Source organism: Mizuhopecten yessoensis, unplaced genomic scaffold (assembly GCF_002113885.1).
Source record: "Mizuhopecten yessoensis strain PY_sf001 unplaced genomic scaffold, ASM211388v2 scaffold6625, whole genome shotgun sequence".
Classification (NCBI taxonomy): Eukaryota; Metazoa; Mollusca; class Bivalvia; order Pectinida; family Pectinidae; genus Mizuhopecten; species Mizuhopecten yessoensis.
Genome location: NW_018406643.1, coordinates 492524 through 564612, shown reverse-complemented (window position 1 = coordinate 564612; position 72089 = coordinate 492524). Strand labels below are relative to the sequence as shown.

Here is a 72089-nt window from a genome sequence, read left to right as displayed (position 1 = left end):
TCAAGTTCGACTTTTTCCCTTAGGAATATCTTCCGTGTGCTCATTGTAACCTTGGTATTAATGTTTTTGTCCGGCGGAGTTGCGTCATTGCATGAGTGGACAGATGTGAGGGCATCTGAGGAATCTGACAAATCCGACGAGTCACCTGTTGAATATTCCTCGTAAACCCTCGGGTCTTTTGGACTCGACTTGACTTGTTTAGTAGCTTCAGCTTCGGGTTTTATCTTTTGTTTAAATGTTGGCATCACAGCAGGAGGTCTGCGACGGGGGGATGCCCATCGTCCCTCCGAAGTTTCATCATCAATGTCGTCGTCACTCTCATCCGTCTCGGTTTTGTCAGAAGTTGTTTCCTCAATTACACTCTCCGTAGTCTCTTCTGCCGAGTCTTTTTCTTCTGCAGAAGAATCGTGATAACGGCACGTGACGACTTCTGTCCCCCAACAGCATGATGTCACCACAATGTCAACACAGCCACAACACTGGTCTACAATTTGGTCTTCAGATTCTTCGTCATCTGCTGTCTTCCTTTCCTGCGACTCGTATTCAAGTCTTGGAGAGGTATAGTCGGCTCCTGCCGTTTCACGTCTGTCCCTATTCAAATTACCATGGGTAACCCTTCGGTAAATGTGACCCCCACTTCTTACGTTTGCTCTAGTCGCCGACTCGTCATACTGTCGGCCGACCGTATCTGGTTGCAACAGGTGGCGCGCGCGTCGTGAATAGTTTCTGGCGTTATCCGTGTCACTATCGGGTGCTCGGTACGGCCTCACGAACGAATTCCGTCCATAAAGAGGCTCAACTGGTGCATAGCTGTACCGGGCACGTGCACTTCTACTAGTATGTGCAGCATGTGCATATCCATCAGTACTATATCCGTAACGAGTACTTCCGGTACTGTTCATGTCAGAAAAATCCCACCCCACCTTCTTTTGCCGTCGACGTCCATCGGAGAACCCCGATAACAAGGAGTAATTGTCCCGGGGGTCCCGGGGATGGTAGTGGTAGCGAGGAAAGCGCATTCCCGGCTCACGGTTGTAGTGGACGTCACTCCAATCGAGAGCCTCGCGTCTACTCTCGCGCACCATGTCTCGTGGATCGAACCAGCTGGTAAAGCTCTACGGTCCAGAGGTTGATTTCGCAAATCTCTAACCCTACGGTCCCGGGGTGGACATCCACACGAATCGCCACATATATAATCCCAGTGTGGTACATATACCACTAGCGAATCCACAACACCTTTTGTTAATTTCCGGATCTACTGTGGTAGGATCATCAAAATATATCTGTATTACTCTATGGTTGTCAAAACTAAAATTATTGACCCAATTCCAGAAGAGTGTAGAGCGTAATATTGTAAATGTGGTCTTCTTATTTTGGAACACAGATATGGCCGACTTGATTCAGTAGTCTGGTACAAAGCAGAAATTAGCTATTCTTGTTTCAAATCGTATCTTATTAAGATCTGTGTATTCACCAGTCATTGTCATTCAGACCAGCGATCGTTTGTCCAGTGTCAATGTGATCAAGTGTACAGTACGGTTAGAACTAACCATATCTCGGCAAACAATAACATTATATACACATACAGTATGCAGAGTGTATATACACATACAGTATGCAGAGTGTATTTGTTTTTCGAATCCGCCAACATTCTGATTTATACATGTGATTTATACAGCATTAGGTTAATGTTATTAAGTAAATACCAGGATTCGGTCACATTGTATAACAGTCTATGGAATATAGCACCTGTAACCCATACTAAAGTGCCAGGTGCCCGTGCCAAATTCTGTAGCAGATATAACGCTACATACATTGTTTAGAAGAGTTGTGATAAATACATGTGCTGGTCCCTGTGTCATATTTCAGTAGGTATATATAAGGTAGGTATTCTCACATAGTTCTTGTCCGTGTGTCGTATTCTAGTATACATGAAAAGGTATTTATTATAAGGTACTAGCCTCTGTGTCGTATTCCAGTAGATGTATAGGGTCGGTATTATCACATAATTATTGTCCGTGTGTCGTACATTTGTAGGTATATCAGGGTAATATTGTAGAGTACTGACTAGTCCGAATTATTCTGACGTTTTATCGACTTTTTTTTATCGGTCTGTCGTCGGTTAATCGACGACAGACCGATATAAAAAAAGTCGATAAAACGTCAGAATAATTCGGACTAAGTACTGACCCCTGTGCCGTTTCCTAGTAGATCTATAAATATAGGGTTACACTGGACCCTCTGCCGTATTTTAGTGTATATAAGATAGGCTACTGATATCTAATGCTCCTATGCCATTTTGTAGTGTATATATAGGATAGTTATCATACACATACGTTGTGTGTAGTACTGGACCCTGTGTCTAAATACACAATATATAGCTGTCAACTATCTCTCAATAGGACGGAGACTCCCTCCCATAGCGGTCAACCCTCTCTCATTAGGACGGAGACTCCCTCACATAGCTGTCAACCCTCTCTCATTAGGATGGAGACTCCCTTGTTTTTATCAAAATTTGCCAATCTCCCTCGAAACTCCCTAATTCAAGTCAAAACTCACACAAATTCAAAATGTACATCCTGTTGTCAAATGATCTCCTAGTTACTGTAGGGTGTGTGTAATGATCATAACAGGTGTGGTAGATCTATAAATATAGGGTTACACTGGACCCTCTGCCGTATTTTAGTGTATATAAGATAGGCTACTGATATCTAATGCTCCTATGCCATTTTGTAGTGTATATATAGGATAGTTTTCATACACATGCGTTGTGTGTAGTACTGGACCCTGTGTCTAAATACACAATATATAGCTGTCAACTATCTCTCAATAGGACGGAGACTCCCTCCCATAGCTGTCAACCCTCCCTCATTAGGACGGAGACTCCCTCCCATAGCGGTAAACCCTCTCTCATTAGGACGGAGACTCCCTTGTTTTTATCACAATTTGCCAATCTCCCTCGAAACTCCCTCATTCAAGTCCAAACTCAGACAAATTCAAAATGTACATCCTGTTGTCAAATGATCTCCTAGTTACTGTAGGGTGTGTGTAATGATCATAACAGGTGTGGTAGATCTATAAATATAGGGTTACACTGGACCCTCTGCCGCATTTTAGTGTATATAAGATAGGCTACTGATATCTAATGCTCCTATGCCATTTTGTAGTTTATATATAGTATAGTTATCATACACATACGTTGTGTGTAGTACTGGACCCTGTGTCTAAATACACCATATATAGCTGTCAACCATCTCTCAATAGGACGGAGACTCCCTCCCATAGCTGTCAACCATCTCTCATTAGGACGGAGACTCCCTTGTTTTTATCAAAATTTGCCAATCTCCCTCGAAACTACCTCATTCAAGTCCAAACTCACACAAATTCGAAATGTACATCCTGTTGTCAAATGATCTCCTAGTTACTGTAGGGTGTGTGTAATGATCATAACAGGTGTGGTAGATCTATAAATATAGGGTTACACTGGACCCTCTGCCGTATTTTAGTGTATATAAGATAGGCTACTGATATCTAATGCTCCTATGCCATTTTGTAGTTTATATATAGTATAGTTATCATACACATACGTTGTGTGTAGTACTGGACCCTGTGTCTAAATACACAATATATAGCTGTCAACTATCTCTCAATAGGACGGAGACTCCCTCCCATAGCTGTCAACACTCTCTCATTAGGACGGAGACTCCCTCACATAACTGTCAACCCTCTCTCATTAGGACGGAGACGCCCTCACATAGCTGTCAACCCTCTCTCATTAGGATGGAGACTCCCTCCCATAGCTGTCAACCCTCTCTTATTAGGACGGAGACTCCCTCCCATAGCTGTCCACCCTCTCTCCTTAGGACGGAGACTCCCTCCCATAGCTGTCACCCCTCTCTCACTAGGACGGAGCATCCCTCCCATAGCTGTCAACCCTCTCTCATTAGGACGGAGACTCCCTTGTTTTTATCAAAATTTGCCAATCTCCCTCGAAACTCCCTCATTCAAGTCCAAACTCACACAAATTCAAAATGTACATCCTGTTGTCAAATGATCTCCTAGTTACTGTAGGGTGTGTGTAATGATCATAACAGGTGTGTCTGAATGTAATTAATGTTTTTTGAAGTTATTTTGATGCATAAAAAGGTGAAGATAAATTGAGCAAAGAAGTTTCAGTCGCCCTTCACTCACTTTCTCCCTCATTGGACGCGTGGAATGAGGGAGATCTTCCTCATTGGAGGTTTTAGAGGCTGACACCTACATGTATGACAGCTCTAGATATCTATAGAGAAATAATGGTCCCTCGCGATTATTAACGGTACCTGAATATTTATCAATTATGGACTTGAGAAAGTGATATTAACCTCGCCTTCAATTTTGCTATGACATATTCCAGGGGTGCAGAGAGCTAAAGTGAGCGTAATGAGAAGTATCAAGGATGTCAAATATTGTTATTTAACATATCCCATGGACAGCCCACCATTGAAGAACAAAAACTCAAGATCTACTCACATCTGGGTACAACATATAATTTTACTATAAGCATAATGAAATCATGATAATATTAAATACACTTTTTGATTCATTTCAGATTTTGTCTAAAAAATATAACAATATTCAATATTTGCATTTTACCCGAGTATATACGAATATCAGTAATTAATAAATGACACATTTCTGGATTATTTTCTAAAAAGAAACTTATACCAGATTTCCATTGTTGAAAAATCGGACGTACATATATATACATCAATAATATAGTTTGGTAATTTCTACTTATTTTGAGGTTGACGTTTTCGTTTTGAAATGTGTGCTGGTATATATTTGACCGAATAAATATTCGGCCCCGAGCCGTCGAAAGTTACTTTTTGTCAAATAAGATTGTAAATGCGGAGAAAATGTATGCAGCGGTATATATATAACAAAAATTAATAGAAAAAATATTACCTTATATATATACTCATAATATGGCGAAATATTTTGGCTCGCACTAAATTGAACATATTCAACTAAAATTGTGTATATTTTCCACACCTCGTGATTTTTACGTAACTTTTAAAAGAAGATAGGGCATACGGTGATTTGGCGCAAAGTATTTAATTTTCCAGCATTCGGATTACCGAGGTTCCACTGTATTGTGCTGTTTCTACTGTTAAGTCTAATACTGATGGATATGAGTCTGATTTCTGCTGCCACTAAATCTACATGTAAGTTGCGTCGGATATATTAATTGAGAATGTTCAGAATCACAGATAATGAATCAGGGTGGAAATATGAAATAGGTTACAATTTGTTTTAATCTCTACTTGTAAGTCAGTCCTAAATGAGTAAAATACCACATGTTTACCAGTGTCAAACTTATAAAGGGTTCCATGGGTTCAAGGAAACCTGATAATCCGAGGGTTTTCTTTCTTTCTTTTCTTTAAACGTCAACATTCGGATTGTCCCAGACTGGTTTGTGTAAACGCTAAAATATGATATCCTAATCATACTTCATACTAGACGCATTCAAATTAAAAACTAAAAAGTAATTATAATAATAGTCTTGCACTTAAAATCTGGATCGTTTCGTGTTCTTTGAGTCGGTAGCTTGGTCTGTTAGAGGTAATCCGATCGGACGAGTCAACCACTACACCATTTCTGACTAGACTCTGAGTCTGATTTCTGCTGCCACTAAATCTACATATAAGTTGCGTCGGATATATTAATTGAGAATGTTCAGAATCACAGATAATGAATCAGGGTGGAAATATGAAATAGGTTACAATTTGTTTTAATCTCTACTTGTAAGTCAGTCCTAAATGAGTAAAATACCACATGTTTACCAGTGTCAAACTTATAAAGGGTTCCATGGGTTCAAGGAAACCTGATAATCCGAGGGTTTTCTTTCTTTCTTTTCTTTAAACGTCAATGTGTTTTCACGTTTGGAGCCCACAGACACATTCGGATTGTCCCAGACTGGTTTGTGTAAACGCTAAAATATGATATCCTAATCATACTTCATACTATACGCATTCAAATTAAAAACTAAAAAGTAATTATAATAATAGTCTTGCACTTAAAATCTGGATCGTTTCGTGTTCTTTGAGTCGGTAGCTTGATCTGTTAGAGGTAACCCGATCGGACGAGTCAACCACTACACCGTTTCTGACCAGACTTTGTACAGTTTCATATATTGTAAAAAGTCACGCAACATTTGTCGTTTTTGGTGCTGTACCAGTTTGCGGTCTAACACTTTGATCTACTTTGCTCAGTCTGTGTAAAGTGATTTCTTGTAGAACTACTTTCACTCTAACACTTCCACCTAGTTTGACTCCTTCATGTACATCCGGTTCCGGTAATAGATACACGTAAGACGTAATATATGCCAAATTGTCTTTTCAGTGTAGTTCCGGCCGGTTCCGCCAGACGGGTCCGAAAAACAGTTTACTTCGTGTAATGTTCTTCGTCGGTGTTCTGTCCAACTTTGATTTATGTTAATTGAACAGACGGGTCCCAAGGATCCCGGACAATTTCCTCCCTGTACTTCCGGTACGCGATGGGTACGTACTTCTTTTTGGTTGCGAAGCGCGACTTTATGAAGAGGAATTTGTCACGGTTTGTGTCACGTTGGTGCTCGTAGACTTTCAGTGGAATGTGATGGTTGCGATGATGCTCCACCTTCATCCAGCCTCCTCCCACGCGCACCATCATCGACTTCCCCTTCGGCACCGGCTGAAAGTGTAAGAAATAAAACATGTCATGTATTTGCCTTCAGGAACGAACGACAAAAACATCATCGTTTACTTGAAAAAAGGAGCCCTACGAGGGTCAGTTTATATTACGATTGTTATATCATGAAACAGGCCCCTGTGTTCTTAAAATTGCAAAATTAAGTTTTAATGAAGAACTACGATAAAAAATCACGTAAAAGATATTAACAAACTAAAAAGCAAATACTCAGTCTACTTAAGCAGTAAACATAAATGGCATCTATGCAATATTAATAGTTCATTAAGGTAATTTACATAAAAGTGTACGAGATATTTCCCTTGACGCGAGCAAAATAACAACATTATTTCTCGCATGTGTTCGGGAGACTGTCTTAGTGTGGTAGTAATAAAAAAAGGGAAAAGGGAAGAAAAAACAACAAAATGATAATTTTCTTTCTGCCATTTGATTATGAAAATTCAATTTATCCTAAATTGTTATAATCAAAAAATAGTTGTTAAAGCACCAAACAACGTAAAATGATATACACACTTCAGACATTCCCCTGAAATCTGTTTGTGTGTGTTTGTGACATGTCAACACAACGAGATTAGTTTAGACTTTCAGTAAGTAACACAGAAACACTTACGTTTATGTTAAACAGTGCGGTGGCGGATTTAGTGAAGACCTGCAAAATTATTTGATACAGTTAGTTCAAGTGCTGTCTCAAATTCAGTCACAACTTCGTGAAATATAGCTATGTCCAGCGCCGATCAAGAAGGCCGGGTAGCTGATTATATTACTGGTCTACTGTAATTGAGAAGAGACTTGAGTACAGACATTTCAAGTGATTCTAAACTTCGCTTAAATTGATCCGAGCGTCATAACAATATTTATTTACTTTTAAAGCCGAAGCATCTAGGACCACTAAACGTCGAATGAGAATTGAGGTGTATACCTCTTTTAGATTAGAACGGTTTGGCCCAGTAAAATGTGTATGTACGATTCACTTCGTACTAAATGTAGGTCATTTAAATATGTATATATATAGATATTGGAGTATTTGAATAGTTGAGCCTCGAGTTTGTCGTGTCATGGTAATCAAGGGTCGATGTTTAAACATTCCACGGCATTTAAAAAACCTACAGAGCGATTTAAGACTGTGTTTACTGTTTCATGTATAATAACTTACTACCAAAACCAGTCATGCATGGTTTTTAAATCACTTTTTACAAACTAAGGTGTGTTCTACTGTGTTAAATTCCAGTGCACACGGACAATCGCGAACTGTTTAAAGATCGTTTATCCTTCCCCATCAGTTCACTCCGTGAGTTTGGTCATAACTGACAGATGATATGGACTAAGTATGACAGAAACTTGTTATTGTGGTCACTTTTTATGATTTTTTTATACCCACATGAACATTATTTCGAGCCCCACAACGGAATTATTCAAATCAGCCCTCTACCGTCACTTTTCAAACGCAAATTAGACCATCTCGTATCTTTTAAAAACAATCTCTTTCCATGTTTCACTCCTCGTCTGACATTTTATCTTCAAATTGTTGAAGTTGGTCAGTACCATTTAGAAGTAGTAGTAGAAAAACAGTCTTTACTCTAGATAATTGTATATTGTATTTTTTCATGGATGTGCGTGAACTGTTTCAGTGAATTGATGTATTGGCCACTAAATCAGCGTTACATGTATTAATCCATGTACACATTCCGACTCATTAAGGGACAATTGTGGTTCCCTGTTAAAGTCCTTTAATTAGTTTATAAAAAATATGTACTGAATATTTTTGTCAATATGGAATTTAAGCGGAATTATAAATTATAAATACGGTTATACATGTCTTAAATTCATAATTTCACTGTGCCCCTTCGAAGTAGGACATTGTGTGTATTTCGGGATTATATTAAGGCTGATTGTCAAATATCGTGTATATACACATTTATGAATATCTTTACAATCTATGTCGGTATTTATAGCGTGAACGGAATGGTGTGACAGAGCCTATAACATCGATGGGTTAGCTATAATCGCTATTACATATGACCAATTACGAACGTATTTCTGTGCATGAGATTATTTTTTTAATTGACATTGACATCAAATAAGCATAATCACCTATTTAAGTGTTTTCCCTAAGGTTCTTTTTAAATTAAATCTGAAATGCTGACAATGGCAAGCAAATCTAACTATATACTCACATTACGCAAGGAAATTAGTACGATATATTGTGTATGATATAGGGTGGTTAGCATGCGGGTTCTGAATCACAGCGATCGACCGATCACAGACAGGCAAGGGAGGCTACTCTACCAAACGGTACTAATAAGCTTTAAGGTGTGATGCGTTAATTTTTACAGATCATGTCCCCTAACAAAACCCTCACCCTCTACACACACACATGCACCCAAACACAGACACACTTCATTCAGAATGTATTTGTCGTATACGTAAATGCATATAAAATAAAACCTGTCTATATCAACCATCTGTCTATAAAGACCACCTGTCCATAACAGCATTTCTTTAAAATAACCTGTTTATAAAGAATGCCTGTCTTTAAGACCAATCATCAATATAAAATTGAGGTATCATATTGAGAACATCCAAAATAGTGTTTTCTATTTTAAAACAACCTTTCTATAAAGACCAGCTATTCAGATATCGGGCGGTCGTAATTCACAGGTTTTAAACGTAATGAGATTTTGTGAGGACTAAGGATTCGGAGATTTTGTTATTTGATTCAGTTTTTAATGTAAATATTTTAAATGTAAATAAATATCGCCAACGGAGCCTCGAACATCAAACTATTTTATTTGGATCTTAGAAGGTGGGGTGGGGGCAAGGATACATAAATATATATTTTTTAATATTAATTGTCAATATGTATTGAATACGTTTTCATTTTGAATAAAATTTATTATAAACTCGCTGAGCCATAACTGTAAATAAAAGCCATTATATGGTGCTGTCAACAGATCCAGCTATTGAGGTACATTTTTGACTTCCCAACTTTATAATACACCTACTGTATTACGTTGGTAGATATCGATACGCTTGGACAGGTTACCTTAACTCTGGCGACTTATATTAAATACCCAACTAATTCTGCCTACACTGAGACCGACCTTCCCAATTTGACAAGTTTGAGCACGAACGCGAGTCTATCTAAGTTCATATTATTGTGTATCTATACAATAACCAACACTGGAGTTAAATTACTTTGGGGTCACGCATCGTAATCCGGTGACATTAAAAACCGACTCGTCCATATATCCCGTTGACGAAAGTGAATACGATTTAAATTTCTATTCACAACATTTTTGTTTGACATTTCTGACTCTAACATAACGACCGGCTTTGGGAGATTAACCAAGGACTGATGCTGTTTTCACCCCCTCCCACCCCCACCCTCTCCCACCGTCCCATTCCCCCTCTCTCTCTCACACACACACATTCACGTTTGTTTACAGTACAAAAAAAGTACCAAACAATATCTACCGTTCTTCTAAACACAAAGCCCCTGTCTCAAAACCAATCCTGTTTTCATCTCATGCATATGTCCCGGGTTAGCCACTTTTATAAAACGAAACTTCGCCAAAGTTTCAAACAATACATAAGGAAATTTAAAGCACACTAAATTTTCTGTAACGAAATACTTGGTTTTCGTGAATCAGACAGCCCACTGCAGCTTTATCCGACTTTCCCGCCCAAACACACCTGGTGGTCACAGAAAACAGTGGATGTCTGTTTCGAGTTCGAGTGAGAAATTTACCACTGAAATACTACAACAGTGAACACTGCTGTGGGCTGAGTTTAAATTCCTTACACCCTAGTTACGTAGCTTTATTTTGAAAGTTATATTTAATAAGAACATTTCTTACAATTTATCATTCGATTACTCCACCATATATCAAACCTAAATGTTTTCTAATCACCCGAACATGTAAATTCAGTTTCTAATCTAGAAATAATATCTAATCTTGTAGATATTTTTCTAAAATATCATTACTTTCAAAAATAGTATATTTTATATTCTCTCAAGTATATATTTGTATTTGTATGTGTCGTATATCTATAGGTATCAGTTATATTTATTTGAAACCGAAACAAATCTGCCATGAAACGGATATAATCTAAATCACAAACATACTGATGTTTATTGATGTCCCGATTAATGAGATTTCGCTTAAATGCATGACTATATATATATAGTTTATCAGATATTTTTTCACGAACGAAGCGCAACTCAATTGATTTAAAGTGTTGCTCAGGGTCCCATATCGTGTAACATAGGTGATTTTTTCATGTATTTTCATCAGCTAGATTCAATTTTCTAATACTCACATAAAACGATACAGGTCCCTATACACAATTCAAATAATTCCACTTTTGATGACTCCGATGATAAGGATATGACGATTAAAGATTGTTAATTTGCAGGTACTGTTATAATAACAAACATAACCTACCCGCAACAACGCTTCCTCTTTTTTCTGAAAGAAAATACGCAAGTAAAAATTATCAGGTGATAAAAACTCAGGTAAACATATAAGTGTATATGTATTGATAAAATATAGGGTACACGTAAGCAATTATAGCATATAAGTATGAATACGATGCAGGTAACATATATATACGGTACAGGTAAAATGTTATACTATTCGATTCGATTGGACAATTATACGATACAGGTAAAATGTTATGTAAAATAGTATACGCCTACGGAACATGTAAATTATAGATTTGATTAAGGTAAAATATCATACTATACATGTCAAATATTATACGATACGGTCCTGCACAAAGGAACATTTTCACGGTATGGAAAGCTTCGTTATTTCGTTCTGACTAAATCTGCACGGAAACATATATTTGTAGACACTATATTTATATATATTTTGTACACAACAAAAAGGATAGAAATAAACGTGTAAGCTGTCCACGGCAACAACAGACTTTGCAGGTTGATGATTAGTAAAAGTATTGCTTATTTACAGGTAAATTATCACAATTATTGTCACATTAAGCTTAAAAACAAAAGCGCATTCCGGATGAGAGAGGTGTATATAATGTGTATAGCAATCAACACACCTACATATATGTAATAGATGTTTATTTCGACAACGTCATGGCTACGCGCCCAATAAAGTGTGTTGCTATGGATAAAATATAGATCGTAATCTGGCTAATGCTCTACACAAACCCATACACACACAGAGACAGGAGAGAATCACATTTTATATCTACCGCGAGACCATCCACTGATGGTCGACGTTATATCGATTTCTATAACAGGACAGACACAGGTGAAAATAAATGGGTCTGTTTCCAATTAATTGCCAATACTGACGACAATATTGTTAAATGTCAGCTGGTGACGAATTACAGATACAACACGAGGGAAAATAAACACACAGAACGTTATGCGGTAAGGTAAATAAGGAATAAAATAAAGACACATTCTGTATTATATAAGACGCATTATAGATTCATCACGACATCACGCAAGTAAACATCGTTATAAGATATAACCAAACAGCACGATATAATCTAAACGATATAAACCCGTGTTTACGGGTATCACAATATCGCGATAACTCGACATGTAAAGAACACTACGATATTGCCTGGATATCAAAACAGGACTTCACGATATTGCCGGAACATCGCGACAGGACCTCACGATATTGCCGGGACATCGCGACAGGACCTCACGATATTGCCGTGATACAACAACAAAACATCACGATCTTGCCGGGATATCACGAAAGTAAATCACGATATTGCCATGACATCACTGGCGACAGAACCTCACGATATTACCGGGACATCACTGGCATCAGAATATCACGATAGTGCCGGGACATCGCTGACGACAGAACACACGATATTACCGGGACATCACTGGCATCAGAATATCACAATATTGCCGGGATATCACGACAAAACCTCACGATATTGCTGGGGTATCACGACAGGACCTCACGATATTGCCGTGATACCACAACAAAACATCACGATATTGCCGGGATATCAAGATAGTACATCACGATATTGCCATGACATCACTGGCGACAGAACATCACGATATTACCGGGACATCACTGGCATCAGAATATCACCATATTGCCGGGACATCACTGACGACAGAACACACGATATTGCCGGGACATCATTGGCGACAGAACATCCTGATATTGCCGGGATATCACGACAGAACATCACGATTTTGCCGGGACATCACCGGCGACAGAATATCACGATATTGTCGGGACATCACTGGCAACAGAACATCACGATATTGCCGGGACATCACGACAGAACATCCTGATATCATGATTATACGACAGAACATCACAATATCGAGGTAGCACGTCACTTCAGCAAGATCTCACGATATCTTGCTGTTGTCTAATATAACGGATTTTGACAATGTATTATATCTACAGAATGTGTCTTTTGTTAAACATTGAAAGAATGAGTCCTAGTTAAAAAGGAAAAGAAAACAATAAACCACCAGTATCGTATCCACATCAGTACTGCGATTCCTTTGATTTATAAAGTAAGGTTTGCATTCTTTGATTTATTTCAGTGGATAAGATTCTGGAGATTAGAAATGGCGGATCTAGAAGGGTTTTCTGGGCTCCAGGAGCTCCGTCCCAAGTCGGCAGGGGAATTTTCTTGAAAGAAACGTTTCCCGAAATGTAATTACCACCCCACTCCCATCCCCGCCCACCAACATTGGTCTAAATCCGCCACTGCTAGGTAACACACATCAAAGGTAAATAGTAAGTAAACAGTGAGTAAACAGTAAGGGGTGATTGCAGAGATGGCCTTTTTTTTCTCCAATATTAAAAATGAATTTCCTTGTTATTACAAAGGTTAAGGAAGAAGAGTTTTTAATTAACTTATTCATCACCACCCGGATATTTTGTTTGAGGTGTTATCCATTACAAACCAGACTGGTCGTTTTATCAAGATTCTTAATCTAGCTTTCTGACGTCTTAATTTTTTTTTTTTCCCAATCAAATTTCTAAATCAAGTCTCTCGTTATGATTTGGTCCGCTGGTGATAATTTCAAATTCCGACAAGAAATAACTAGTTTATTATGAAATTAAGCTAGATTATTCAAATTTATGGTAATAAGTTTAAGTCAACATCGAATGAGATAAACATATTGATAGTGAATCAAGTTACCAGATGTTTCAACACTTATGACATATGTCATCGAAAAAGGCCATTTCTACAAACACATTATCAGAAAATACCTTCTTGTGAGCAGGCTTTTCAGGATGTGATTTAACAGGAATAGGATCGTGAGAGGTTTCCACTACATTGTTAACTTCCGGTTCCAGTTCCGAGTGGTGTTCCGGTTTTATTATTCTATAGACAACAGGCGGTGGAGATTCGCCTTTAGAATGAAGAGGTTTAGTAGTAGGAACAGAATAGTAAACAGGATCCACCACATTTTCAACTTCCGGTTCCGTATTTGATTCCGGTTTGTTCCGATTCTTTTTTGGCCTTGGAGACCCCTTGGACTTACCAGATTTGTTGGGACGAGTATATTTACCATTATCCGCATATGGATCTAGTTTTTGTTCTGTTTTTTTCAAATGTTCACCTTTTGTGTGGGGATAGTTAGTTGAAATTTGATAATAATCAGGACCAGTCAAAGTATCTGTTTCCGGTTCCGTTGTGTTAAAACGAGGTGAACGTTTGGGATGGTCAGATTTAGAAGGAGGTATAGTGTAAACAGGATCAGCAGAGTTATGAAATATCGGTCCCAGATCTGGGTTCGGTTTGTTAACAAGAGAAATTACTGGAGATGGAGCGTTTTTGACCGGAAATGGGTTAACACTAACAGAAAAGTACAGAGGATCAGAAGGTGAATTAGCATCCGGGTTTTTGTAGAGTTCCGGTCTAGCAATACTATACATTACCGGTGGTGGTGGCAACGGTTGTGGTGCCGGTATCTCAATCCTAGGTGGTGGTTTAGCAAACACTAATACCTCCTCCTGTGGTTCTATTTCCGGTTCCTCTATATTAATGATTGCCGTTTTGTACCGAATTGGAGCTGGTTCGTATGGCGATAGAGGTTCAACTTCCGGTGATGGAGTCAGCTCGCGGATGCTAGGGGGCGGAGAGACAACCCTTGGACTTGGTATGGGGGTGGGGTCTGGGCTGGATATGGGGGATGGGTCTTTGGTAGGAACAGGACTTGGGCTAGGGGAGGTGTACGTAGATGTGGACGGCGTAGAGGGAGGAGAAGGGATGTGCACTGTTTGGCATCCCATGTTCCTAACAAGTTTCTTTTTCGGCTGCTCGATGAGATATTTCGTGGTCATCTGCACACCGACATGACGTTGCGCTGGTTTTGACGTAGGAGGGGGAATCATGGGAGGTTTGCTGGACACGTGAGTGGCCCGTTCGTAAACTGGTGGACGAGGAGGAAGTGTCGGGGCCAACTGTTCGCGATGCAGAGTCTGTACCGGTTGCACTTTCCTGACGTACCGCTCATGCTCTGCAGACCGAGGTCTTGACATGAGTCTTGAGGAACGTGCTACATTTGCATACCCACGTGTACTCTGTCCAAAATCGCGTGACACCACACGCTTTTCGTATGTAGCTGAGCGCGGACGAGGAATCAAACGTTTGGTATCGATTTCGTCATATGTATCCGACTCTGTTTCATCAGTATAAGAATCGGAATAATCCGATATTCGGTCTTGTGTCCGATAAAATAAATACTGTTTATCTACCTTTGGCTGTTTCGTTTGTTTAACAACCTCCCGATGTTCCTCACCCTCCTCATCCTCAGAATCTAGACACGTGCATCGGAACATTTTTAAACCAGCACAGCAGTAAAGACTGTCCACGACTTCCACACATCCACAGCAGCATGTCTCTACCTCCTTATCAACCTTCTCGACCTGTGGCTTCGTGTCCACCGTCTCTCGGACGTAATATCGCTCCGGGGACGGGGAAACATGACGTCTCTCCGGTGACGGCGACACGTGACGTCGTTCCGGGGAGGCATTCACGTACTGTCTGTCCGAACTACGAGTGACATTTCTATCTACCACTAGACGTCTGTTCGGACTCCGGTTCACGAGTCTCCCCTGTGATGTAGTATGGCTCACAATCCTCCGTTCGGGAACTGTCACTACCCTACCTGACTTGTAGGAATCAACTCTCCTGGTATCTCTATAAGCCATATTTGTTCCCTGATGGGTTCTTTGTCGTCCCCTCAAACCGTCCGTTCGGAGTCTGTCCAAGTTAACGGTGCCGAAACTTTCTACATTCCCACTTTGTCTTCGTTCGGTCTCCGATGATCTCTCTATCCGGCTGTATCCGGGACCTCTGCCATACAATCTCTCACTCTCTGAAAACTCCAATTCTCCTCCGGTGACATCACTCGGAGCCCCTCTCATTTCAAGGTGTTTAAAACTCGTAATAAATCAATAAATCACTGCTAAGCACAGTTATCCGTAGTCAACACTGAAATATTTCCACATAGAAATCCAGGCGAAAAATCACCACACATACAACAACGCTAGGTTTCCATTTGAATTCACTGACTTTAAATGTCAGCCATACGCTTTCACTGATCTGTCAGGCACCACATCATTGCTTACGTGTTTGTGGCCCTAGTTACCATAAACAAACTCGACGCTGTAAGACGACGGACAGGTCAGCTTTAACTGGACACAACGATCGTTGACCAACAATAAGCCGCTCAACAGTGCGTCCACGTAATTATAATTCCCACCTGTGGTCAAATATAAAACTCGCTAGTCCAATAGTGGTAGAAAGTGCTACGGTTGTGTATGAACGGCCGTCTACCTTTTCCTACAGGTACCACACATATACAGGTACTCTAATCGTGAAATATACCGTATCCAATGTACATTTTAATAGAATAAATACAAAACCGGTTTTCGTGTAGAAAACCCCGTTATGGCACTGTGAAGTGAAACAGGTAAACACGGGTTTTTCAATATACCTGACTGGTTTTACAGGTAATAGGCGATTACGGAAAAGGCGTTTGTATACGTTTACATTATACGTCTTTGATAAAAAAAAATACCATTGACTATAATTTCATTTAGAGGAATCATGTTACATACAGCAGGGTAACTAAATTCTATTAAATTTCACTGAACGAGATCGTGGTCAGTGATAGGGTTAACACAAGCAATTGCGTAACGGAGTTTTATTCTATGTTCATAAATTACATTTAGATCTGTAGTTTCAACGACAAATCCATACACAGGGCAATAATTCTTTCCTCTTCTATTTAAAAATTAAAGACATCAATGTTGCAATCACAAAAAAATGTCAAAGAATTCATTTTAAGTTGTCCAATGAACATTGAAATCAAGAAATACTCCATTTTAAAGGATTGATTTTTTATAAAGATTGACTGAGATGAAAACTTCCTGTTTGCTTATATATCCCCGCAAAGAGCCAAAGACGTTTTAAAGTACAATCTGACAAAAATGTTATAAATTGGTGTAAGAACGGTAGAACGACACGCCACCTGAACAAGAGATGCGACATCACCGAAAAAAATGTTTGAGAGAGAATTTTTTCTGTAAATAATTAAATGATGTGATTAATGAAAAATAAGATTTATCGGCGAATAAAACTACGTGACGGTAATGACACATAAATTCACCGTTGAATACAAAATATATTTCTCTATGTAAATAATAAACGTTAACTAGCTGTTGAGATTCAATCAAGAAACTATCAGATGTCTTCAACAGTGTTAGTACAATTTGTTTGTTTGTTTGAGAGGTTTTACGTCCGCTTCACTACCGAGTAGTTCGGTTATCGAGCAGACGAAAATATAGTAATTAAGTCTGGCTTTGTTCTATATATGTGACTTTCCCTTCCTGATTATTGATGCAACTGTCATTCCTTTTACATCTATAATATACTATGATTATGTAGGTAGATCTTTTCAACAACTTTCTCATTCTGATCCTGGTATCATAAAAACGTATAACCTCTAACACGAGGGTACCCAATCCATGGAACCGTTGACTTCAAAAAAATAATCATATCTGGAACACCAAAGTTTTTACTATAATAAAAGAATAGAGGCCTTTATCTTTTATTTCAGGTATTTCTTGAGCACAACCAGCACGTGTGTCTATTCATAGAGCTCCTTTAGTAAAGTCAGGTTAACTTGGAATTTTTAGCTTGCTGGGTACCCAAAATTGAACACCTCTTTATGTCTGTTTATGAAAATACTCAACAGCTTTTGAAATATTTGTAACTTTCTAATACATTTTAGTCAAATATAGATTTCAACGCGATTTGAAGGGGTTTAGAAATGTGATACGATATTGATGTTAATATGACTGCTTTTTCCGGATTTTTTTTATTATCTTTCAATTGACTCCATGAGCAAAATAAACAAGGTAGGTAAACAAAGCTTCCCCAACTGCTTAAAACTAAATAAACTCTGATCAAGAATAGATACCATTCAGGTGTATTGCAAAATAGAAAAGCTGCACATAAATATGACAAGCTATCCAATTTAGGTACCGTTCTATTTTGGGTACCCTCGGAACATTGCGCACAAATTAAAAATCACCTTTCCTCTCAAATGTTCTAGTATAATATTTTCTCCGATGTAGACTACCCACTACGCCAAGTCGAAAGGTGATTTCTAAACACAGGTTCTTAAGCAGTAACCCATTTTAAATATATTTTTCCTAGATAACGGGGGGCCAAACTAGAAAATATTGCACAAGGGAGGTAACTCAAAAATAAATTATTATTAAAAGAACACAACACATGAACGTGGAGAATGTGATTTTATTCTGATCAACTTTGTATACGAGAAATGAGTGCATGATATATATATCTGGTAACACATAAGATGTTTCTGATGATGAAAATATGGTCAACATCTGACTTCTAAATACATGTGGAAATAAAATGTCAGAAGTTCATAGTTCCGAATACAGCCCTTATAAAATTAATAATATTTGATGATCTTTCCTGCTGAATCAAGCTCAGAAACTTATTTTTTTCCATTATAATTAGACATTCAGCTGAGATCAGGAAAAGTCAGTACTGTCAGACTTTTCTTTTTTTTCAACTATGATTAATGCCAGGAAATTTCGACCAAATGTATAAAATGATAAATTTAGCTTTATTAATTAAAAAAAAAAAAAAAAGTTTTTAACCACTTGGGTCCATACAATACTGCTTGATAGGGACATTCAATTACTTATAAAATGTTGATTTTTTTTTTACTTCAATAATTATTTTACACATAATTTTACTTTTTGAAATTTAGGGACATTTATCATATGCACCTTTTGTTTCAATAAATAGACCATGTTGCGATAAATGGGTTAGGGTCAAGGGTCATGACAGTAGAGGTGAATTGTGTCAAACACCTACATGGGTATTGGGTAAAATGTATATTCTCAATAAATAAATTTAAATAAATGTGCATGGGTGAACAAATGAAAACTTATTTTTAATATTAAAAGAACTTTAACAGAAAGATGTGAGAAAAAATATGAAAAAATGTTAAAATATAAAATAACAATGGTTTTATTTCAACAAGGGACAATTTTTCTGTAAACTGTTAAGTCAAGTGTCTATGTAACAGACCTCACTAACTAAAATGGGTGATTGTAGACAGGTTTATAAGTTAACTGACATCTAATTAGCATAACAGACCTAGTTAAATAGAGTTCCTTTTCCAGTTAACTGACATTTTTAATTTGCTAAAGATTTATTTTTGTCTTACCATCAAAATGGAGTCTGTAATCAAGCTAAACAAAGCCTATATGTTGTTTCAACAGAAGTCTTGATTTAAATAACATTATTTTGTAACATGTTTGTACTGTACAGTTCTAAAATTGAGGATAAATGTAGCCTCACTGTGGCTTTGTATCACCTCTCTAAAAAGACTTTCCCGCTAAAAGGTTGTCAAAAAGTTATTTTTTACCTTATTTATCAAATGGTGATAAATTTAAAAGGCACATAAAAATACACGTGATAAAGCATTCAGATCATTAATTTTCTATCAGTTATTTTAAAATCTTCAAGGGGAGTAACTCTATCACAAATCAGGGGAGTTAACTCTTGCACACATTTTAAGCATAATGTCTAAAGTAGCATTCATTAGTAAGGGATAAATCTCTTTAAAACAAATCAGAGGTATATTGTCTAAGGAACACTGTAACAAAAATTGACAAGGGGAATAACTCTAACACAAATTACAGGTATGATTATAGGTATATAAGGAAGCATACCTCCTTAACCTGAAATTAAAATCTGGTAAACAAATTAAAACTTTTGTCATAAACTTCAATAGTGCCCTATGTATAAGATATATTATAAAACCCAGCAAGGACGGAAATATTTGAGAATCTTCATAAAAATCTATTATAGTACATGTAGTACTGAAATAGTTGTATTACAGATACACTTTACAACCTTCATATAAAACAAACACAAGAAAAATCTGTTCTCTAATAACAAAATTATTTTTAAAGCCAAAAACAACAAAAACTTCGGACAAGAAAGCTTTATAAGGTCACACTCCAATAAGTAAGGAGGACGGTTCATTATGGAAAGAGTACTTAATTTGGTAATTAATCTATGTAAACACGAAATAGATTTTTTTCTTAATGATGGACCCTACATCAATGTACAATTTGGATTTCTAAAAGCATTGTTTACACATATATCACAAACTGACATACAGTTTTTACATACTGTTGTTGAGCAAAAAAAATACAAAATTTAATGATTTCACAAGTTGTGTCTGATAAATTACCTCATAATGTGTAGGTACATGGAATGAAGTTGAAGAATGTACAACATGTAATAATAACATATGTAGTCATATTTTTGCATTTACTACACACGAGGAGGCCAGCACATGCAAACACTACTTTTACTTATTTTGGGAAGCAGAATAGTCCAGCATATATACCAGGTACATCAAAATTCCCTTGTCCTATATGGACAGGAAAAATAAATTTTGCATCAAGGGAGATAAATCCTACAACACCAGAACAGAAATTAATTTTAAGTCTACGACACTGGTGTATTTACTTAGTGTTTATCAGCTTTGTTATATTACTATGTCTACTAAAATTTTCTTCTCTCCACAAGGCTTTTCTGGGGAAAAAATTGCGAGAATGTCTACTTAATCTATAACAATGCCAAAGACGGCCATGTCTCCAGTAGACATATATTCTTTTGCCTGTACATGTGTATTGTTGTATTGAGAAGTGCAGCGTCGCAGAGAGAAACAGCACCTCAAGGCAGGTAATAAAGTGTTACCCAAGGGTAAACTAGGAAATAATAATACCATGGGCTAAGATATCAAGATACTCAGTAATAGTTGACAAAGTTACAGACTTAGTCATACTGGCTGCGCGACTCTCCGTATTTTTGAGGGAGACTCTCGATTTTGGACTCTATAATTCAGCATTTTTAAAACCGTGAATTTGCGAAACTATTCCTATTTTTTAAGATTCGATATTTCATCTGAAAGAAAAGCTCAAAAGATGCCATTAAGAAGTGATAGTTTTTCAATAGGGTGTACATACACATGTTTTAATTGTGCTTTTAACTCTTAGAGTGTGTAATCTCCCCAAAGGAAATTTCAAAAAGTTGGCAAGTATGCTTAGTGAACATAAAATTGTAGCAAAGGAAGTCTTTGGTACCTAGACTGTGTGTGAATGGAATCTCAGTAACCTGGATTCTAGTGAACAATGTCTCAATGAACCTAGAATCTAGCGAACAGTCTTTGTGAACCTTGGATCTAGAGAACCAAATCCTCATGTTCATCCTAGAATAGTGAACCAAATCTTACTGAACCTTAAGTCTAACGAACCAAGCATTAGTGAAGCTAGAATCTAGCAAATCTTGTGAATGAACCAGGAGTTTCATGAACCTTCACTTTCATGAACCAAAACTGAGAAATACACAGTCAAGCACCAATTAATTTAAGACTCCGGTCTATCACTTTTGAAGTACTACTAACTCTTAAGATTAAATGCAATTTGGTGAACAAACAAAAAAAATCTACAAACTCTCCTCTAAAAGTGAAGCTAGAAAAAATGTTCTTTAATGTTTTTGTATTTTATGACTTTGAATAACTCTATCTAACATGATTGTTTTTACATGAACAAACTTCACAATAATCATGTAACCTTCAAAATGAGGGCAATTGATCACATTTTCTCTTTCTGCCATAAATAAAACAAAAATATATACAGTATATGTACCTCTCTCCATCTTCACATACTTTATGCCATCATTATTAATAACACAATGTAATACAACAGTATACTGAGTAGCTATACTCCCATCATGCAACAGTCTATGTTACTAATAATATTTGAATATTTTGTAAATATCAAAATATAATTTCGGAATATAGTGCAATCATATACATAGAAGACCCATGAAGCCAGTATAACATATACTCACCCAGTTAGAAAAAATAAATAAAAATAAAATAAAAATAGAACGATTAAGTGACTTAGATATGTCAATGAAAGCCCTAAAAATTGGTTTAATTACTTTGTAAAACCCTTATTTTTAATGAATACATATTTTGTATTGTTCTTATACATGAACAAATTCACAAGAACTTCACTATGTAAAAGAAAAAATACCAGTGTATAAGTGAGGAATCACAAAACATGTAACAAACAAGAGGCCCAGAGGGCCTGTATTGCTCACCTGGATATGTTTAAAGTACTTGATAAGAGGTAAAGATATAGCACTCCGTGGTAGGTACTGTATGTACATATGAAATTTCAGAAAGATTCATCCAGTATTTCTGGAGATAAAGCAAGAACAAACTTCAATTGCCAAAATCTAAGATGGCGGCCTGGTGGCCATCTTGTTTTAATGAATGGATGGACAGACGGCGGAAGGACAATGGACGCTGCGCCATGGCATAATCTCACTTGCCCAAAGGGATGGTGAGCTTAAAAAACAGAGACAGGGTGTCTCCTTGTTGTAGACAATGTCTGTGGAATATTTAATTCGTTCACCAAACTCTGACAATAGGATTAACAAGGTAAACAGTACTAGATCTGACTGGTTACAATATATCACAGAAAATAGCCAATCACAGACATTGTTACAAAATTAACCACAATATTAGAATCCAAGGAATTTCAATGAGACAGTTGATTAGGAAAAATAGCAAGAAGGAGCACCAATATATTTATATATATCTAAACAGTCTTCTGTAACAACTAACAAATACAGGTCTTCACTCTTTAGAGAACCTCTGCTTCAACCTCAAATGTAAGAGAAAATTAACATCTCTTTCATTCACCATTAAGAAAAAGGTAAGCCTCACTTTCAATCACAAAGTTAGCCCCACTTTCAATCGCATGAGAAAGTAAGCCTCACTTTCAATCACAACGTAAGCCTCACTTTCATTAGTATGAGAAAGTGAGTCTCTCTTTCAACCAAAAGAATAAGTAGTAGATAAAGTCATACTGGTCGTACATTCATTACCCACAGAAACTAGACATCATTTTCAATGTCCATAGATAAATATTTTTCAGTTTTTGATCACAACTGGAAGAATAAGGTAAGCATCATTTTAAGTTACAGGAGACAGTATCATGTTTGAATCAATTTCCAGAAAGTGTAAGCCACATTGGACTCCCTCACTAGCCTCATTCTGAGTATACATGAGATTTTTACCCTGACCCATATACAGTACACAATGAAGCTCAACAACTTTAAAGTTTCTGTTCATGTTCCTCAGCATCACTATTGAAACAGAATAAGATTTCAGAAACATCCTTCCAGTGGACTGTATGAGGTTTTTGGGACTCCTCTCCCTGGCCCTCATCCCAATATACTTCAGATGCACAACTGCAATGTAAAAGCTTGTACATTTTGTACCATGGTTTTGTACATGGCCTGCTGGGATAACCAGTATACCACAATGGACCAGGCAGCTGTAAAGAATCTGGGATTGCTTAGGATTACTTTTGGCCACTTTTTAATCTCACACAAATGATTTAGTGTGAGAGGAAACACTACCGACTCGATCTCTACAATGAGAGTTCTACAACAAGATGAACATCAGAATTATGCCAATCTGTTGCATTTAGAGCGGAGTCACTTATCTCCCTTTTCATATTATCATTCTGACTTGTATTTTGACTTGAAGCACAGGTATTTGCTGGTGGAATCATGGGAGCCGTTTGCAGTGTTTGGTCGGCGGTGCTCGAACACCTGAACCGGGTTGTGATGTATGAGGTAATGTTCCAGTGTATCCCAGCCTCCACCTACTCGTACCATCAGGTGACGGTTCTGCAGGAACTGCAACAGAGGTCAAAGGTCAATACCGAAAAATTAATTTTAATACGTGAAACTGGTGAGAGAACAGATCAAAGTGGAATAATTTAAAGCTTAAAATCCTCACAAGGGTCAAGAATAATGCACAACCCGGTTTTTTCAGGAATTAAGCAACAATGGTCCAAAGATTAATGAAGAGTTTAAAGGTTGAATTCAAAATTGATCAATTACAAAGGTCAACATATTCATAACCATGCAAATTCAGTTTTAAAAGATTCAATAATTAAATAGTACTTTTATGCAAGTTAATTAACGTTGAAATCAAGTATAATTTCTAATGGACCCAGAAAATTTAAATATCTCTCTATATAGTGTTCAGTTTATAGTAGGTTATTACCATCAATCAAGATGACTTTAACCTAGCTTTACAATGAATATTAAAATCTGTTATTATAAGACCAGTATATCTACCAGCTGGATGAAACTCTGTACCATAAACTACCAATGGACAATTCAGTATGTAAAGAGTTTGAATTCTCTTCACTGTTATTATGTCCCGCTAGACAACCTTTTTATTGATGTCCTGTGAAACTGGTCGACACTGCAAATAACCTACAAGAACTTCCTATTGCTCCTTCGCCTGTTGTGATTAAATCTATTTTCTGAAGTCTAATTTGTTATACATGTTGATTAAAGATGATATTACCAAGTTTTCTAGAAAACTGCTGTAGATAATCCAGATCTATATTACACTGGTAAATGAATAAAGATTAATTTTGGCCAAAATTTGAAAATGTCATCTGAGTTAGAGATCAGTGAATGTACTTCTACAAAATTTTCTTCTGGAAGAGAAACACAAATTTTCTTCTGGATGAGAAACAGACGTCAGAAAAAATGTAATACAAAGTGTCACAATAAAGCCAGGAGGTCCGTTTTGTGTCCCAAAGATGACAAATGTTGACAAAGAAGAAAATCCTTCATTCCACAGAAAACCCACATTAGTTTATATGACCATGCGATGCAATGTGTTTTCTGAATTGTCCTGACTTATAATTATGATCACACACAAAGTAAACTTGATAGAAGTGCATTGTATAACCATCTACATTTTTTTTTTTTATATTTGATATGCGTTTAAATCAAATTAGGTAATGTAGAACACATACTAAATGATATGACATCTTAATGACATCCACAAAAATACTGATCCCATTTGAATAACGTAAGAAATCATTATTCCTTTTCCTGTCATTATAGACAATTACAAGAATCATTTCAAAGTAACAAAATACGGAGATCATATATTACCACTATCAAATTTTGAAAATGATTAAGCAGAAATTTTACATATTTGAAATCACCTGTGAATTGTTCAAAACTATTGGTAAATAAACATTATCATTCTTATCATCCTATATCAGAAAATACACAAACATTTATCTTTTGATATTACCATTTTTTGTTGATATTGATAGATCAAATGAAATGCCCCATCAAACTAATTGAAAAATTTGTGATTTTGATTGAGGGTTTTATCTACGATGTTGAGATATTATACAAGCTGGTGTGACGTGTCGGTGATTGTATCAAATCGTGCTCGCTCAGATGACATGGTGGTATGCTGCGAACAAAAGCGTCCATTAAGGCCGTCTCGACTTACAAGATTTTTGACTTAGTGTATTCAACAGGTTCGAACTTTTGACACGCGTGTGCTGTAGGTAAGAATTCTACTGTTAGTATGGACTATTCATTATCATACATAGTCCGACCCCATTAGCCACAACTAATAGCAGTAACTGGTGGGTTTTTTCCTACTACATGTACATGTATTTACAGGAATTCAAATATGATTGGGGACTGGAAATAAGGAGGAAACCAAAGAGAAAAGGGACACACCTCACCCCATTAGAACCTTTTTTTTTTATTAATATTCAAGAACAAATCGAGAACTTTCAAAATCATATTGGGGGGGGGGGGAAGAAATCCTCCGAAAAGAGGAAGAGTCACATCCCTGTATCTATGAAGTCTATCCAACTAAAATATGGTCATTCAACCTTTTTGGAATTGTGAACAAAATATCCTACAGATTATCACAATTTGTGCATCACCTTGTTCCACTCCTCAGGAAAACACAACCAAATCTGATCTTAACTGGACACAAGCACATGACATCAATAAATGTTACCTATTTATCCTGCAATAAGCTCAAAGGGTCCAAAACGTTAAGCCCTGACTCAAAGTAGGGGATGGGCTTACTACAGGACAATGAAATACTATTTGTTAGCATTTCTAATGAAATGTAATAGATATGAGTGGGCTTATATAATTTATTGATGCATACATATGGTATTATCATATTGGGGAAACAATGCATGGACTTGTGTTAAAAGTGGTAATAAAATCTAGCTTAGTGTATTATATTCATTTTTTTTATCCCATCACCTCCCTCCTTGATTTACTTGTAATTAGAGAAAACTGATGTCAAGAATTTTGAAAGAGATTGTGAGCAACTTGTTAACAATTTCAAAAATCACGAAACCATACCTGGTACTTTAAGTGGGATAGATTCTAGCCAGTTAATGTGTTTCAGGCGACATTCTCTGATTTTCAAAAAAATGCAGCCAGGCTGACATGGTTTTATTTTAAATGTACCACAACTTTTAAGCGAATAAACAGGGAATCATATATAGCTACAGGAAATTATAGAAATTAACTTTAAAAAAAGACTTACCCGAATCTGAACCACCTTGCCGAAGATGAGATACTTTCCCTCGCCGAGTTTCTTGACATGATCGTGGCATTTACACATGAAGGCTATTCTCTTCACCTGCAAATACACAAACATAAACCCTCATTTCCTGGTCATTTTATAATAATACTTATACAATATTTATAAAGAATATGTAAATAAGACGAACAAACCCATATTACCTTGACCTGTATTTAGGCATTGCCCAATGTTCATATAAGTTAATTTTCCATTGTTCAAATTCCAAAACTTTGGAACAATCTTTTTGGGTTTACAAAAATAATCACAAACATACAGTAACTGTTCAATATATACCTCAAGTAACAGATGCAAATTGAAATTTAACTCCAAATTTAATAAAAAGAAGTATGTAATTCCATGAAGTCTGAATTTTCTCTATAATATTATTTAGAAGCTTTCATCCATGAAATCTGCTGGCCTGTGAAAATTTCACATACAAGTTTTTATTTGCTTCAATTTGTAATCATCCACTTATAATGTATTTGGATTTCCATTTATTATAGTAATAATCACAGGGGCATGGCATAGGTCCACACCAACTGCAGTTGGTATAATAGATAATATCACAGCACTGATATCATGTATACCGGTACATTAATTCATACAAAATTTATCAAACTCTCTTCAGCCCTGATGAAGTCACAATCAAAATTCTTTTAAATTAACTTCTAACAAATTTACAAATTATTTAATTTCCACGTTTTCACAAAATATTTCGATGAAAAACAATTATTTGAATAAAAAAGTGACAGCTCCATATAACAATGTCACATCAAATTTACAAAAATAATGTACTTGTTATAGATTTTTTTGAGCGGGATTTGATTGCAGGCTCACATATCAGTTTACAATCGTTAAAATGACAAGCTGTTAAAAATGACTTTGTCTAAAATTAGAAAAACATTTGTAATCTAATTATGTATGTACCTGCTCCTGCTCTTAATGGAAACAGAACAAATGCCTAACTTAACTCATTCACCCCTGAAGTTGCATAATGAACTCTTCCAACCTTTGCATTGGAAGAGTTCAAATGTGTCTTCAGGGGTGAATGAGTTAACTCAGTGAAGCACAAAATATAGATCACAGTGACCTACATTAGACATATTGGTATATCACTCCCCAAGATATATGCACATGTGACATTTGATGCCGACAGAGCATTAGTATAATTACATCTAAATGCAAAGTGTAACCAAGATTTTGTAAGGTCAGACAGACCTACGGAAAAAGAAAGGCAAACATCTCATGCTCCTTCCAGTATGTTGTGGGGACATGAAATCAGTTTCTTAATCAAATTAAGATATTTTAAAAGATGACTTCATACATTATGCTGATGAGAAAATGTCATCTGTAAATGTTTCAAAAATAAAGTCAACACTTTGTATCTCTATTAGAATTAATATTGATATTCTAGATATATTTTGATCAATTTTTTTAGTTTTAAATAAAACTAATGTATTAGTTTCTTTCACACAGCGCCAGTCACTTTTAAATTATCATAAGAACAAGCCGCAACACATTTTTCCAACTGTTAAAGCAATCTCACAAGAAATTAATTCACAGAAAAATAAAATTCAAACAAATTCATCACTCAGAACAGTCATCACTAAATACAAAACAAAACATAACATCTGGTGGAGGAAGTACAAGACTCCCTCTACAAACCACAGTGGACCTGTCCACAACAAAGGATAGGCCAGTCTATTTGGTAAATTCAGGGGTGTAAAATCCATTTTATTTTTTGTTCCATTAAATGGTGTAATTTTTCAGCAAAACTGACACAAATTTATCTATAATTCTAGAAACATATCCCCTTGAATTTGTCATGGTAAAAAGAAAAAAGAAAAACGAAAAAATGGGGATGAGGCTACATATGTAATCTCCCATTTCAACATTCATTCACAAAGTTATGTCTTCAATCATGCTACAGGCAAAAGATGTGAAGTTGATGAAGCAGCAGGCAGGTTACATGTCCAAGGACCGTCAGCATCTGTTAGGAATGCCAATTCATTATTCCTTTTATTTACATCAAAAACACAAAATTACAATGAATAAATACAGGGACTTGAGAATCAGCCTTGTCACAGCGATTCAAGAATCAGTCAGGAAACAGTCATAAGAGATGCAATTATAAATATATCCAAGAAGTTGGAATGCCAGATATCCAAGAAGTCTTGCCAGTTCCCTTGGGTGTATACAGGTAATTTTATTTGCTTACTCCTTCACCAATACAAGCATGGTGAACAGTCAAGGCCAATATTACTTTTTCTTGCTTGACCTTCAAATGAGACAGCGAGAACAGCAACTGAGCAATAACATGGTGGCAAAGTAAAACCCAAACAGTGGTGAAGGAAGGAACAAACATGATGGCAAGGGGCTAGAACACGGCATCTAAAGAGTGAGAATATGGCGTTGATGAAACGATAACATGACATTGAGGGTCCAGCAAGAAGACATTGGGAAGGGAGCTAGAAAACAGCAGAGATGAAGAAATAAAGTGATAACAAGGGGCAGAAAAGCAACAGAACAAAAAATAACGTAATGGCGAAGAAGTATCAGAAGATGATGGCAAGAGAGCAGGAACTTGAGAACAAGGGACTGAGAAGACAATGGCAAAGAATTGGCTTTAGTTTGGTTTATTTATTTTTTAATGTCCTATTAACAGCTAAGGTCATTTAAGGATGTGCCTCCATGTGTGTAAAGTATGTGTGTATGTGTGCATGAGGAGACAGGATATGGTGATGTATATGGCAAAGGAGAAAGAGCATGAGGACAAGGGACTGAGAAAACAATGGCAAATGTACAAGAACTTGTGAACAAGTGGCAAGAAAGGCAAGGGCAAGGGAAGGGAGCAAGAACACATTGGCGATAGAATAAGAAGGGGATGGCAAAGGAACAAGAACTTGAGAACAAGGGACTGAGAAGACGATGGCAAAGGAACAAGGACTTGAGAACAAGGGACTGAGAAGACGATGGCAAAGGAACAAGGACTTGAGAACAAGGGACCGCCATTTATTCTCGCTCTCTTTGTGTTGGGATCTCAGTTTCCTCATGTTTAGATTGAGTAGCAAGGACGAGAGGATGATGTGTCTCCTGATTTTAGATGACAACAAAGCTGAAAGGATGTACATAATATGTACCAGGTACTAACGGAAGTGTTCTCACACCCCTTACTTCCCTTCATCCTCAAATTCTTCCCTAAAGCTGTCAATATCAGCTGTATTTCTATTGGGGACAAAATTCTCTGTCACTGTATCCAGACTGATTCCGAAGCCCCTGTGCTTTATGTTGAATCGTGGGAGAAACACTCACCCTGGCTAGACACTCCAAATAGTGTTCACAACCCATTCCGAATCCGCACTAGTAACCGCAAGAGTGTATGCCATATACATTTCAATATGCATTCTCACATTTTTTTTGTTATTGTTCTAAATTCAAGTTTTTAAACCAGCAATAGATATCATTAAATGAATCTCTTTACATTCACACTGTGTTAGTTTCCTCAAGAATAAGCTACATGTGTATTCAATATTTTTTCTTATGTTAATACATTTCTGCATAATAGATCAATAGTTTTACAGAATATTTTTACTGTACATTTTCTCTGAGCATCTTTTTTCATTTACACAGAAACTGAGTAGCACAATAATAATAAAAAATGATATAAAATGATTTTCAAGTTTATTTTTGTATTTGCTAAGTCAACACAATAGGGTGATATATACTACATTGAACTGCAAAGCAATAAAATATGTCTAAAGCGAATACCCAAAACAGGTAGGTGGGGTTTACAAGGCAAATGAAATGATGACAGATGAAAATTTTGAAAAAAATAATACTGTTTTGGATTCAAAAATGAAAAAAAATAGATAAACATGTACAACCTTTTGCAGTAACACCCTGATACATTAAATTTCTATTATAGTTGTCTCCCTTTATTTCTTTTAAACGTTAGGAAAAATAGCAAAAACTACCGAATCGTTGTCAATGTTTTTATGCATTTTGTTTAAGCTTTAAACTGTTGTGTCAAATTCATTTACCCAATCTTAATCATCTTCAGGAAAAGATAATAAACAGGTTATTTTTTAAATGGAACTCTTCTGAATATGCAGTAGATGTCCCTAAAACTAGGATACAGTCTTAAGTAATATTTGTCCCAAAAGACTTTGGAGCTCATTAACTGATATATTTAAGATTTATTATATGAATTATCGATTTTTAAAAGTCATTCATGCCTCCTTGGTGCACTAACAATAATGTATGTCATATTTTTGTTAACCTCCCCAGGAATCAACCGATATATATATATATATCGGTGATCATTCTTGACACTGGAAAGGTCACAGACATATTTGTACTTTCATATTTCACATGTGCTTGAACTTTTGTTGCATCTTAAGGATCCCAGTTCCACTGCAATGCGGTATTTCCTATATATACAGTAACCTCCCCTTAGCTTCAGTTTATATACATGTTTAACTGTAGCACAGCTGGGCCCGTACATGTCTCCCTTTTTTATTTCCTCCCTCCATACTTAACCCCTTCTACTCATTTTCCCATCTTTTCTTCGTCTGCTTGATAACTGAACTACTCAGTAGTGAAACGGGCATAAAACCAATCAATCAATCAATCAATCAATCAATCGGACCTGTACACTTCCATTGACCCGTGCGGGGGTCTTAATGTGGGAGGAAACCGGAGTACCCAGAGAAAACCCACGTGGTCGGGCAGTTGACCCCATACCTTTTCACGTCAGGTCGGGGAATCGAACCCCGGTCGTCTTGGTGACAGACAAGAGCGCTATCCACTGCGCCACCCGACCACCTCATCTTAAGTGTCTTTTTCAAAAAGGTCCCAGAAGGTATGTTTTTCTCTTCAGAAATCATTTATCAAAGCTCTACTAATACCTGAAAAATAGTTTCCAATACTTTATTACAGTTTATTTTGCAGTGTTACCAGGATCCTTAAGGAAGCATCCTCTCTATATGTATAGTGGCCATTGCCTATTCTGGTGTATTGCTGTCGATACTAAAGTGACTAATTACCTTAACTAAAACATGAGACCCATGACTTTGAATCATATATTCAAGAGACTATTTTAGTTTTTTATCAATTAGATTCTATAAAGATGTAAAAAAAAAAAAAATAGAATTAATTTTAGGTAATTCTTCTGGGAAGCTTAAAATAAAAATAATAAAAAAAAAATAAAAAAATCCAATATTTGTTTATGACTCCTCTACAGATTGTCAACAAGAAACTAAAGGGAATTAACATTTGACAGACAATCAGAAGTGATGATATATTTACAGTGTATTACTATAGGCATTGTATTTCGTGGCTCACTAATATATAAGACTCCTATATCTACTAGTGGTGTGGAGGGCTTCACATCCAGGTAAAAATAGCATATTGGTAGCCGAGGAATGGAATATAAACAGCAAATCTAATGTAAAAGTAGAAATTCTTGCCCAAATTTTGTATACCACTTGAATAAAAGGGTGAATTCAACATGCCATGCAAAAAATATGAGATTTATGGTTATTGCTAACTTTAAGAACATATATTGTGTTGAATTGTGGGATTTTTTTTAAAGGCAAAAAAAAATAAAAATTGGTAGGGCAAAAATGTAATGTATGGAACATTGATTAAATGTTACCTGATCTACAACAAAATTTATCAAGAAAGGAAATGATAAAGAGGTTGATTTTTGCAACTATTGATGGTTTGTCAAGGATTTAGAATGATTTCTGTGCTACTACGCAAATTCCATAAAATTTAAATTCTGATACAAGTATAATTTGTTCAAACTTCATTAACACTTAAATTTCTCTAGGTGAAACTTATCAAGTTTTGATTCAAGACCAGAACATTCAGGTTTTAAATTTCATGCATCTTGTTCATTAAAATTATAATAATAGTCCTTTTATAACTCTTTTATCAAAAGGGCAATACATTCATAGCGTTTTATTTTTAGGTGCTGTATCTGATATTTTTTTTAAATGCATTGCTAGTCTATCAATACTTTATATTTGGTAGATAACTCTGTCTTAATTTGTTAAAATTATTTAAAAGCGTTTGTTTTCTAATTTAAAAATAAATAAAAACTCAGCAATTCTAAAGGATAAATCTATATGAAACTGTACCCATGGCATGAAGGGTTAACTAAGATGGCCGCCATATGAGGGTTGTGTTACCATGGAGATCATCGTTAGTGGGATGATAGTTGGTCTTACCTCCTCATGAAATATCCACCTATTGAGGTTAGGAATCAGCCCCTTGTCATGTTTTATCTTCTGAATCTTTAAAAAATTGTTGCATGTTTCATCAAATTAGATGAGATGTCCATATTTTGTTATCATTTTTTTTTTTTTATATAAATTTGATTTACATAATGGACCATTTCTGGAAAAAGATCTTTGGTTTCTTAAAAAAAATTGTGATATATATGGTTTTGCATAACGTTGTCAAGTTAGCACAGATGAAATTACAGATACTTCTTCTTAATTATTTCATTTCAATATTTGTGTCAGATCACATCCATTAGTACCTGGTACATATTATGTACATGTACATCCTTTCAGCATTGTTTTCACCTAAATTTTAAGTGTGTTTTCAAAAGATTTGGAAAGTAGTTTGTATTTTAAGTGGATTGATATGAGTACATGTATTTAGTTAAAATTATATTTTGCCAAATTTGCATGATCCCGAGAAATTGAGGTGAGAAAATGTCCACAATAAAAATATAATTTCTGATTTTTTTTCCACAAACTAAACATATACCCAATAAAACTGCATAATTTCTTTTTCATAGCATTGATACCTCCATTAAGAAAGTGACTACCAGGTATTTACTAGACTTTTCCCCCATAATACTTTTGAGTTTTTCAAATGAACAACAACTACATAAATAAACAAACTAACCATTACATGTACCGTAATTGTTGTGAAACAACAGATTAAATGTGATTGAAAAAAGAAATTCCATAATTTCCGAGGCCATGACAAAATTTCTTTGGTACAGCATATTTCAATTTTGTTCCTTTTGCAAAAGACACGAGTTAAAAATTCACTTTTTTCAATCACTTCAATTTCCTTGTCAAAGATAATACAATTTCCTATCATTTCTATGTCCCATTGTAAAAAATAAAGTCATTCACTTTTCAATCCCATAATAATATCACAAGGTATGTTCTAAGTGAACTTATAAACAGTCAACAACAAAATCTACATTGTTTATTGAAAGATGAAACCTGATAAATAAGATTGAGAAAGGTATATGATCTGCATTTCCTTAGACTAGCAATTGCTTAATGTAAATTTAGAATTTGTAATGCTAAATTTCCGTTTGAATGTGGTAGATGGAATAACATTCCAAGAGAAGATAGAAAATGTATTTTTTGCAACTTGAATGAAATTGGAAACGAATATCATTATTTGTTTAATTGTAATGATCACCAGATACTGCAAAACAAAAGAAAGTTCATGTCGAGATACTATTTTGAAAGTCCTAGTACTTTCAAGTTCAATACATTATTTAATTATGTCAATAATGAAGAATTAATTTCACTTATAAAATTCCTTAAGCACGTAATTGAGCGAATTAACACTGGCCATTAACACCATGATTTATATGTAAATTGTTCTATATATAGGTATATGTAAATTCTCTACACTGTAACCAGTTTGCGAGAATACAAGACTATAATATAAAAACAAATTATGTAAACATTTAAGATTTTTTTATCAGGTCAGTCACACTTAAACACACCGTGTCAGATTAACAATTAAATTATCAATCAAGGTTATCAAAATGCTTTGTTTGATGGTTAAAAAGGATTAGGAAACAAATAAAAGATAGCATCTCATGGCCATGCTGAGGTCTCAATGGGTATGAGTATAAGTAATCCCTGATGATTAGATCCACTTAATGAGAGAATTATATGGCAACCTTCATAACACAAAGGAACTTTATTTACTGATATAACATCAGATAGTGTTTATATAATACAATGGTATATTTTATTGGACAAGACTGTATCGGATCAGTCTGTCAGGATCAACGGTTGAGATATAGGTCAGATATATTTACTGATATTAGATGACATGCATTTTTCCTACTTTCCCATTGGTTGGATCATAAATCACGCGGAGGTCAATAATTTGTAATATCTTTGCTTGGTCAATATTCATTTTATGACATCGTTTCAATTGTAATGTCACAAAGCTGTCTTCCAAACACAGACCACACATCCCTACAGTTTTCAAAAGTTAATTCTTGGTTAATGGTGAAAATTTTATTTTCTAAACAACTGATATAAAGGATTTCTATTTCCCTGGATACAATCACAGTTTCAGATGAGAAAAGGTAGAACCTGAAGTATTTTAAAAACACTGATTCCCTACAACCTAAATATTATAAACAAAATCTAAGCTGAATAATACATGTTTTAATTTTCATTTATTATTGATGCAGATCTTGCATGGTAGGTGCAGATTTCAAAATTATAAACAAACCACAGATGACAAATCACATCATATTCTTTTAATCAAAACCTTAATTACAATGCTGCCGAGACCACCTGGATACGACAAGCTAGTCACTGTGTATTGATACAATGTAGTTTCTTGTTTAGTTGTTTAAGTATTGTTAGGGATGTTGATGTTGTTCACGAATGTCAGACATAAAAACATGTTGAACCTAGCTACATTGAAGATTAGTTCACATTGACATTAAAAAACATCGCTACGACAACGTGTCACATGACCTACCGCCATATCAAAATTCCAAAATTTTGGAATCAGACCTCCGTCACGCAAATACACTTCCTCTGAATCCGACTAAAATGGGCAATGAATATGCATGAGTTAAGCATGAAAGAGAAAAAATATTTAAAAGCTTCATTTATGAAAGCAGTTTCATGCATATTCCGTTTTTGAGTTAGGCACATCTCACACAGGTACACATTCTACTTTCAAACACAATTATCAAAAATCAAAAAAGGAAACAAATACTGTATAGCACTTAAAATTTGCAGGGTCAATTTTTCGCTGTTTTGTATTCAGTACATATTCGCAGAGGTTACATTTCGCTTTACACCCGAATCCCATGTTTCGTGCAAAGTAGTGTGAGTGTCATCATTTCAAGGTTAAACCTCGAAATAAAGGTAAACTGTTTAAAAATACTGATCACCAGCGCCATCATCCGCCAATGACTTCATTCAAAAGAAAATCCAATGAGTATGTACCTTTGTAGGAGTTAACTGTGATCAAGTTATCCCTTACTGTGTATATATACTGTGTATATATATGTAAGTGTTGTTTTTACATGGACTGCCCATGCCAGTTGTCTGGTTATAATCTGATTTGAGTTCATTTAAGCTTGCATAACAGAGTTGGGTTACAAGATAATCTTCAACATTGTGAAATGGTCTGTAAAAGTGGTTAACATTTTCGATAATTTCGCTGGTGTTTTAGAATTTGCGGATATTAGTCAAAGCGCGAAATAAAAAAAAATGCGAAATATAACCACTATACAGTATATATAAAACCTTACACATCTTGACTGGTTGTTTGATTTGTTTCAGAGTTACTTCCCTTACATGATTGTTATCTATGCATATTTTAACTCACTACCCCTGAAATTCCATAATGAACCATTCCAACCTTTGAAATGGAAGAGTTCAAATGTGTTTTCAGGAGTGAATGAGTTATGGATTAAAATACAGTTACTCTCCTGTAAACATTATTGGGGACTAGGAATTCTAGTTTTCATTATTTGAAAAAATAACATATAAAATAAATAAATATAAATAAGTAAAAACTTTTGATGTCAAATATGGTATTAGTCTTGAAACTGACATTTGGTCACCTTATTTTAAAATATTGACATATAAGTTTGTGGAAGGACATGCAGTCAAACCATTATAAGTTTATCAAAGTTTTAATAAGGTGAATTCAATTAGTACATAAACTTGTAATAATTTGTACGTACATTTGTATTTCTTAAAAAAAACTATGATGATAACATAAAACTATAAAAAAAAAATCAATTCACTGATGATTTTTTTTTTTATTGAACTAAATCACTTTGATATCCAGGTAGATTTTACATTAACCTTCAAATGACCTTGAAATGTACATTCTCATTAAGGATACAATAGCTTCACATGAAACAATATTTAAAAATAACTTGTGCCTGAATAAGGTTTCATGACAAACAAGGTCAAGGTCAAAGATTGATTAGAAAAATGATAATATTTTATTAATTTAATTCCTTAATATCATAATTAAATATGTTAAAATCAACCAGCAGCAATATTTAACAAATTAATGTCAGCTTATTTCTCAAGGTCATTCAGTGGCGGATCCAGAGACCTATCTAAGGGGGTTTCCAAATTTCCTGGGGGGGTTTCCAAGTGGGACAAAATTGAGGAAAATGGTGAAAATACATGATTTTTAAAGAAACTTCTCAGGCTGGGGGGGTTTCCTGAAGCCCAATAAACCCCTCTGGATCCGCCACTGTCATTCAATGACGTAACAAGGTCAGCAAAAACTGGGTTAATTCTGCTAAATGGTAATGCAAAAAGTTAAACTAAACCAACTCAAAATTATGAGCAATAGCAATAAATTATAGTTAGATTTCTCAAAATTGAACAATTAATGATACATCGAATTGTCTTGACAATTTCTAAGGCTATATGCTACCTAACACTTTATAACTTTCATCTATGTGAAAAGAGTTATCTCCCTTACAAAACAAAATAAAGTAAATACTGGCCCATGCATTCTTGTGTATATTTAAAATATGTCATTGATTAACCATGTTAAAAATACCATTTAAAACATGCAAAAAAATAATTATGAAAGGTACATTATTTTTCAAAATAGAGCTCTCTTTGGAAAGGAGATTCATTTCAATGTATGGTAGCATATATCCTTAAGTCACAATGCTGTATTCAAAGTCACATATTAATCTTTCTATTTATGAATTCATTAATTTATTTTTAGTTTTCTTGATAACTTAAATCATTTTTTCCAGTTATTGAAAATTGACATCTAACTAATGAAACAACATCTGAAAGAATATACTAATCTCAAACGTTCTGACGGCTAAAAATGTTTTCCTAAAATTTCAAGCCATCCATTTATACGCAAAGATAGCTAGGAATAAACCATTATATACCCTCTGGTTACAATATAGACTCTCCTGTCTATTGACATGGACCAGTTTACTATGGTTCAGAGGGAGACAAGGTTCACACAGCACCCATTACCAAAGCACATAATACACTTTAAAAAAATTCAAATTCAAATCTTTATGATTAAGTTCTGAATAATCTAGCTTATAAATATTCACAAATGGTTACTGCATATGACAATCTAACGGTTCCGCTAGCTTTTCAGAAAGGAGGATTTAACTGAACTTGCTGTTAAAACTAACAATTTAAGTAAGACGTAAATCCAATATTTGAATATCCCAACTTGGCAGAAAGAAATGAAAGTAGGTTATGGTCATTTTATTTTTACCAGAATTATCGAAATATTAATATTTTGAATTATAACAATTAACATACAATTCTTTTTTATTATTTTTTTCTTTTTTATTGATTGTTTTTATATTGAAGTGGGTGTTTTTTTAGAAATGAGATATATATATTTCTCATAGAATTTTTGTAAAGAAACTCAAAAACAAAACAGTTTGACAGTTTTGAATGGAAAGCATGTCAGATTTAGAATATTCATGATCACATGAATCATTTTATGGTAGGTATAAGTTTCAGTTTCAGAAATGTCCCAGCAAGATTGAATCCCTATCAACTACAGTCAGTCTATTTCTTGTTGTATTTTGTAATAAACTTTAGAAAAAGATTAACATCTGCAAATCTGAATGAACACCTTTCAATGTATTTTTCAAACTACGAAGTGTGGGATAAAACGTTTCATCTGATAGAGTATACACTTTCTGCTACGGGTTGACAAGCAAACATTGTAAAAGCCAAGTTGACATTAAACTCTGGTTAGGGTCAAGGTCAAACACAAGCCCAGTAGACCTACCTCCTCATCAAGGGACCAGGATTGTGGGGTGGGAGGTGTTTTCTCCTCCATTTCCTCCTCCTCCTCCTCAGTCTCTGTACCAGTCTTAACAAGGGGAGACAAATCACGGACATATCAACTCCCAGACTCATACTCTCACAGTTTATTATCAATACTCGTCATCAGTTCAAAGGATGAAAAAATAAAATGGGTATGTATGATGTGAGTTGAAAAGTATTATCTTAAGTCAAAATACAACTTTGATGTAGAAAAAACATTCATCTGGTATCGTGGAGATTTCCACAAGCAATCTGTTGGCAACTGTGTGAGGTTTCTCTGATACAAGGTGGTGTTAAGATCTGTTAGCAAAATGAAGGAAGTAGGGTTTGGGGAATAGTTCAAACTGCAACTTAACTCGGATGTTTCATCTGGGGTTTAAATTGTATCAGAATTTGTAGAACTCCAAGCAGAGCTTGGTAGGGAATTAATTGTCCTGTAGCACTTTTAAAGCTTAGGTTACACTGACATTTTCTCAGAGAGAGGTCTGTTACAAGAGACATTATGTCATTTAGGTGGATGACAGTAGAGAAATCTCCCTGAAAAATGACATCATCCACTGCCAGTATACAGCGAATCTCTTGTAGGAAATTCTGAAAAAGAAGTCCTAGGAATTTTACAGTAGGAAGAGTTATGAAACCTCACCTCATCATCCAGACTATTCGGCTTTGGAGGGGGAGGTCTGGGAGGAGGCGGTTCTTCTTCCTCCATTCTCTCCATCTCTTTCTCCATCTTGATGAGGCTGGGGGGCTCCAGACCAAACTTGTAACCTATTCTGGCTAACTCCAGAAGGCAAAGTACCACTGACTTCTCAGCTGTGTGAGATACTGGAAGCAAGAAAACAGATCAAATAAATAAAGAACAAAACTCCTGACATACAAGAACAAATTGACCGTAAGACCTCGATATAATGCCCTTCGTTTTATTTGCCATTTTGTTAACTGCGAATATATTTCAATGTCCTTTTTTCTTATTTCTTAAGAATTTCTTTATACATTTCCCTCAATTTATCACCACTTTATAATGCCAAAATTTATCCGGACAAACGGTGGCAGTATAACAAGGTCTTACTAAATATTAAAACCAAACCCTGCAAACATTCCATGAATTTGGTATCCATGTAGGAGAAACAGTTCAAAATTTTATTAAAAATATTTCTTATCCAGCACTCTTTGCTACCACTTACTTCTTCATTAGATACAGTAAGTCCATGCGACAAAATGTTTGTGATATATTGAAACATTTCCATGTTAACTGAAGATGGTTTCTGACAATAATTCACCAATCAAAATGTTTATTTTTTTTATCATTATTTTTCAAGTAAAGAAAATTAGTTTAAAATTTTTCAGAAATTCCATCCATGAAATGTTTTTTTGTAAGATCTAGAAAAATAAGAAATAGTTTAGACATAAAGTAAAAGAGCCAAATATGTTTAAATGCATGCATCTAAACTATGATAATTCCTCATGCTATTTATTTGGCTAAATCAATAAATAGACAAATTAAAAGATATGTTTAGAAAAGGTAAAAACTGAGAACCCTTGGATTTGAAAGTAGACTTATAATTTACCACACAAAGAAACCGCGTAGTGCTGGTTGGCTTATAGTCCATTGGGTAAGGATTTGTACATTTTATATATCCATTTTTAATGCATGAAGTTTAAATAAATACTTTTTCCAATATCATCCTACCTAAATATTCCGTCTCAAACATCTGATCATCCGCCATCCCAAAGGCTTTACACCAAGAGAGGAAGTTGGCTGTGTTGTCACGTGCGAACCAGCTCCCTGACGGTGCATTGCTCTTACACCGCAACTTGTAGTTGGGCAGGGGCTAAAAAACATTGAGCATAGAGTCAATATTCATAATTAATGGTGAATATTTAGAACATCATGAACATTCAAAATATTTTGTGATTGCCATGCTCGGATTGCTAAGTGGCACATTTGTATGACCTACGACATTCCTGAACTTCCATTTATAAATCACAGTGACCTAATTTCCTAATCTCTGTATATGACCTGTTTATGGCATATTCCTGATGTTCCACATATAAATCACAGTGACCTAATTTCCTAATCTCTGTATATGATCTGTCTATGGCATATATTCCTGATCTTCCACATATAAATCACAACGACTTACTTTCCTTACCTCTGTATATGACCTGTCTATGGCATATATTCCTGATCTTCCATATATAAACCACAACGACCTACTTTCCTTACCTCTGTATATGAGCCGTCCATGACACTTTCGTGAGCCTTCCTCTGTATAACCTTCGCCATTTGACACAAATAAACACCATTGTCCAAAACATCCATAAAATTGTCTGCATTGACTTCCATACCTGGGATATAAAAAAATACTAGTTAAGGGCATATGCTATCTTACTGACGCACTAACCATGTTTATTTGACAATAAGCTCATGCGTGATAATAAGCCTGTCCACATCTATTCCGTCTTTGCGTATTGCAGAGTTATCTGCTCTTGTGAGCAGGTATTGATTGTTACATCAATGGTTTGTGAGAGTAACGTCATCAATTTTGAGAAAACGACGCAATTTTCTCACACAAACCAATGACGTAACAATCAATACCTGCTCACAAGAGAAGATAACTCTGCAATACGCAAAGACGGAATTGCAGTTCAGTAGAAATGGCAGGAATTATCATATTTTTCCTGTAATAGGCTATGCACCCTCTATTTTGAGTCAAAGACATTGTATTGACCCCCTGGGCTTAGTCATGGCATCTATTTTCCAAAAGATTTCCATGTGAAAAATATATTTGCTAGACTGCACATGTAAATAAATGTAATGCATTAAGTATTTCATAGATTTTTTTTTTTTTTCAATCGGACCAATTACAGCATTTATTTAATTCTACTAGCTGAAGCGACCTTCAATTGTTTGTCCACACTGCACTATAAAGGCACACCACTCTAAACTAGACCAGAGAAATACATGTACAACTTCACTATAATTTCCGTTCAAATTTTATATTCCACCACCTGAAATGTTTTTTTTTCTAATTTTTCGATAACTTTTGACCATACTAAGCATGAAAAGATGGCTTTGTGTAAGCAATTTTTTATAGATCATTACTGACTAAAGCAAACACTAGACCAACTTTAAGTGGCGCCTTTGCTGCTAAATATAGCAACCTAATAAATCCATCATTAGCTTACAGGTACATATGTAAGCCTGTCACTAGATAAGCTTACTTGTTTATCACTAGTTTAAACTTTTTTTTCTTAATCCATTTTTTATTTCTTAAATTTAATTTGAAAATACAACACAAACTGAGACATGGAAAACAGTTTAATTTTGGTCTTTTTCTGAAACTCAAATTGTACTTGACAGGGGCCATAACTCCTGGTAGTCATAGTTTTCTTTACCTTAAGTGTGTCTTCAAAACTTCCACTTAAATTTCGATTTCCTTTTTTTTTTAAATAAAAAATTAATAACTAAAAAGTATATCAACCCGTTATGAAGTATACATAATATATAGCATTACTTAAACAGTAAATTTAGTCAATCCCAAGGTCATTATAACGGGCCAATAAACATTAAATCATGTCTGTTTACCAATAATTCTAATGTGGCATAAAAATGTCGCAAGCAAACCCCTGTTTTACACTCATTAACACATGCCAGGCATTGCTTACCTGACCTCGGAGTGCCTATCTCTGTACAGATCAACACAGATTACATTACAACACAGGTATAATACAGGTAGCACAGAGCCATTTATATAGTTAATTAGATTAATCACACCTGTATATACAGGTAAATAGCATACTTTATACACCAATGTGGAGCTTAACTGTTCAAAAGTAAATTGATTTTTTTTAGCAAGGCTACAACTTAAGTGACTCTACTGCCATGAAAGGCTGAAAGGAAAGTGTTGTGTATACAATTACCGTATTTGACCTACGGTAATACCCAGTTAAGTACTCCTGACAATTTAGGAAAATTTGAATGATTGTGGAACTTCCCATGACTTTAAGGTACCTTTATTAATAACTGTTAAGTTATGGGAGTGCTGACAGGGGTACTTAAGAATCCCTATCCCTCTTATACCGAATACCTCGAAATGAAAGACTTTGTTTAAAGTGTAATTTAGGCGATATAGAGGATGAATTTTATTCTTGTTTGTCCATTTTACAAGTAAGAACAAAATACATTGATAGAAATTACAGAATTAGACTGTCTATGTATAAATTAATTAACTTACTTTCTGTTAGAAATAAGAAGAAATTGAATAATCTTTCCAAATTTTTAACTGCTGCTTCACAACTGAGATCAAATGAACAATTACATGTATATTGTCCATCCTCCATAATATGTCTGTATTGCTGTGTATCACTCACTCAATTTGTAAAATGTGTTGTGATGTTTATGCTGATTACCCGAAAGGCTAAAGGCCAATAAACGTATGAACTTATGGACACCAAAGCACAAGAAAATTCCATCATTTCTTTCCCAGTATACAGTAACTGCCCCTATGTTTTGTTACAGGTATAGCTATCCCAAACAGAGCCAATTAAGGTACTTAATATGCATAATGTAGCTACTGTTGACAGGTTAGAGAAATAGTATAACAATTGGAGGTCCAGGGTTCAAAACCTAGCTGGGATTGGACCCGTTGCATTTTTACATTGACACAAAGTCTGTTGATTTCTTTTTTTGTTCACTTCAGGTTTATTTTGGGTTTTTTCCCAAAGTTCTGCAAAATATGGTGATTCTATAATGAACTTGTTTATAAAAGCTATAAACATGCCAGAAAAACACGCATCCAGGGCATAGTTTTTGGCAGTGGATCAATGCAAGGATCTGTTAAAGTAAAGAAGGGGGGGGGGGGGTTATAAGATTCTTTACGGCTATTGTCCATAGGAAACAAGGTGGCTTATATTATAAGGTTACAATATCACATAAGATTAATGATGGCATTTATAAGAATTGAATTATTGTCAAAGGTTAAATTCCATAGAGCCCACTAAATCCTTTTACCTCAAGCGGAATTGGCTTTTAATGATATATGTCAAACTGTGAAATATATAATACTGTATATAGAAGTGCTGCAAGAAATACAGTCCACCAAATCAATAGCAGCACTTTATGCAATGGCCACTTTAACAGCTGAATTCAAGGAAAACTTAATCCTTTGAAACTGATCATTTTTGCATATCCACAAAAATTTCTTGGTTCTGTTTATCTAATTTCTCAATTGTGACGTCATATTATAATCTGTGAGTATGTGACGTCATTTCATTTTATGACATCACAGCAGCTCCTATTACTTGCGTTCATACGAAGAATTCATGACATTGTACTCATTTAATAACAGCAATTACCCGCATTTTTCTAACCATAAGTCCACCCATGTCAAATACAGTTCAGTAGAAATATTGACTTTAAACAAGTGATATTTCAGGATCCTGCAATAAGCCCGCCCCCTAATTTGCATCAGAGTTTATGTGATTGTGATTATGGGCTTATTGCAGGACATACAGTATAAATATGAAAAAGGGTCATAAATATGGTAATTCACATACCTAAGTGTTTGCCGAGCCATTCTGCTAGGTCTTCCTTCAGTGGACCAAGACTCTGTTCTTGGATTTCTGCTAATTTTTGTTCCATGACATCCTCTTCGACCTCTATTTCCTCAAACCCATTTGAATCCATTGATGCGAGACCAGACGCCTTCATCATCTTTGGAGTCATTCCACCGGACTCCCGATTGGCTGCCATGGCAACTGCCAAGAATTTCTGTCCCCTACATCTTGGATCCTGTGAAGAAAGAAATCAAATCATTATTTAATCTATGCAGGTCACCACAAATTCAGTTGTCCAAGCACTATCCAGAAGTCTTGTAATTTGAAGAGAAATTGGAAGCCGTGATGCCCAAGTGGTTACGGCCTCTGACATTCTGCTACCAATAGCCCTCCACCACTGGGTTGCAGGTTCAAGACCCGCCAGGTACTGGTCACAGGTCGATGGTTTTTCTCCGGTAACTCTGGCTTTCATCCACCACCAAAACCTGGCACATCCTTAAATGACCATAGCTGTTAATAGGACGTTATAAACACAAACAAACCAAAATTGAACAGAAATCATAATCAAATACTGGAAGACCTTTCATGAACAATTATTGATTAAAATCGGATTACACGAACTTTGGTAATTCTTTTGTGAACCTCACAATCATTGTCTAAGAAACAATTTTAGGTGAATAATAAGTAGAAACTTACAGAAAACGACAATTGGAATCTACTGTGTAATATTTAAAGAAATTGACAACCAGAAATTGCACTAAAATACTCTCCAGCCTGTTGTGTTTTTGGGTCTGGATTTCTATTGTTCTACTGCCTTCGTATATTGATGTGTTTTACCGGACTGATTGACATTTGTTTATACAACAATGTCCCAGTTATCCAGCAGTTTTACAATGGAGTGACTTCTGCTAATAACTTATTAAGATTGCTAGATATGCTCTGATATACTACCAGATAAATAGCATTCAAAGTTTTACTCATTACCCATCATATAAGAAATTTCAAATAAAGTATTCTGTATCCTACGCATCCTGTATTTGCGTGCACTGTGACCACATAATAACCTAGAAAACCAGCAAACGCCGTTTTTACAATCTAACATTTTCCTCATTTTATTTTACGTCCTTTTTAAAACACCAAGTTTTGCTGGTGGAGGAAAGCTGGAGCACCTGGACAAAAACCACCGACCTGTGGCCAGTACCTGACAACTGCCCCACATACAATGTAGACCTTGAACACTTGACCCAGTGGTGGAGAGCTCGTGATCACAGACGGCCAGATGCCTTAACCACATGGCCACAGGGGCAAACATCTTCCATTCCATGGTCCAACAGTTACATTTTTATAAATTGAATCTACACCAATCCTTTGATTTATTTCACTTAAAAAATTACGATTGTATATACCTATTCTGACATCCTCAGTTTAAAATGGCAGTTTTGTGTTTGTTCTACAGAGTGTCAGATTACACAGGTTTCACATGATACAACCTGAAGGTTCCAGCCTGTCTATAATGTGAAATGACTCAAGCTCCTTGATTCCTTCATATCAGTACAGTGACACTTGTATGGCCCCCAAGTGGTGACATCATCAGCAGACATCGAAAAGTCATGTGACCCAGACAGCTGTTGTTATAAAAACTTAAACCCTAGATCAATAACAGACTTCACATGTAAGCTTTGCAGGCAGAAAAATATATCCCTGTCTTGATGTTTCTATATCACTTTTAAAGCATGTCTGAAGATTTATAGAATACTAAGTATTCTGTAACTACCTTTTGTGTAAGACAGTAAAATTTCAACCCATGGGGCAAGATTCTGAAATGAGTTGTGCATGCTCGTGCAGAGGGCAAGACATTTAATTAAGAATCTTACATCGAGAGACTGGGGTGAATTTTCTGTCTTTTTAATTACTCCTTAAGAAGGGAATGATATAGGTGGAAATTTCATAAAAATAAACAATGATTTCATAATTTATAGCAAATTTAACCTTTTGTTCCGTGATTTGCTATTGTTGACGTGATGTCATACAATTGTTATGACAGAAGAATCCCACCCCTCCTGTATTTATACTAAGGTCAGAACAAATTATCTTTCCCTGACCCGAAGTGTGGATATCCTTGTTTAATGGGAGAGAAATCCTTTTCTCCCACACTATGATTTGTTATGGGTGTGTTCTGCAATAGCTTGAAAAGATCAGCTTGTCTCGTATTATATAATGATTGAAGGCCCTACATTCAATTTCTGGTCTGGACCCTTTGCAATTTCTTCATTTATAACTTATTAAATCTTATATTTCATCTCTATAATAGTTCCATAAGGTATGGTTTCTTTTCAGAAATAATTTATCAAATCTTTTAAATAACATTTGAAACGAAGGTCAGATCTGGGTCAGGGTTGGTCCAGAATATGACCTTTATACAGCTAGCAGTATCGCAGAAGCAAAACAATGAATAGAAACCATCCCTCTGGTTGAGTTTTCTGTGTCGTAACTTCATTGTAGGGCAAGATTCTATAAGTGTCCAGGACCAGGGAAGTCGCATAAAACATATATTGTACAGACATTTATGGATCTCTTCATTAAACATCAGATTTAACCATAATGACTAAAAGGGGATCAACTTGTTTCAGCTCAAAAAACTGATACTTCATTGACAAGTCTATAAAACTAATGTACAATCCTTCGATTAGTCATGAACATACAATTAACACTAAAGACAATCCGGATTCAAATTTCACAACTCTGAGGACCAAGGTTGTGTTAATAGCCCTGGACCCGATTACTGTCAGATACTGTGTCATTAAAATTGTCACTTGATATCGGAACAGGCCCCAGGAATGCTGGAATCAGTCTGACAGGTATAAGGTGGTAAAACCAAGGTGCCACGAAACAATAGTCATTAGATTTCTAATAATCCCAGGACTATAGTACATTTGTAACGTAGCTGTGTGTCTGTAGTGTTGTCTACAGACAAGTTATAGTAAGGCTTGGGTTTGTTGGGAGAAGGCCAGTACTGTCATGAACTAGCTGTGACCTTTTTTCTAAAAGCTTTGTTAGCTTAACGTGGTCAATGTTAAATAAAAAACAATAATTAAATAACATATTTTTCATACTGTCCGAGAATTAACCATTATTTTTTGGTTTGTTGTCATAAGTACCCCTGGTTATTCATCTTAAACTCACTGCATGGATATCTTTGAATTGCTAAGAATATTTTAAAAGAGGATAAGAAATTAATTGGGATAACAAGAATTTTTCAATTATAATATCTTTACAGGGAATCAGTTTTATTAAAAAGAGCCATGATGAACAAACGAAGTAATTTATAAGCTTTTTCACATCAGAACATACGTTTTAGCTCCATCCAGCTTCTTCAAAAATTTATCTGTTATCATACATTTGAAGACACATCCAGGAAAATTAAGAATTTTCCTAAAACAAAACTTTTAACTCAAGTAAAGCAGTGCTCTATAACTGACATTCCACATAACGACTAAATCTGATGAAAGAATGGCAGTATGGGGTAAATATTGTTAAGCTGAGTAAGCTTTCAAATAAATTGCATGTCACTTGATATGAAATGAAGAGTATTACAAAATGGAAATAAAGTCAGATTAACAACACAGAAGTTATTAAAAATTGGAATTCAGTTAAAATAAAATAAATTCAACATGTCCTCTTAAATTACTATTTCTTGCGTAACAATCAGCTACTAATTTTACTTAAACTGGAGGGATGAAAATACTCATTACCATTTCGTAAAGTAACATTTTACATACTGTTTACCGGGCAACTTTCGCCCGTCAAACTTTTGCCCTACACTGGTAAAATCAGTATTTGCCAAGTGTTATTTTTACCGTTCACATTTAATTGCTAATTTTATTATGTTGTTTACTCATATTGGCTCCTATGAAAAATGCCAAATTTATTTAACTGCAGTGAAAATTTCCTGGACAATGATGATCAGTTCTAAGTAAACAGATTAACAAATAATTTAATCTAGAAAATATCTGCAAGACATGCATACATCATTTAGCTGTTAACCCTCTCTCATTAGGAGAGAGACTTCCACATTTTGACCAAAATTTACCAATCTCCCTCGAAACTCCCTCATTCAAGTCCAAACTCACACAAACTCAAAATCTACATCCTGTGGTCAAATGATCTCCTAGTTACTGCAGGGTGTGTGTAATGATCATAACAGGTGTGTCTGAATCAAATGAATGCCTTTTGGAGTTATTTCGATACATAGAAAGGAAAAGATAAATTGAGCAAAGAAGTTTCAGTCGCGTTTCACTCACTTTCTCCCTCATTTGAAATGTGGAATGAGGAAGATCTTCCTCATCGGAGGTTTCAGAGGTTGACACCACTGTATGTTGTAAAACAAGCTGTACCCCTCAGCCCCCATAGATATCAGTGTCAAAGTGAGACAGTTTTCTATAAAAAGTAATGATGACCTTCACCTTGGCACTAGAACTCTTATATTAAACCTTCATATTAATTGTGATCATAATCCGTTACAAAAAGAAGTTGCTAAAGTACTTATGATGACACCAATTAGTTGACAAATTTCTATAAATAGTAACAGTGACATTGGCCTTATGACCTTCGGACCATAGGATATTCGAGGTATTTTTAAACTTAATTTTTATAAAACGTTTGATCAAAATCTGTTAAAAAATCAGCAAAGATGTGACAGGACATAAAAATCTGGTTACACTTACACCCATAAAACGGTTGGGGTGCACGTGGGGGTTGGGGGACAAGCATAAAAATATCAACACATCAAGTTAAGCTGACCAATCTTTCACTACACCTCCTGGAGTTGAACCTTACATTCTGTGATAAAGGTATTACACGATATGCACATATGACTGTATACAAGTTTACCTAAATCAATAGTCTACCAAGCTGGTAATTGGATTGTAAATGTTTGTATATATATATATGCATTGTTGTATGTGTGGTGTACTTTTAGACCTATAAACATGTCTAATTGACAAACATAAAACTTTGTGAGTGGTATAATCGTAACATTTAAAAATCAAAATTATACATAATTGAACTTTTATTGAAAAAAACCCTTATCAATTTATTCACTTTAAAGGGGTTAAAAGAGTACATTCCCAGGGGGAGAAATGTAATTACTTGTAAACAGCTCCTGTATTGTCCAACCAACATTTGTTAAGGTAGTGTTCCACCAGTATGTGTTGTACCTTCAAAGAAGAAGAGTTCCAAATTGTTCTGTATAATGCATCTTCCTGATTTACAATTGCTTGCCCTTTTACTTCCACATATAGTAATACACAAAGGAATCTATTTCTTATAATTCCTTTTTCAAAATAATAATCTTGGCTCTGTAATAAGGAGTTGACCTCCAGAATTTTTTTTATTATAAAGCACCTGCTGGAAGCTAAATGACTGCATTAACCAAATTTGAACCTTACAAAATCAAAGACTGGGCAAGTCCAGTTCAAATATATAGGGGAGAATGAGTTAATTGCTGGTTAATTAATTAATTTACCAAACAACTCGAAAAACAAGAGGCCCAGAGGGCCTGTATCGCTCACCTGAATATGTTTAAAATAATTGGTATGAAGTAAAGATATAGCACTCCATGGTAGGTGCTGTAAGTACATATGAAATTTCAGAAAGATCCGGGGCCATCCAGCACTTGAGATAGAGTGAGAACAAACTTCAAACAGAGCCCCATCCCTCTGCCCCTAGGGAGGTCATACCCACCATTTATACAAAATTGAGTCTCCTTGACCCAAGGATGCTCCAGACTAAATTTGGATAAATTACCTTAATACCTACGGTAGAAGAAGGATTTTAAAGGTTTTACCTCTATTTCCCCTATTGGGCCCCACCTCTCTGCCTCCAGGGGGGTCAGACACACCGTTCATACAAAATGTGTTCCCCTTCGCCCAATTCCAGAGTGCTTCATACTAAATTTTGAAAAAAATCCTGTTTTCCTACAGAAGAAGAAGGATTTTAAAGAATTTGCTGTTTCCCTTATTGGGCCCCTCCCTTCTGCCTCCAGGGGGGCCACACTCGCTGTTTAAACAAAATTGAGTCCCTTTTGCCTAAGGATGCTCCAGACTAAATTAGAATAATATCCCTTAATCCCTATGGTAGAAGAAGGGTTATACAGGTTTTACCTATATTTCCCCTATTGGGCCCCGCCCCTCAGGCCCCTAGGGGTCCAGACCCATGGTTTATACAAAATTGGTTCCCCTTCATCCAAGGATGCTTCAGGCCAAATATGGAACAAAACCTTTTATTCCTACAGAAGAAGGATTTTAAAGAATTTGCTATGTTTCCGCTATTTGGCCCACCCCTCAGGCCCCTGGGAGGCCAGACCCACGGTTTATACAAAATTGGTTCCCCTTCACCCAAGAATGCTTCAGACCAAATATGGAACAAATCCTTTTATTCCTACAGAAGAAGGATTTTAAAGAAATTTTTTTTGTTTTTTTGTTTCCCCTATTTTGCCCCGCCCCTCAGGCCCATAGGGAGCCAGACCCACGATTTATACAAATTGGTTCCCCTTCACCAAAGAATGCTTCAGACCAAATATGGACCAAATCCTTTCATTCCTACAGAATAAGAAGGATTTTAAAGAATTTGCTGTGTTTCCCCTATTTGGACCACCCTCAGGCCCCTAGGAGGCCAGACCCACGGTTTATACAAAATTGGTTCCCCTTCACCCAAGGATGCTTCAGGCCAAATATGGAACAAATCCTTTTATTCCTACAGAAGAAGAAGGGGACGGATGGACGGACGGACGGACGGACGACGGACGCTGCGGTATGGTATAAGCTCACCATGGTCCTTCGGACCAGGTGAGCTAAAAAACTTAACTGCAAAAAGGATTTAAAGGAGTGTCCAGATTCCAAAGCTCCTATAGATTAAAGAGTCCAGATCAATCAGCTGTACTTGAAATGTTAACAGTTGATTTATTATATAAACTGGTTCAAGTCCTGGTATAGTAGTTTTAATCCATTATATATCCTACTGTAATTTGATGCCTATTCTACAACAAAATCTTATTGACCTAATCACACTTAAGTCACAGCTTAATTACAGGTAAACTACAGGTATACATGCCAATTAAAGGCCAACAACCTTCCACTCCCTAAATATTTATCTAATTAAGTCATGTCGATATCTTATTTACATCAAATTAAGCTACTGTGGATTATACAGTAACTCCTGTTGGTACTGTTGATACATTTATAGCTGACCTGGATGACCCACCTGGTTTATACATACAGGTAGTTTAACCCTGACCAATGTAGATATCTGTCAATCTCCCAGTTGTTCAATATCAGTACACCCAATATCAGAGGTCAAGGTTCAAATGTACAGGGTAATACATGTATAAGGTCAAGGTTATTGACATTACATGTCAAAGGTCAAGGTTATTGACATTACAAGTCAGAGGTCAAGGTTCTTTATATTACGTGTTATTCATGTCAGAGGTCAAAGTTTTTTACATTACATATCAGAGGTCAAAGTTCTTACTATAATTAATACATTTTGAAGGTCAATGATAATACAATGTCAGAGGTCATGATCTCTTACATCACACATCAGAGTAATCAAAAAATGTCTACACCATATGTCAGAGGTCAAGATAATTAATATTGAATGTCAGAGATAACGGATGTTTGCATGTGTCAGAGGTCAAGGTGATTTACACTGTATGTAAGAGGTCAAGGTGATCTACACTGTATGTCAGAGGTCAAGGTGATCTACACTGTATGTCAGAGGTCAAGGTGATCTACACTGTATGCCAGAGGTCAAGGTGATCTACACTGTATGTCAGAGGTCAAGGGGATCCACACTGTATTTCAGAGGTCGAGGTTATCTATACTGTATGTCAGAATTCTTTGTTATCTACATTGTATGTCAGAAGTCAAGGTAATTAATATTGAATATGAGGGATCAGGGATAAAAAAAAAATCATGTCAGAAGTCAATGTTATCTACATTGTATGTCAGAGGTCAATGTTATGTATTATATATGTCAGAGGTCAAGGTTATGTATTTCATATGTCAGAAACAGTTAAGATTCTTATATGACATGACAGAGGTCAAGGATAAATCTACTTGATTGCTACATCCCATTATAAGCTCAACAGTGTTCTTGGTTCTATTCTGTAACATCATCCCTCCTTTATTCACCCCAGCACACTCGGGGAAGTGGCTCACACCAACACACTCGGGGAAGTGGCTCACCCCAACACACTCGGGGAAGTGGCTCACACCAGCACACTCTGGGAAGTGGCTAACACCAGCACACTCAGGGAAATGGCTCACACCCACATCCTCAGGGAAGTGGCTCACACCAACACACTTGGGGAAGTGGCTCACATTAACACACTCTGGGAAGTGGCTCACACCAACACACTCGGAGAAGTGGCTCATACCAACACACTCGGGATAGTGGTTCACACCAAAACACTGGGGGAAGTGGCTCACACCAACACACTCGGGGAAGTGGCTCACACCAGCACACTCGGGGAAGTGGCTCACACCAACACACTCGGGGAAGTGGCTCACACCAGCACACTCTGGGAAGTGGCTAACACCAGCACATTCAGGGAAATGGCTCACACCAACATCCTCAGGGAAGTGGCTCACACCAACACACTCAGGGAAGTGGCTCACATCAGCACACTCGGGGAAGTGGCTCACACCAACACACTCAGGGAAGTGGCTCACACCAACACACTCGGGGAAGTGGCTCACACCAACACACTCAGGGAAGTGGCTTACACCAACATACTCGTGGAAGTGGCTCACAACAACACACTTGGGGAAGTGGCTCACACCAACACACTCAGGGAAGTGGCTCACATCAGCACACTCGGGGAAGTGGCTCACACCAACACACTCAGGGAAGTGGCTCACACCAACACACTCGGGGAAGTGGCTCACACCAACACACTCGGGGAAGTGGCTTACACCAACATACTCGTGGAAGTGGCTCACAACAACACACTTGGGGAAGTGGCTCACACCAGCAAACTCGGGGAAGTGGCTCACACCAGCACACTCGTGGTAGTGGCTCACACCAGCACACTCGGGGAAGTGGCTCACACCAACACACTGGGGGAAGTGGCTCACACCAGCAAACTCGGGGAAGTGGCTCACACCAGCACACTCGGGGAAGTGGCTCACACAAGCACACTCGGAGAAGTGGCTGTAGATGTTTTGGTGTTGTTTCCTGCTTATTATTGGGTCTGGGTTTCAAAATGGCTCACTACAGCACAGAAACCACAATAGCCAACCCAGACAATAATATACTCAACTCTTGGCTAGTCAAGTGAGTAACAACGGTAACATGTCTACTCAAAGACACATCAACATCTTACCACCTGAAGGGTTTGAACCTACGACCCAGAGGTAAATCAACCTATTAACTACAGTGTATAGACTTGCTTTTAAAGGAAGTCTTCCCCTCATCAAAGTATCACCAAAATCATAGCTGAGATACAGATTCCCTGTAAAGCACTGACAAAAAAGGGTGTTGAGTGGACTATATGTTTACTCCTTTTATGATGTGACCTCATAACGGGGTCGTCATGAATTTGTATCAGTTAAAGATCAGACTTGTGCATCAAATAGATTTTACAGTTGCATATTTCAATCTGACAAGTCACATTTCCCTGTTATCTCCTGAGAAGTCAATGATTAAAATCTCACCTGAAAACAATGACAAAATGGTGGGACACACATCCTTAACTTATCAACTGATAATCTAAATATTCAAATATATAGGTAATTTCTGGAGTGTACCTGTTAACCCATCGCTACTACAGTGACACAGACATGTGACTTTCATTCAAATCTGTAATTTAAATGTCTGTATCAGTAACTGAGGGTACTTTAAAGTAAATGTTTACGCTGTAGTATATACCAATCTTATCCTCCAACAAATACCTATAAATAACTTTCGATCACACTGGAGTATTTAAATGTTCCACCTTCTCTAGTTCTCTAGTACATGTATTACAGAGCTTTATCTGTATCATATACTACCCATAATAGAGAACCTTAGCTATGAGTTAAACTCCTGAACAATTAAATGATGCATTAAGTTAAATTTGATTTTTTTTTTCAGTTACTGGTAATTTTGTTTTTATGTTTTTTTATTTCTTAATTTTTGTATTTTTGTATTTAATGCATGGTTATCATTTATTATTTTTAATTTTGAAAATTAAAAAATAAAATAATTTGAATTTCAGTTGATCATATCTTAAAGATCATGAAGATTAAAATTAACATCACTTCATATAAATTTCTGAAATCGTGATATGATGAGCACTTGGTAGATCGTGTCATTTCTTTAAGTATTCTAGCTTATGGCCTGGGATGACCAGATTTTCTGACCGTAACATAGCAAAACATCATTATCATGAACTTCCATAACTTGGACACATATATGTCTTAGGTCATTACCATAGGTAATAAAACAATGCCAGGCTGGACTTTAACAGGTAGATTTTGATTCAAGAAATATAGAGATTTCATAGAAAGAAATAGTTTCTGACACAGCTTAAACTTTAGCATTTTTAAACAAAAATCATAATTTAAAATGAAAATATTTTGAATTTTCTAAATATTTAGGTCTGGAATACCAAATCCTTGTTAATAATGTATATATACATAATTAGTAGGTATAATATATATGGGACCTTAGTTTAACGAGGTCCACCCTAGGCCTATATCTATCGCTATCACAATACTTAATTACCTGTAGATCTTAATGACATCATAAATTGTAAGATAGCTGAAAATATTTAAAAATACATGTACATGCACAAATAAAAAATTGAATTTATCAGATAACAGGAATAATCAGCTCGATTGGAGGAGAAATTTTCACTCACCACAAGTTGGTTCATTGTAGAAAGTATGTATCCTTATAGTATATGTACACCAGCTGGAACCAGTATACGTATTAATCCTTAGAAGTTAAATGCCGACAGGTGATAATGATGACTCTCCGCATTACGAACAACATTTATGTATACACACACGCCGAACAACTCAATATCATTATGCATATATATACATGTATTGTTTTTTTTTTTATATAAAACATGTAGTGATCCTATCCAAAACAATTAACTTACCGGATAACAAAAAGCCGCCATGTGGCTCAGGCGGTCGAGGGGTATTCGGTTCCACAATCTTTCTGACACAATGCTCCTGATTAAGTTTTGATAGGGAAGAATACGACGAGCGTTGTTTAGCCGTGGGATACACCTCTTCGACTCGTGTGCACACGTGTTTCCCACGATTATCAAAGTCAGAGTGTGTATTCAAACGGCTATCAGAATTACACGGGGAGGGATTTCGCAGTTAAAGAAATAGTCAAATATAGTTTTATTGGATCTGTGTAACGTACGTCACAACGTCACACTTATCTAAGAACAAGTCAGCAGGCATCAGTCTTGTACTGTGAGAATTTAAACACTACACAAATATTGGCTTAGACTCATAATGAAATATCTGATGTTACAGATATATATTCGTACACCTGTACACTAGAGGGAGTTGTAACCTTGAGGTTTTAATGATAATTATATTTAACATACCTGTTGAAATTATTGCTGGCATCACACCAGCTACAAATAGCTGTTTTCCGCCTATCTTTCAGAACTGTGCCAGCCGATTCCAGATGTACCCTGAGGATCAATAGATAAGTCAAAGAAAATTTGATCTAGATAGCATTAAAGAGGCAATTTTTTTTTGGCATATTTTTTAAGTACATGCAGATCATTTCTTTAAGATAACTTTTTCATTCCTAGATAAGACTGGTTGTCTGACAGGTGGATTTCTAGAAAGTTAGCTGGATTTCTAGGTTAGTAGTGTACAGGTGATCACAAGTTTCTATCAAAGATCCCTATACCATTAAGTACTGCCGAAAGCTGTATGAATGTGGAAACTTGGGTCCGAAAACATACTTGCCAACCCTCCCTATTTTGGATGGAGACTCCCTATTTTGGACCCTTAAATTTTGTGTTTTTAACCAGTGAATTTGCACCTTAAATTTTGTGTTTTTAACCAGTGAATTTGCACAACTCAAAATATGTCATTTTAAAGGGTTATTTTGTCTCTCAGCTCTGAGCTTGCAGAATTTCCTCTATGGAAATTTCAAAAAGTTGGCAAGTATCAGTGTGTGAAAATATCTTTTACTATATCATTTCTGAAAAGAAATCTCTACCTTGCCAGCGATTTGTTTTGCTCAGTTTTACTGCTGAATACAGTCACTGATTCCCCTAGCTTAAAAGTGACTAATTTTCCCAAAATGACCAAAAAATGAGGAATATATTCTCAATTTCAATACAAGTAATGCTAAAGTTTTCTAATTCATAAAGGAATAAATATAAGCTGTTGTAGAATTCAGGTAACAAAACACTGCTTGAAGACTTTTTATCAAAAATAATAAACAAACAAAAAATATAATCAACAGAGTGTTTTGTAGGTAAAAAATATAATGTGGACAAACTGGAACTTGAACCTTAATGAACCTCCGATAACAATATTGTCTCTCATACCAACTCAGCTATATATAGTCAACAGTCATCTGACCTGGCTCAGTCCCATTACATCCAAAATGATATTAAGGGGAGGTTACTGCATGTATGTAAAACTTCAGTGGAGCTCTCTAGTGTTTTATCTGTAGTGGAACAGGGATCCTTAAAGCATATAAACATGTCATGGTCTTAGGAATGAAATGACGGTCATAGATCTAGAGGGTCAAACTGTAGGTCAAGCCTGCTGAATTGCTGGTCAGTCAGTATGTAAACTTTTCGAAGCCATCTAAAGATGTGGCACTAACATTTGAACTACTATAATTTGCCATGATGATACTAGTTTGACTTATTAAAGAAATATTCTAATTTCTAAAGACATAAAGGGGTGATTTTTAACATTTTCATAGAAAAATCAATATTTGCACTTTCAGGTATATATCACAAAAAAAGTCCAAAGCCTTGCTCTGGTTGGCAGTGCATGAAGATTATATATACCCTGACCTCTGGGAAAAGAATCCTACTCACTAAATAGCAGCTTAAATGACCCAAAATAGTATCTCACACATATACAACTCCTTGCTAAACTCAGGATACAAAATCCTGAACAAACATATTATTCGGCATTGAATATAATGCACAAAATGTTTCCCTTGCTTTATACAGAGCTTGAAATAGTTCAGTACCTGAGGTCCACTCAACTTAATGGCAGTAAAATAAATTGAACTTGAAATAATGTATCCCAACTGGAGGAGAAAAAAAATGATTGTCTCCAACCAGTAGTTCTGATAAACAGAAAACTACAATCAGGAGTCTGCTTTCAAGGATTTTTTTTTTTTTTTTGAGGCCACAGATTATTAATTTCAGAGTCTTTTTTACTGTGTTATAATTATATGATATTCAATTATGATGAAAAAAAAACTAATTAACAATCTAATGATTCATGTTACAAATAGGAAAAAACATACTGTTTATATATGTCAAAGAGAGCTTGCAAATTTAACATATTTAATTACACAATGATATTCTTATATGAATTTGTTTGTGGTCTAACTTCTCGCAAACATTATGCAACTTGGATCTTTTTATAAAGCTAAATCTAATTTGCTGTAATGTTTCTGAAATGTTTATTGCGCAATTAAGTCAAGATTTATGCAAAGGCCTAAGACTAAAATCCTCAAGCAAGCCAATACACCCCAATAAACCAGCAACATTTTACTTCATTTCCTTATCATCATCCAAATCCAGTGTTTGCATACCTTACTTATGTGAAACAGAAATAAAGCCAGTCCTGAAATTGACGCATGCAAAAATTATCAGGCGTCACAGCAGTGTTAACATTAGATTTGATCAAACAACAAGCTTCCGATATGACTCTCAATTCAAGAGTCACATAGGCCCGCGTCTGATATAATGGTTCAGGTTTTCGTGACAAGGTGACAAATGTCCCCTGCAAGATTAGCTGCGGCCGTACCTCCTGATTATCAACTTCATAATGGCACCTGCTAAAAGTCTGGTATTCTTGCAAACAATGACCCTGTAAAAATCTTGGCACTTTTCTTTATTTTTTTCGTGTAAAACAGCTGTATATTTCTTTAGTTTTATCACTGAATTACAAAAAAAACAAACATGATTTTGATAGCAAACATTCATTACCACAAAAGAAATTCTCTGATAGTAATGTTGATGTAAAGAAAACTTAGCTCAACCAGACGTATATGTATTATGCACCTGTATATATATATATGTGTGTCTGTGAGTGTCTAAGATAAGATGAGGCGTGTTTCGTGCTTTACAATGAAAGCAAACAGTGCGAAATCATATAACCCTTATTTTAAAAGCTATAGGGGCACAGATGAAGAGCTATGATGTATTTTATATGTTAAGGTAAATTATAAATCTTGAACATAGTTACAATTTGCACATTGCTTCTTCAGAAATAGTAAAATGTCCAAATCTAAGATTGTTAACTGGTAGGCACCTATTTTTTCTGATCAGTCTCAAAACAATGCATGCACAAATTTGGAAAATGGGGAACCAGTACATATTATCTCTCATGAACTTTTTTGCTATAGTGATAGCAAACCTGAACTGTCTAAGATGCCTGCGTGTCAGTCATCTTGTTCATATAATCAGTCCCAACATGAAACATGCACAAAGGGGAACCTACCTGTGATATATGAGAAAGATCTGTCTAGCATTTGAGAAAAAGTAACAGCAAACTTGAACTGTTAAATCCAAGACGGCTACCAGTTGCTGGCCATTTTGATTTTTTTCTGATTAGTCCCTACATGAAACATGCACATTGTTACTATACACCATTTCTGATTATTCCCAAGGGGAACCTACCGATGAAACATGAGGAATATCTGTGGCATTGCCATGGAGAAATAGTCACAGCAAACTTGAACTGTCAAAACCCAAAGATATACTAGCCACTTCCTCCTGACTTGGCTATAGGGAGAATTTCTCTTTAGCTCATTTGGTAGAGCATAAAACTAGCAAGACAGAGATCTCGGGCTTGACCCTTAGCAAAGGCAATGACAAATAAGGATCTCTTAATGTATATCCGTTACATTAATTGGCACCCATGTAGGAACCTGGGAATGGAGGGGGAGTAATGTCACCCTGGTAAAATACTAGCAGCTTCAATTCCTACTGACTTGGCTACGGAGAATTCCTTTAGCTCATTTGGTAGAGCATAAGACTAGTAAACTAGACTGAGGTCCTGCATTCATCTCCTAGCGAAGGCATTGAGCAAATAATGACCTCTGTTATATTGGGCCCCATTCGTCCCTGAGAAGTTCTCAGGATCAGGACCTAGGAATAATGATAGTCAGGTTATGATACTGGCTGCTTCCTACCAACTCAGCTAGGGAGAATTTCTCTATAACTAATTCAGGACAGCATAATGACTAGTAAACTAGAGGTTTTTGATTTGAAACATTGGGCACCTTTGTCACAAGCTCTCTGTTACACCTGTGATTATACACATGACAGACAGACATGTAGTCATATTCTTATGTTATGGGTTATCGTGATAAGGACAATGTAAAATGTGATCCTATCATTAAGGTATATGAACTGGCATGGTTTGCTTAACTACATTGTAGTTGTTTACACATTAAACTTTCACCTCAAGACTCATACGTAAAATAATATCAAATTAAAAACAAATTGTCTTGATGAGGACCAGGAAAGGGAGGCAAATAGAAGAGTGGTAGGTTTTAATTGTACATACATGTGTATATGGAATGTCTAGCTTTGTCCTATACGGAATTTCTAGGTTCGTGCTATATGGAATTTCTCTTTAGCTAAATGGCAGAGCAGCGGACCAGGAAGTCTGGGGTCACGGGTTTGATACCCCGCGGAAGCACCCTATATTTCCTGTTACACAAACAATCAGGTGTTTGTATGATGATGTTTTTCTGAATAATTATTCAACTGGTTCAGGGTGTCTTTCAGTCCAGAACACTTTGAAGGTGATTTTTTTTTAGTGGGAGGTGAAAATGTCTCAACAGTTATAGCTTAATTCTTCTTATACAGCGTACCGACCAACTTTAACAATTGGAAGATTAATGTCAGATGAGGGTTTAGATGGGAAGAGGAAAGGTTTTGACAGTAGAAGTTTAGTTTGTTTTTGCAAAGTGACTTGATTTTTAATTTTTACAAGACAAGCATTAAGTTTTTTTATTTAACTGGTCCATGTGATCGGTCTATAATAGGCTTAAAAGGTAGCTTGAGGGCAATACCCAAACTTACACTCTATAAAAATACGTCAGTCTACAAACTAGCGTTTCAATACATGTACCGGTAATGTCATGTTCAGTCATGAAAATTGAAATTACAACAATGACATCGCATTCGACATAATTTCCATTGATGTTCTTTTTGTCCCGGATAACAGATAACTGTTGAGCTTAAATACATTTAGTAAAACTTACCGACGTAAAAGTCCCAAGCGAGGTACAGTTCACTGCTGTCAGCTGTTGTTAATCTCCGTGTAAACAAATCAACGCATAACATCGCTTGTACTTCCGTCGAAGTAAAAGTGACACTCTGATTGGCTGATTGCACTTTTCAGCCAATCAAAATGGTTTACACAAAAAGTTTTCGGTTTTCGCGCACCTTCTGTATCTATGAACACGTGCACGTGTGATTGGACCCTAATTGTATCAAGCGAGATAAACGCACACCATGCAAATCATTATACACCCCTACCGCTAAAAGAATTCTATTCAAAACATGCGCAGTTTCAACAAGTTTACTATACGAGCGTAAAGTACATTGCATATATATGATATTGTATAATGCAATACACCGACCTAATACTACCGGAGCTTTTTGTAGTCATTACAATGCAAGGGAAACAACTCTTATAGAAATACCAGTAGAACACTAAGTCTCAATTCAAGTTTATTTGGTAAAAAGGTACAACAACATAACAATGTCATACAGTACCCAATAATGTTTTGGCACTAATAATTTATATGGCTGATTACATTATAAAACATATTAATGTAAAATTAGGTAAGTCTCTCTAAAAACAGTTATCACAATTTCATAAATTACAAGGTAGGTAACGGTTATTCGTACGAAAAATGAAATAACTAAAATATATATGTTGCCCTTAAAACCAGGATAACCCAGAAAGCCCCGAAGCTTATTTCCACTGGGGTCCATTAAAAGACACATAAACACTACTTAAGTAAAAATTACTATAGTTATTATGTTTGAAGATAACTTGATTTTACGTTGAAAATGATGTTAATATATAGGTTGTAACTTAAAACACATTGCATTGAAGTACAGCACCCATATTGTGTACACACTCACATATTCACATACACACATACACAAACATGTATATAAAACATAATACGTCAATAAATTACAAATATTCAAAAAGATGATTTTTGATCGCAACTTTGAATGATGATTTACTCTTGATCTTCCTGATACTTTCTGGTACAGAATTCCAATCTTTAGCAGCATTGTAATAAAACGTGGTAGATTCTGCCCCGCTCACATTTGGAATATAAAAGTTGTATTCGCTAGTTGCTGCAGTTCTGTTAGCCTTTTGAAGTCTGTTTTAAAATAGGAGGGGCATTTGTCATTAAAATTATTAAAAGCATGGTTTACTCTGAGTTGTTTTACTCTGTTACTTACATTAAGCATATTTATACTAGAGAATTCATTGTAACCCATTCTGGACCTGGAATATAATTTAAAAATAAATCTAATAACTTTATTTTGTGAAACCTGCAGTCTTTGTTTCAATTTTTTAGTTAAACCAGAGTACCAGGATGAGCAAGAGTAATCAAAATGACACTGTATTATGGCTGAGCATAACATTTTCCTGGTGGATGGTGGAAGAGAACTTGTCTGTCTATATAGAAATGTAAGTCTATTACTTGCTTTATTACAATGCTGTTGACTATACATTCACCAGATAAAAAAGCAATCAATGGACAAACCAAGATATTTGACGAAAGGTTGCATCAGAATAAGATGACCATTACAAATAATTTTAAACTGTTCAACATTTCTTTTAGCTTTCTCTTAGTTCCAAAGAGCATGCATTCAGTTTTCCCCAGATGTAGTGACAGTTTGTTATCAACTAGCCAATCTGAACATAATTCTAGAACTTGGAACTCGAAACTGGCTATGATGTCAGTATTTGGTGAATACCCTCGATAGTTTAAAAGATAACTCAATGATAAAAGACGCTATTTGATTAATATTTAAATCTGTTGAGATTAATCAATTCTATTGAGTAAATTGTTATTTATTTTATTTATGAAAACATTAATTATTTATAATTAATGACATGCAAATATTAGCAAAATCGGAACTACAACTCACACTCGACCACGATCACGGATTGACGGATATGCAATGAAAGAAAACAGTTTGCATGCTAAGTGAATCGATTGAAATGTTATAAAAAAATATCAAACTTGATCGAATGTCACTTTGTAGAAATTTTAAATATTCTAAAATATATCCAGTGAGGAAAAAACCCACATTTCGGGGTTAAATGAGCTCGAGTCAGTTGACGTCAAGGCGAAAATATTATATACTATCAGCAACGAAGTATATGTCACAGATACAATATGTAGTGAATTTTATTATCACGTATTTTATACAATTTTAAATAAAATGTGTTATTTATTTCATAATCAATTTCACTATAAAGTCCTGTTCGTTCAATAAATCTAGATCTAGACTTTAATTTTATTAGGCACCGATTTAGATTCGATGAAATTTTCATATGCCTTTTTTTTTTGTAAATTCCTTTTGTAATCTACATAACACTTCCGGTGTCTTGACGCAGACGTGGCAGATACCTAGTCAGCTAAAACCATTAACAACCTTATAGGCAATATATACAGCTAAAACAGGTATGCTCACAGTGTCACAGTGCGTTGCAGCCTCTCCTTAAACACCTCTAGATCTATAGCGAGTCGGCTGAGATGACTCGGATTGGTAAATCATTCCACAGACGAATGGCAGATGGTAAGGTGGACTGCTGGTGGCTTTATAACCTGGAGAATGGCAGGTGGAAGTGAAGGCTGTGTCCTCTTGTTGTAATAGTTAGCCCTCTTGTGATGAGATGTGGTTGTGGTGGTTTATTGTCACTAACTCATTGATGATGCGATAGAACATGATGACCTTTGCCCGCTTTCTCCGTTCTTCTAAGGCGGTCCATTGGAGTTTGCTCGGCATTGATGTGACGCTGCTGGTCGTGCTGCTCTTCTCTGCACCATCGGAATTTGTCTGATGTCCTTTTGTATATTCCACAATATTCCTGACCAGCATTCTGTAGCACTGCTCCTTGATCTTAGGTGGACATATGCTGATGTTCCTTTTTAAGAATGCATTGATTATGTTTCTTTTTTTGAAAGTGTTCCTATTATGTGATTTGACCACCTGAGGTTGTCACCGATGTTTACTCCAAGATACTTCTCTATATTAATTGTGACAAGTGGGGTTCCAGAACCTCACAATTATCAGGACTGACTGCCACTGCTGCAGGTTGTCAATGTCGTTTTGAAGGATCCTAGAGTCCTCATATGTACGTATCTTCACGTAGAGGAGACAATCATCTGCAAACAGTATTGTTGATGATGGTACACTCTCTTGCAAGTCGTTGATAAAGATCTAGATCACGAACTCCAGATGTTACGTCCGTCCTCTCTGATCTTTTCCCATCCACCACCACCCCTTGTTTTCTGTGTTTCAGGAAGCTGGCAATCCATTGCAGTGAGTTACCTCTTATCCCATAGTTGTCGCACGTGCTCACGAGCCTCTGATGAGGGACCTTATCAAAGGCTTTTAGAAGTCTAGGAATACACAGTCAATCTGTTCTCAGATATCAAGACCATTTGTTTAGTCCTGCAATGTGATGATAAGTTGTTATGATAATGTGATCATGCTTTTCGAAATCAATGTTGGAAGGATGATAATATATTCCAATTTTCGAGATGACCAATGATGTTACTGTGAAGTATATATGCTTCATGATCTTGCATGTGATGGAGGTGAGGGATACTGGACGATAGTTGGAGGCCTTCCCTCAATCTCCGTCCTTGACGAGAGGTGTGACCACAGCCTCTTTTCACCTCTCTGGTATCCGTCCCTGTTATAATGATGCCTTGTATATCAATGTTAGGACCGGTGTAACCTCCTCTGCTAGTTCCCTCAGGAGCTGTCCTGGGATAGCACCAGGGTCAGTGGCTTTTTGGATGTTAATATACTTCAGCAACTTCATCCCTCCAGATGACTATATCTGGCAGATCTAGATAGGGACTAACACCTTTGTTGGTTACAGAACTTAATTCCTCTCTTGTGAAAACTGATATGAACCGCCTGTTAGGGATGTTAGCCTCGCTGGTGTTTATCCGTGGTTTATATATTACTACATATGTTGATACAGGCAGTATACCATGCCTAACGTTTTGTAGGTTGTCATTTTAACTGCTTTTTGTACAAACTAAATAAGTGTATTTTGGTGTTCATGGGCCAGGGGTTAACTCATTCAACCCTACATATTTTAACTGGACTTGCCCAGTCTTTGATTCGGTAAGGTTCAAATGTGACTCTGGGGGTGAATGGGTTAATCTCAGTTTTTAGATTGAAGGATATCAATGAAGCTGAATTAACAATGTTTACCACTGAAATCGATCTTTCATTACCACGTGACTCAAAATATGTGTCATTTACATCAGTGTTTAGCAAGGTACTTTCGAATATAGGGAGTATTCGATATTATTTGTATCGATCAATAGCAGCAATATTAATATAACTTATCAATGCATTTACACGTGATGAAATAATTACTAAATAGGTTTCTTATATAGACTGTCATAACAAAATAAAAGGCAGGTATGTACTGTCACTACTACCAAGAAACAGACCATAATCTTTCAAACAACATTCTTCTCCCCATATTTTCATAAAAGGAACTCCCCGGCAATTGTAAACGTAATAATGGAGCGGTTAAATTGAATTCTAAATATAGATCAGGTCTAACTATACAGTAGTTTACCCACATGTGCTGAAGGATGACTTAGAAAGGACCAGACAAATACTAAACAAACAACCCAGTCCTTTTAATATTCGTTATCAAAGTGATTTAAAAGGAAGATAAGTAATGAAGGACGTTGAACAAAATACACACAAAAAAACCACAATTGAAATTTCCTTGGATTCAAAATCCATGCCTGTTATCATTTAACGTGAAGCTCACTGTATTGCGAATTTAAAGCTATTCATTTTTAATTAGCAGCAGAATTCATCAATAGTTACTTTAATAGTCTGAATCTCGATATCACAATGAAACCTTATATGCTTGTAGATTTATTCACGATAACTAACTGAGCTTCAGGACAAAACTTCTCTTTGTGTCTATTTAGGTCAGTTACAGCTTAAATTGACGTAATTTAAACTTACAGTGAAAAACATTCTTCTTGTCGATACAGGTCATTCACTGGTCAAGTTGACCTTACGAAAGTTTGCCTTCGAGCAAGTTCAACAGGCATATCTAGACCTACACTTACATACGGGATTACATCAGCTGTCTGTATCTAAATAGGAGAAATTCTTTTTAAATCAATGTATCCACGTTGTAAACTAGTATGTTGATGTATAATGTATGTGTTGTATATTGTCAATTTAACCATGAATATAACAGTAGCATCAATGTCGTTACCTATATATCTGATATTCACCCCCATACATGTAAGCACTGCGGTGTGCTTTTGCATGCAATAATTATTGAGAAATATTTCATTTCAATACTTAACGAAAATACTTGGTTACGACAGTATGGCCTGGTATATATTTTGTCGCATGTAGCATTGACTTGAACATGAAATCTTTGAAACATAACTGTTTGGTTTTATTATACAACTTTGATATCTTGAACGAGTGTTTCAATAAAATGCAAAGAATAGCACAAAGCAATAGTGTTTTTCTTCATTTATTTACCAAATTTTGCTTGATATTACTCATAATCACATGTCATTGTTTTAAAAAATCTTAACTTAAAATTAATATGTACAAAGAACCTCACTAAAATGACGATTTCACAAATGGAAATAATTTAAGATCCAATAGACATGTTAATTTCACAGGTTGAAGTGATGAAAACAACTATAAAATGACGTTTGTTTTCTTTATAGTAACCCGTACCATCGAAGAATATCTTGAATACACTACACCCGATACATATATGTTAACAGACTCAATAACTTCACTTGTGTTTCGTTATAAAGTCAAATCTCAGAGAAATCTACGCTATTGTAGAAAGTAACACTTTGATGTCCATTAATCTTCAAACTTAATTGCTTTGACGAAAATGACATCATCAGTAGACATGACCAACAGGCTATTGCCACTGTACGTGACTCAAAACAATTTATGTGAATGCCTCTTTAACTGGGTAAAGGAACTCATCAAATCAAAATATATAATTATCATCGTCACTTTGATTAAATATTTGTCAACGCCATTTTCTATAGAAGTGTTTTCATATTCAACTTGTAAATCACATCTCGCGATGTATTATGGAATTATGACTGCTTATCCTGAAAATACTGACAAGGGAACAATCTTTTCTTGCGTCATATTGTATATTTAAAGGATAATACTCTAAGTTAAAAAAACAACTAAAAAAAACTCTCCTTTGCGATTATATCGCATACAGTGGTACACTGTACCTTAAGTAAAATCTTCAAATTAATCTTTTTGAAATTTAAGTGCAAAATATTTACATTTTTCATCCACTACGTCAAACGTTATCATATAAAATAACTTTATTCTTGTATCTGATTGTCTGATTCTCACATTTGAGACTTAACCGTTAGCATCAAAAAAGTGACATTTGCCTTAGAACCATTTGTCTCCGCTAGGTTGCGCTTTTTTATGCAGTTCGATGTTCGTACATGTATATGTACAGTTTAATACATTACAACAAGAAAACGGGTATTTTTTATTAAAAGGCACCGAAACTCCGCGGAACCTATCTTTAACAAAATGGGTCTTTTGAATTTGTTCGGTGGGTGTTGAATTCAAGATGCATCCATTTTTTCTTTGCTCGTACGTTTTAACCCATTTTTGCATGTACAGTCATTTTCCTGTATCCATTGGATAATTTGCACCCGTGTCATACATTTCTCGAGGAATCAGCACCGTGAATGAGTCAATAAATGTAGCGAATTTGACAAGGTTCTATCGATATCACATCACGAAACCAATGCCCGTGCATGTATAAAAATAACACAGACTTATTCATGGAGTGTGTTCCGATACAACTGCTACGAACTTGATAAATGAAGGCGCTTTTGGCTGGCATATTTTGTCTCTCAGGACCTGTACAACCGGTACGAACTCGATAAAGGAAGGCACTCATGGCTGGTGAACACACATTTCACGGGACTGGTACGACCGATACGAAGACTATAAAGGAAGGCATTCATGTCTCGTGAACACACATTTCACGGGACTGGTACTGGTGAACACACATTTCACGGGACTGGTACGACCGATACGAACACTGTAAAGGAAGGCACTCTATGCATTGAGCAGTGTGAATATTTTTTCTTTGTCCACATCCTGTTTATTCTCAGTCTTTTTCTTCTTTTTGTGTGTAATCTCCGGGTATGGTATGTTGTAGAAAGTTGAGTTATTTAACATATCTTCGCTCTCGTTTTCCTGAAAACAATAAAGAATTAACATTATCTGTGAGTGTCCGGCGTGAAAAAAGAACGACTTTCTTCTCCTCGAAAACTACTCTAATAAAACAATACAAATACATGCACTTGACATTCGTCATGAATGTTAACTTTGAGTGTTCCATACCTTATTATTATGCAAAATTTGATAACACATAATGCATACTTACAAATGTGTATCGCATTTTCTGTTACCTTTCTTTCTCAGTCCCCTTTTATCAGAAGATATCATTCAGAGGCATAGATATAGCCCTTACTCGGAGTAAATTATTTAGGAGTGGGGCCAGGGAGGACCCTGGTAGGGGGACCAGACGCCCCACATGTTCAGATGGCATATATATAGCTGTATTTACGGTATGTCAAGTGTTATTAGTATGTCGTCATAATTGTTACACTGGATAGCATTGACCCTAACTGGACGCATGGCTTTTCTATTCGCCCTTCATTGAATCTGTCGTTTGGCATGCATATTGCTTTGAATGGCAAATGAAACCTGATTATAGTCGTGTGGTTTTATGATGGTGGGATGGTGTCACTGTGGCGCTCCCAGTACAGTGGTTTGATACTGATGGTGATGTAATATGGTGGTATGATACTGATGGTGCGGTGATATGATGGTGATACTGATGGTGCGGTGATATGATGGTGGTACTGATGGTGCGGTGATATGATGGTGGTACTGATGGTGCGGTGATATAATGGCGTGATACTAATGGTTTGGTGTTATGATACTGATGGTGCGGTGATATAATGGCGTGATACTAATGGTGCGGTGATGTGATGATGTGATACTGATGGTGCGGTGAACATGATGTGGTGTTATGATACTGATGGTGCGGTGATATAATGGTGTCATACTGATTGTGCGGTGATATGGTGTTCTAATTCTGACGGTGCAGTGATATGGTGTTATGATACTGATGGTGTGGTGATATAATGGTTTCCTACTGATGGTGCGGTGATATGATTGTGGTACTGATTGTGCAGTGATATGGTGTTATGATACTGATGGTGCAGTGATATAATGGTGTCCTACTGATGGTGCGGTGATATGATTGTGGTACTGATGGTGCGGTGATATTGTGGTGTGATACTGATGGTGGTGTTCAGTACCTGACGCCGTGAAGATCGTGTACACGCCCGAAACACAGCCCGAAACAGCTCTATAATGCACAGCATCCATATGGCCAGATACAAGTAGATAAGCGCGTGCGCAGTGTCAAGTGCTGAGTACAGCGTGCTACAGTCCACTGCCGACGTTATGCTCTCACTGGGGGAAAAAATAAAATAAAATGTAAACGTTTTATTTGTTAGAGAAGTAAGTAACAGATTATCTACATACACCTTCTGTCAAAGGCATGTTCATGATACCAAATGTATTCTATCGAAAAACTGTAGTTCATTGGTTTGTTATTTCATATAGTATCACAAGGAAGCCTTGTTAGGTCTAACTTGTATTTATGTCCGATCTCATAGCTACGAGACAGATACCTATCTCGGAGTTATGTCATCAATGAACACATCTCGTAGATAGGAGATGTTATCTCGTAACGATGAGAGACATATATCATAGTTACCAGAAAGGAAAATATACCAGATGACCATAATTGGATTACGTAGTATGACCAACCACATCTGATAGAAACAAGAAATTTTACCAATACTGAATATCTTTTATATATTTTAATGAAAATGCCTAGTGAAATGGTCAATTCCATTGTACAATACTCTTTGCAATACTTTGGACCTTGTATCTTTTCCCTTTTATATCATTTTCATTTTTATCACTGTGATTTTTGGACCATTAAGTATAGACAAATACAAAAAGAGCCGCTTTAATGTTTCAGCCAATCAGAGGGAAAAAGGACCATCTTGAATTCCAATATTTGAAAGTAGTATTTTAATTCAAGGAATATCCCCTTCTGTATCACAGCCATAGATCATCAACAAACTCGGCCACATATACCTCAAGCTATACGCACTATTGTCTTAGCCGATTAGAGGGCATAACAGCCCTCTTTAATCCCAATTTTTCTTAAGTCGGCCTTTCATTGAGAAAGAATATTCCCTATGTATCATTCCCACAGGTTATCATCAGAGTCAGCCCCATAAAACTCAAGTTACAAATGTATAACCATTATTGTCTTAACTGACCAGAGGCCACGGTAGCCATCTTGAATCAAAAAATTAAGAATTGGTGAAAACTTGTTAAAACATACCTTGAAATTAACAAGTAGAAAAAGGTCAATAACATGAGAATAAAATAAATATCAAGTGCACAAATTACATGATGTACCGATCACTCATGTGAAGTTTTGTTGAAATCAGCTTATACATTTAGGAGGAGGTATCCAGAAAATATTTCAACAGAGGACAGACAGACTGGCAAACAGACGAACAAGTTGATTCCAGCACACCCCTCTAACGTTGTTGCGGGGTACAAAAACCTTTAGGGCACAATCAGTCAGCCGTTGGTTTCGAGATTTTACGGTATCCTCGTCCTGATACCGAGTTTTCCTGATCAATAAGGGTCTACCGTACACGGAGTTTTCTGATTGGCAGGGTCTACTGCTTGAATGTTATATAGAAGTTTTCTGATTAGCAGGGTCTACTGCTTGAATGTAATATAGAAGTTTTCTGATTGGCAGGGTCTACTGCTTGGATGTTATATAGAAGTTTTCTGATTAGCAGGGTCTACTGCTTGAATGTAATATAGAAGTTTTCTGATTAGCAGGGTCTACTGCTTGAATGTAATATAGAAGTTTTCTGATTAGCAGGGTCTACTGCTTGGATGTTATATAGAAGTTTTCTGATTAGCAGGGGCTACTGCTTGGATGTTATATAGAAGTTTTCTGATTAGCAGGGGCTACTGCTTGGATGTTATATAGAAGTTTTCTGATTGGCAGGGTCTACTGCTTGAATGTTATATAGGAGTTTTCTGATTAGCAGGGTCTACTGCTTGAATGTGATATAGAAGTTTTCTGATTAGAGGGGTCTACTGCTTGAATTTTATATGGAAGTTTTCAGATTGGCAGGGTCTACTGCTTGAATGTTATAATGAAGTTTTCTGATTAGCAGGGTCTTCTGCTTAAATGTTATAATGGAGTTTTCTGATTAGCAGGGTCTTCTGCTTGAATGTTATATAGAAGTTTTCTGATTAGCAGGGTCTACTACTTGAATGTTATATGGAAGTTTTCTGATTAGCAGGGTCTACTACTTGAATGTTATAATGAAGTTTTCTGATTAGCAGGGTCTACTGCTTGAATGTTATAATGAAGTTTCTGATTAGCAGGGTCTCTGCTTGAATGTTATATAGAAGTTTTCTGATTAGCAGGGTCTACTGCTTAAATGTTATATAGAAGTTTTCGGACAAGCAAGGGTCTTATGTACGCTATATAAAAATATTCCTGAAAGGCAAAAGCCAAGTGCTCGTTATATATAATTTTCCGCTTCAGCAAGAATCTACTATTATCTACTTTTCCGGATTAACGAGTGTCTTGTACATTATATAGATTTTCTTCCTGGAAAACGAGGGTTTGTTGTTTATAAAATAAATGTTTCCGAGTTAACGAGGGCCTATGTATGTTGCATTGAGGTTTCTGTATGGTAATTTCCGTATTAACGCAGTAGTGCTGTGTAGAGTTTTCCGGATCATTAAGAAACTGCTACATGTATATATAACTTTATTTCATTAGCTCTATAGTCACTTTTGGTTATCTACATAAATAGGTTATTGCTATTTAATTGTTAAATGGCTGCGAACGCTACATCTGCATGTACTTACGGAAGATTGATGACATCTCTTTCACTGAAATACAAAATTAGTACAGTGACACGTATATAGAGGATATATA

The 72089-nt window shown here is 36.0% G+C and overlaps 4 protein-coding genes across 11 annotated transcripts in view; all 4 read right to left on the bottom strand.

The window, feature by feature from the left end:
- LOC110452332 overlaps window positions 1-1529 on the bottom strand; it is a 5079-nt gene extending 3550 nt beyond the window's left edge. Inside the window, exon 1 of the mRNA XM_021500781.1 lies at window positions 1-1529. This exon is cut by the window's left edge and continues 331 nt beyond it. Coding sequence (XP_021356456.1) covers window positions 1-1085 — 1085 coding nt within the window. The 5' untranslated portion in view covers window positions 1086-1529.
- Window positions 1530-5147: 3618 nt separating this feature from the next.
- Window positions 5148-16692, bottom strand: LOC110452348 (extensin-like). 4 transcript variants are annotated; one of them, XM_021500806.1, is made up of 4 exons: window positions 13974-16692; window positions 11175-11198; window positions 7340-7378; window positions 5148-6714 (listed from the first exon to the last, which is right to left on the bottom strand). In XM_021500806.1, exons 1-4 carry the CDS (start codon window positions 16134-16136, stop codon window positions 6472-6474), a joined length of 2469 nt encoding a protein of 822 aa, XP_021356481.1. In that variant the 5' UTR covers window positions 16137-16692; the 3' UTR covers window positions 5148-6471. The 4 variants fall into 4 exon arrangements, with proteins under 4 accessions (XP_021356481.1, XP_021356484.1, XP_021356483.1 ...); XM_021500809.1 differs by having other exon boundaries at window positions 14646-16690; XM_021500808.1 differs by lacking the exon at window positions 7340-7378.
- A 5853-nt stretch (window positions 16693-22545) lies between these two features.
- LOC110452357 (growth arrest-specific protein 2-like) lies at window positions 22546-61032 on the bottom strand. Of its 5 annotated transcripts, XM_021500830.1 has the most exons (11): window positions 60943-61032; window positions 56060-56149; window positions 44449-44683; window positions 41117-41238; window positions 40580-40721; window positions 39533-39714; window positions 38852-38935; window positions 33031-33096; window positions 30110-30157; window positions 26759-26854; window positions 22546-24051 (listed from the first exon to the last, which is right to left on the bottom strand). In XM_021500830.1, the coding sequence occupies exons 3-11, from the start codon at window positions 44642-44644 to the stop codon at window positions 23872-23874; spliced, it is 1116 nt and encodes a 371-aa protein (XP_021356505.1). In that variant the 5' UTR covers window positions 44645-44683; window positions 56060-56149; window positions 60943-61032; the 3' UTR covers window positions 22546-23871. The 5 variants fall into 5 exon arrangements, with proteins under 5 accessions (XP_021356505.1, XP_021356507.1, XP_021356504.1 ...); XM_021500832.1 differs by lacking the exon at window positions 56060-56149; XM_021500829.1 differs by lacking the exons at window positions 56060-56149; window positions 60943-61032 and adding an exon at window positions 55349-55457.
- A 5442-nt stretch (window positions 61033-66474) lies between these two features.
- LOC110452352 overlaps window positions 66475-72089 on the bottom strand; it is a 23701-nt gene continuing 18086 nt past the window's right edge. The window contains exons 5-7 of the mRNA XM_021500821.1: window positions 72020-72043; window positions 69349-69505; window positions 66475-68215 (exon numbers count right to left, since the gene is read on the bottom strand). Of these exons, the coding sequence (XP_021356496.1) occupies window positions 68075-68215; window positions 69349-69505; window positions 72020-72043 (322 nt within the window). The 3' untranslated portion in view covers window positions 66475-68074. The remainder of the gene's footprint in view (window positions 68216-69348; window positions 69506-72019; window positions 72044-72089) is intronic.

What these genes read in the sequence shown, in the direction of transcription:
- LOC110452348 (XM_021500806.1), bottom strand. Translation starts at nt 16,136, where the DNA reads ATGAGAGGGGCTCCGAGTGATGTCACCGGAGGAGAATTGGAGTTTTCA. An exon ending in AAAAGCCTGCTCACAAGAAG is followed by an intron (nt 11,199 to 13,973) that starts GTATTTTCTGAT and finishes ATTTTCTTTCAG; the next exon opens with AAAAAAGAGGAAGCGTTGTT. An exon ending in AAGAGGAAGCGTTGTTGCGG is followed by an intron (nt 7,379 to 11,174) that starts GTAGGTTATGTT and finishes ATAATTTTGCAG; the next exon opens with GTCTTCACTAAATCCGCCAC.
- LOC110452357 (XM_021500829.1), bottom strand. An exon ending in TGGACGGCTCATATACAGAG is followed by an intron (nt 40,722 to 41,116) that starts GTAAGGAAAGTA and finishes AATGTTTTTTAG; the next exon opens with CCCCTGCCCAACTACAAGTT. An exon ending in GGTGGATATTTCATGAGGAG is followed by an intron (nt 30,158 to 33,030) that starts GTAAGACCAACT and finishes TGCGGTTACTAG; the next exon opens with TGCGGATTCGGAATGGGTTG.